The 60,948-nt window shown below is 48.7% G+C and overlaps 2 protein-coding genes and 1 long non-coding RNA gene across 6 annotated transcripts; 1 reads left to right on the forward strand and 2 right to left on the reverse strand.

Annotated features, from left to right (window-relative positions):
* Positions 1 to 18,540: 18,540 nt before the first annotated feature.
* Positions 18,541 to 26,062, reverse strand: LOC114105268 (uncharacterized). 2 transcript variants are annotated; one of them, XR_003584982.3, is made up of 4 exons: positions 25,659 to 26,062; positions 24,233 to 24,360; positions 23,878 to 23,979; positions 18,541 to 21,196 (listed from the first exon to the last, which is right to left on the reverse strand). It is a non-coding gene; the product is annotated as an uncharacterized lncRNA (long non-coding RNA). The 2 variants fall into 2 exon arrangements; XR_003584983.3 differs by having other exon boundaries at positions 24,229 to 24,360.
* A 101-nt stretch (positions 26,063 to 26,163) lies between these two features.
* Positions 26,164 to 51,198, forward strand: Ilkap (ILK associated serine/threonine phosphatase). Of its 3 annotated transcripts, XM_027951663.2 has the most exons (12): positions 26,164 to 26,298; positions 32,465 to 32,530; positions 32,996 to 33,052; positions 34,585 to 34,701; positions 35,787 to 35,913; positions 38,700 to 38,806; positions 39,577 to 39,670; positions 40,314 to 40,401; positions 42,349 to 42,470; positions 48,829 to 48,948; positions 50,618 to 50,699; positions 50,944 to 51,198. In XM_027951663.2, exons 1-12 carry the CDS (start codon positions 26,244 to 26,246, stop codon positions 51,082 to 51,084), a joined length of 1,176 nt encoding a protein of 391 aa, XP_027807464.1. In that variant the 5' UTR covers positions 26,164 to 26,243; the 3' UTR covers positions 51,085 to 51,198. The 3 variants fall into 3 exon arrangements, with proteins under 3 accessions (XP_027807464.1, XP_071475602.1, XP_071475601.1); XM_071619501.1 differs by lacking the exons at positions 26,164 to 26,298; positions 32,465 to 32,530 and adding an exon at positions 32,533 to 32,553; XM_071619500.1 differs by lacking the exons at positions 26,164 to 26,298; positions 32,465 to 32,530 and adding an exon at positions 32,655 to 32,679.
* A 1,026-nt stretch (positions 51,199 to 52,224) lies between these two features.
* Erfe (erythroferrone) lies at positions 52,225 to 60,208 on the reverse strand. The gene is made up of 8 exons (XM_027951704.3): positions 60,056 to 60,208; positions 57,717 to 57,839; positions 56,668 to 56,770; positions 55,590 to 55,840; positions 55,409 to 55,517; positions 55,238 to 55,328; positions 54,409 to 54,487; positions 52,225 to 53,793 (listed from the first exon to the last, which is right to left on the reverse strand). The coding sequence occupies exons 1-8, from the start codon at positions 60,206 to 60,208 to the stop codon at positions 53,695 to 53,697; spliced, it is 1,008 nt and encodes a 335-aa protein (XP_027807505.2). The 3' UTR covers positions 52,225 to 53,694.
* Positions 60,209 to 60,948: the final 740 nt, after the last annotated feature.

A 60,948-nucleotide genomic window follows, 5' to 3' on the forward strand; every position in this document is an offset into this window, starting at 1 on the left:
TGTGTTGCACCCTGTCTGACCCTCCATAGTCATGGGTCTTCTGATCCTCCTCTTCTGCCCCCTCTTTCCTTATACTTTTAAGGACTCCTGTGCCTTCCTTGGAGCCCATCTGGAGAGCCCAGGATAATCTCCCTAATATCGAGGACTTTTATCTTCAATCACATTTGCAGTTTCTTCTACCATATAAACTAACACATTCAAAAATTCTAGGGATTAGGATGTGGGCATGGCAGGGGCATTATTCTGTCCCCCATATCCACCTGTGCCTTGGAACAGGCACTCTGCTTTCCATCACTAGGCACAGGGGGCCAATTTCCCACATGGACACTGGGTCCCTCCCTTTTACCTGTTCAGTGCCTCTGCTCTCCACTGCATCATCCATTTTGTCTCCCTGCTGGATTGTTCTTTTCAACCTACAACAATTTGTAGTACTTACATCTGGAGGAAGGAGAAACAGGTTCTCCCATCTGATGTGCGCTATTGGCCTCTGCCTCCTTTCCCTGCTCAGGCATGGCCCACATTAATGACCCCCACTTCAGCACCTCATTCCTCACTCCTTTCCGATCAGGTACTGCCCACCCTCTTGCTGCAAGCCGGGTGGAGACCGCCCTGGTGTGCATGTTTCCCAGTCCAGCTTCTCCCCAGGTCCTTCCTCCCTCCATCGGCAAATTTCTTCCAACCTCCAGAACATCACACTTCCCACAATCTTCCACCTCACTGGCCATGATGGTCTCCTTGTGGACGCTCCTCTCTGCTGATCTCTGAATGTGGGCATGTCAGGCCCAGGGCTCTGATCTCCGTCCCACCTCGAGGTCATCCCCCATACCAGTCTACCTGGCCTGTGCCCTCTCCAGCTCGCTGGCTCCCGGATGCTCCTGTCCACTCAAAGTTTCTCCGCCCTGATGTCTGATAACATCACAAACTTGCCACCACCCCTCCGCAGGCATCCTAGGCACTTCTGGGCACCCCACTGAGGAGGCAAAAAATGCCGAGTTTCCCTCGATTTCTTTCCTATCGTCCCACTGCCAATCAACCCAGCCCGTGAGCATGACTTCTCAATCCTGTCTGCACCTGGCCTTCCTCGCCCCTCTCCAGCCGGCGCCACAGCAGGCCACTGACTACTCCGCCTAGTCCCCCAGGCTGCTCGCCGCGGCCTTCAAGGCTCCCCCTGCGCTCGACTCTGCACTCAGCCCTTCAGGGTCGCCTGGGCGCTGGGGGAACCCGGAGCTCACGAGCCCGGGGCCCGAGCTCCGCAGGTCACCGGGATCGCGGACCTGGCGGCAGCTAGGGCTCCGAGGGGTCCAGAAGGAGCCGCTCCGAGGCGACGAGGAGCCCAGGCCTGGACCCCCGCTCCCGCCGAGGCCAGCCGCCGAGGCTCCTGGGAGGTGCCATTCCCGGGCACTTGTGTGGCCCGCGCGCGCCCCGCGTGCCAACCCTGCGGGCGAAGCCAACGTCCCCAGCTCACCGGTAGCGCCAGGGTACGGCAGGCAGGCTGCTGCGGCCGCCGCCCTCCCTGGGATCCCGAGGGACGCGTGCGGCGACGCGAGCTCCCCCGACGGGACCGGCTGCCCCCGACCTCGGCCCAGGTGAGCGAGCCGCAGCGCCGGGCGGTGGGCCCTTCCAGCCCGCGGGGAGGCCTTGCCTTCACTGAAGACGCAGGCTCTGGCTGCCCCCGTCTGCCCGCTTCCGGTGCCACCCTCCTCCCCGGGGGCACCCTGCAGGCAGAGTCCATTGTGATTGTCCATTCTCCCTCCTTAGGCGAGCGAGTGACCCCATATCCCACACCTGTCCCTTCACACCTGCATCTTAGCTCAGGTTCTCCCCCTCACCTGGAGAAGGGTCCTCAAAACACTCCCTGCTTCAGACGTGAGCTCCTGGCTGGGTCCCTTCCAAAGGCCAACCCTGTGGGTCCACCAGGCACCCAAGGCCCGTTCTCCGCGGGTGGTCTCAGGACTTCTTCGCTTTGCTTCTGGGCCCCCTTCCCACCATCTACGCCCTCTGCTTCTGTGGATTTACCAACCGGCTGTTCTTTCTCCCTGTGGCCTTCAAGTCCGGCCAGAGAGCACCTTCTGTGGGAAGTCCTTTCTGGTCACCCTGTCGTTTCCAAGGTTTCTTTGGTTTCCCTGATGGCATGTTTCAAATGTTTATTCATTCCACAACTGTCTATCGGATGCCCACTGCACGTCAGGCAGTGTTCTAGTTGCTGGAGACAAAACAATGTTTCTTCTCAAGCTTATTCTGTAGTGAGAGGAGACGGGCAAGAAACACACAATACGGCAGGCTGTCTTTACCTGCCGGGAGGAATATCAGTACCGTCAAGGGCACAGGCAAGGTGGGGTGGAAACAGGGTGCGTTTCCCATGAGATTGATGGGAGATGACTTTGCTGCCAGATTTTACTTGAGCAGAGTGTAATTATATGAGGGAATGAGCCCAGCAGCTGTCCTGGGAAAGAAAGCTCTAGATAAAATAAACAGGTTCAGAGGATGAGACTGGAGCTGGATCCCCATAGTCTTTAAAAAATTCTCTCTCTCTCTCTCTCTCTCTCTCTCTCTCTATATATATATATATATATATATATATATATATGTGTGTGTGTGTGTGTGTTTTATATACACATATACATATATATGGAATATATATATATATATATATATATATATATATATTATACACACACACACATATATATGCAATAACATGTTTACTATGTACATAGTGTGTGCCAGGGAACTGTGCATGAAGTGCCTATCTGCAGGATTTTATCTGTTTTCTAAATGCTATAATAACCCTCAATTATTACTATTCTTCATATCACTGATAGGGAAACTGAGGCTCTAGTGGATTAAGTAGCCTTAAACTAGGTTTTATTAGAAAAGCAATACACAATCCCAGAAGCTGTCAGGCCTCCCAGAAGGGTATCCCTCCTCCTCCTGCACCAGGCCTCCTCCCTCTTGGTACGCTCCACCATTAACAATTTCTTCAGTGTCTTTTTGGTGTTTGCATTTGCAAGGATATTTATATAGGATCAAGGTCTTTTACCTTTTTATATAAATGAGACCATTCTTCAACATATTTCATTGATTTAACAACATAGACCAAGCTCCTTTGTACCACGCATGTCTTGGGGGATGGGACACAGTCATGAGGAGACAAAGCCCCTTGATTGAGGGACTTACCTGACATTGCCTCTACCAGACACAGATCCTTCTCACTCACTTTAACCCTAGGGAGTGTCCCACTGTATGAGCATCCCCCTGGATGATACAGAAAGGGATTTTCAAATTCTGCTGAGATCAGTACTCAGTGAACATCCTGTACTTTGCAACCAAGAGGCACTTTATATATGCCACCAGAATGCGAGGCAGCTTCAACATCCTCATGAGCAGCCTGCATTCTTGCTTTGCTGATTACCATTATTAAATGTTTTTTAAAACATAGGGAAGGATTCTGAGTTTGGGGGTACCTCCCAACATATTTTGAGATAATTACATATTTTCATATGTTTGTCCTTCAACCTATCAATATGGGGTGTTTTGTGACTAGATTCACAATGTTGAGCCTTGCTTGTATTTTTGTTATGAACCCCTGTGCAGATGGTGGGATCAAGGTCCTACTGAATCTGTGTCTGATTTTCTGTAGGATTTTTAAAAAGCAGACTTCTTTGCAACAGTCTCAGGTTCACAGGGAAATTGAGCAGAAGGTGCAGAGACTTCCATTTGTCCTGGCCCACCCCTGACCTCCTGCAAGGACACACCCTTATCTTACCGCCCATAGTTACCTTAAGGTGCACTCTTAGTGCTGGGTCCGTGGGTCCTCCAGTACAGTATCAAAAGAAGCTGTTTCACCGCCCTATCACTCTTTGTGCTTTGCCTGTCTCCCCAGCTGCTAGCAAACTCTGAACTTGTTGCCATCTCCATAGTCCTGCCTTTTCCAGAATATTCTGTGGGATCTTCACATCAGTGTTTCTAAGGGATGTTATTCCACAGTTTTATTTGTGCTGTCTTTGTCTGGCTTGATGCCAGTGTCTTGCTGCCTTTCTGAACAGCCTGGGAGCCTGGCGGTTCCTCTGTGCTGAGTTCTGTAAGTTCTGGACAAGTCCACCTAGAAGTCGTCTGGCCAGTGCTGGTGCTGGCTCCACATCCTCTCTCCTTCTTCACTATTGGTGTCAGTCTTTCCCTTTCCTTATTTCTCCATCTCTGTCCCCCTCCCTTTCCCCTTCCTCTGCCTCCTTCCTTCTCTTACCCCTTTCTGTCTCTCCATCCATCCCCACCTTTGCGTTTCCCAGCCTGTCCTTCACCTCTGGACTTTCTTATTTGTTGCAGCCTCCCTCCCAGGGAGAGCAGGCCTGCTCCCTTGGCTACCTCCTGCCCCTCTGGCAGTGGTGTGGAGGGGGTGTTAGGCTAGCACCCACAGAACCAGTGACTTCCTACCCTGTTACCCCAGTGCAGGGTTTCAGCTCTTGCTTATCAGGGCAGTACCTTGGCCACCATATTTACCACACTGAAAGAGGCCTGCGGACTGGGTCCCAGGAATGTGTCTGCTCACCAAGTGAGTGCTTTGGGGCAGCATGCTGCAGCTGGGGAAGAACCTGGTAATGGGAGTCCAGAGCTGACCTTCCTGTTCTCCTTCCCCCTCCCCCCAGTGCTTGCAGACAGCCCCTCCTGATCCTACCTCTGGTAGTTGAAAAGGGACCACTCAGTTCACATAACTGAGAGCCAGTGGTGGAAGGGCTCTTGAATCAGCCTGGAGACTTCCTTAAAGGACCATGGGTATGTTTGGGGATGCCAGGACAGAGCCAGGAGGGAGCAGTACCTTGCCCAGTTGAAGTGACTCGTGGGATGGAATGGAATAGCTCTGGGGCTGGCCTTCTTCTATCTAAGGATCTGGTGAGGACACCCAAACCTGGAGAATTCCACAGGAGCCAGCTGCTCTCTCCTCATCCAGAGTCCCCACAGGTCCTGAGGGCACCAGGCTCTTGCTTTTTTTCCTTTGGCTGTACCTTGGCCTCAGACACTACCACACGGATGCCCTGAGACCTGGGACTTTTAGGGCTCAGCTGTCAGTGTACTCTGTAAGAACAGAATAGGTGGGGCCTTATTAGACCCTGCACAGCCTCTGCAGCCTTGGGAGGGGGAAGGCCAGGAAAGGAGGCACACCCTACTTAGGGACACTGAGAACAGATCCCTGCATCTCCTGTAACCAGGATGAGTTTCAATAGGAAACACTTGGTGGAACAGAGCCTCTTTCTTTTTTTTTCTTTGGTACTGTGGATTGAACTTAGGGACATTTGACCACTGAGCCACATCCCCAGCCCTATTTTGTATTTTCTTTAGAGAGAAGATCTCACTGAGTTGTTTAGAGCATCACTGTTGCTCACGATCCTCCTGCCTCAGCCTCCCAAGCCACTGGGAGGTGCACACATTTGTATGCACCACTGCACCCAGCAGGGCCTCTCCTTTGAAAATTTAATTCCAGTTCACTCCCCAGTGCTTCAAAAACAAAATAATAGAAAATGTAAATTTAGAGAGTCCAACAGTTGCCAATCATTAGTGTATAGGGCATAAGGCTAATTCAGAAGAATGGTCAAAAGGTCAGGGAGGCTGGAAAAACAGATGAGACTGAGACCCACAGGCCCTGAGGAAGGCTTCCTGGGGAAGGTGGCATGTGAGTTCTGTAGGACAGATGGAGCTTAGAAGGCAGGAGGGGACGTGCCTTTCAAACTCCAGAGGTTACCATGCTCCCAACTTTGACTTGCGAAATTCCTGTAGGAATCTCTGATTAAGTAAAGTACCTCAATACATCAGAACTGGCAGAGCAACCAGGAGGGTACAGAGGGTATGAGTGAAGCTCAGGGTTCTCTTCCTTAGAGGGACTGGACTGTGTTTAGGAGTGGCCCTGGAGGGGAGGGGTGCTGCCCTGTGGCTCCACCTCTTTCCCTTCTCCCTCTTTCTTCCTATTGGGGGCAGAGCCTGCTCACTCTGGGTCTAGTTCCCCACCAGATTCCTGGGCAGCAGCTTCCTAGCAATTGGAACTAGAAGGCTAATCAGACTCCATCACCCCATCCAGACTCTGGCCTCCCTGAGCTGGGGCAGGGGGACAGTGAGAGGGGGCAAAAGGAATGGTGCCCGCATACCCTATAAAGGTGTGGCAGACCTGGCCAGCAGGGGTTAACCAGGCCAGGCTCCTAAAATAGAAGAGTTAATATAGAAAATAGAGAGTTAGCTCTTGCTGACAAATAACCCCACAACCTAGCAGCTTAACACAAATGTCACTCACAGGTTCTGTGGGTCAAGAATTGAGGCTAGAAGGCCCTCTGCCTCTAGGCATGGCACAGGTTCCTGAGAAGCAGAGAAGCTGTCGTGGTCTTCTCACCACAAGCTACAAGGTGGTGGGCAGGATTCAGATCCTCACAGGCAGATGGGCAGAATGCCTCCTGTCCCTCATTCTCTCTGCTTTATGGTTGTGATACCGCCAGTTACCAGTGACGAGTTCTGCTGCTCCCTCACATGTTGAAGTCTGAACATTAGAGAAGCATGCTGAGGCAAGCATATAAAGCAGGGTTTATTCAAAAAAGGGGGCAACGAAGACTTCTCCTGGGAGAGAGAAGGGGGCCATAGCTGGTATCCTGGTATTCCAAGAAGTGAGGTGTTCTGCCCTTTTTATATGTCCTAGGCTTTCTTGGTTCTTCTGCCCTCTTCCCCTTATCTTTCTCCTTCCTGAATACTTGACTAGCCATTTGACTAGGCCTAGGAAACTGGTGGGATGCCAAGAGGTGGGAAACAGGTGGGCTGAAGGGGCAAGGGCAGGATGGAGCAGCCCAGGACACATGAATGAACAACCTTATAGCTCCCTGTAGGGTGGGGCAATTCCTGGGACAGGTTACCTTGGCAACAGATTGGAGCAGGGGCAGGTTCTTGATAAGGGTGGAGGAAGGGCTCTCAAGGAACTAACATTTCAATCCCCCAGGGGACAGTCTCCAACTTCCCTGATTCACTAAAAATTGGCCTCCTTATCCAACCTGACTCGATTTACCTATCTATACTGATGGCCTAATTTTGGCTTCATTTTCCCCAATTTTAGGAACTCCTTATTGCTATAAGGAAAAGGGGCAATGACCTCTCTGGCTGCTTCAGAGCTGAGAGGGGGCAGTGTGAGGTGGGGCAAGCAGCTTTGGAGTCCCCTTTTTATTAGTCAGGTCGGAAGTATGGTTTGGGGAAAACAGGTTGTAAAGTCATGGGAGGATGGATGGCTCTAAGACAGAGAAACAAAAACATGAGTACTGAATAAATACTGGAGCATCTGGGTCATGTCAATGTATACCATGAAGATGAGAGCAGTCAATAATCTCTCACCAGGAGGTGTGAGGGCTGAGAAGTTGTCCCCATAATAAGGCCAGAGTGAACAAGGCCTTTATTTGGGAATGTAAATCTTTAACATCCCCAGAGTTATCAGGAATGTAAACACAACATTTAACATGTTATAGATGTCCATAAGATGTAGTTAAGCTACTTAATGTCATCTAATCTTGTAAAACCTTTCTATTGGTATGAACTCTGTGTCTAGTAGAGAACCCTTTATTTCTGTTACTAGGGGCTAGATAATCATGTTAGCAAATATCAATTCTACCTGTATAGGAGGTTAGAAAGATCTGTAGGCCTTCACTGACTAAAAACTTCTGATTCCGCAGTTTCACTTGAAGTTATTAGGCATTCCTTCCTAAGAGTCTCTTTTGTAGCCTCCTGTCTCACTTATTTTGGGGGGCTAACACAAATGTATCCTAAGTTACATCAACTATTATTATTATTTCTAAATGCTCATGAATGGCTATGTTTTGTTTTAACTATTTTTACTAGGTGTTTAAGATGAAGCAGGTCAAACTGACTTTGTTTCTATCTATTGTTAGGAGTAAGTGGAGTTTCCATGGGAGTCACTCTTGGGGTAACTTGAGAGCAGCTTCCTAGTTCTGTTACTGCCACTTGTGCTACAATGGGTCCAGGTCTTGCTTGACCATGTGGTGTCCCTTGAAACCATCAGGGATATCTCCCTTCTCCAGTGACCCTCTTCTTCATAGCAAGTGCAGTGATTGGATTTCTGTTCTCCAGGGGTCTCATTAATCTCCCTGATTGGGAAGTTATGTGGCTCAGAGTTGCAAAGCTCTTTAGAGAAGTTTTCTGTTCCCTAGATTCAGACTAATTCAGAGGGCAAGAGCCAAATATTGGTTTTCTTGGCCCTTTTAATAAAACTTTAATTTTTAAGTCTTGATCTAAACATCTACAAATCAGTCTCACCAGTCTTGAATTAAGGAATATTGGGCTTTGACTTTTTTTTTAATATTTATTTTTTAGTTGTAGTTGGACACAACATTTTTATTTTATTTATCTATTTTATGTGGTGCTGAGGATTGAACCCAGGGCCTTCCATGTGCTAGGCGAGCGCTCTACTGTTGAGCCACAATCCCAGCCCCATGGGCTTTAACTTTAATGTCTATAACCTTATAATCATTTACCCGTTTATTAATTGGGGTTTGTATTATCCTATCTGTCCTGTAGGTGATGGCTTATTATTTTAAATTAACCAGGTTGTGTGTTCTTGAAGCAATATCTCTGCAAAACATTAACAGGCAACATTTAGACAGTTTATAAGGAAAATACAAAATAAAATTCACAAGAGTAAAAACATATTTAGTTTATATAATAACTAGCTTGAATTTTTACTCAGTTATATATTATATCCCCTGTTTGAGATCCTAGTAATCTTAACAACAAAAATCAATCTTTTGAACATAACATTTAATGAACTGCAGTCTGGCCTACTTTGGAGTCATTCTGACTTGTAGAAAGGTGGCAGATAGAGCCTTATCTCAGGTAAGGTGGGGCTCTTTATAAATCTTAGGTAAACTATTCTAGATCTGAAGCTGATCTTTGTTCTTAAATATCATTTTACAAAATTTACATGTATTGTTGCTTGAGGTCATATGAATATTAGCTAACACAATATGATATTACATTTAAAACATGAATTAAAGAAAGGTTGAGAGCTTTCAACCTCAAGTAGCAAAATGCTTTTGTGTTTTACAATATTTAAAAAATCTTTTTGTTGTAAATGGATCTTTTATTGTATTTATGTATTTATATGTGGTGCTGAGGATTGAACCCAGGGCCTCACACATACCAGGCAAGTGCTCTGCCACTGAGCCACAACCCCAGGCCCTGTGTTTTACAATATAAATCTTTACATAGATTAAGCTCTCTTTAACTTAAAAAATGCATTTAAATTGTATCCCAGTTTAAGAAGTGACATAAAACTTTATGTATCTTATTGATAACAGGTCCAATTATAAAACATTAAATGATATAAATAAATCTCCGATATGTTGTTCTTATAAGCCTAAAATTACCATACAACTTTAGTTTGGAGAACATCAGCTTAATATAATGCTCATTTAAAGCTTCTACCTTATGTATACCTGGAAGATATGAATACATTTAATATACAGAGAAGAGTAATAGCACCACAACTACATGGATGTTTTTATATTAACCAAGTTTAGCTTTTAAAGAAATAATAGTACAATGCTCTAAAATAACAGTTGCTGTTTAACCAGTTGTTGTTTAATTTTAAGATTACTTGCTCTAAAAAAAACCCACAAAACTTAATAAACACAATGTTATGGGTAAATTAATGTTTTAAGAAATCTTTGTCCTTTTTACACATAGATTAAACTTTGGTTTATATCAGTACATTAACATTTGACCTTAGGGATGAAACCTTAAATAGCTTTGATTGTTTCACCTACATATATAATCAACTTACAGAGGCTTTCTTTATTACTTACCAAATCCTCTTATTTACTTCATCACATAAAGACTTGCTTATCCAGAAACACTTTCTTTTCCTCCTATTAAATATGGTTTCCATAACTAGAGCCTTCTAATTCCTCCTTCCCATCTCTTAACCCCCTTTTCTGTTCATAGTCTGAAACAATCCTTGTAAATTTCTGAATACAGGCAAATTATCTTATTTTAATAAAAAGAAATACTTTATGTTATTTACTCTTAATTAGAACAGTTGAGACTTTTGGGCCTTTGTGTATAGAAATCTTCTATAAACCTTTGAATATAGAACCACATCTGTTTACCATTTCATGAAAACACAATATTTAAGTATATAGAATTATACCTGTTGGGACTTTAAATTCTTAGTAAACTTTTTCAGTGAAGACAAAGGAACTTTAGGGGCTGGGGATATGGCTCAAGCGGTAGCGCGCTCGCCTGGCATGCGTGCGGCCCGGATTCGATCCTCAGCACCACATACCAACAAAGATGTTGTGTCCGCCAAAAACTAAAAAATAAATATTAAAAAAAAAAAAAAAGACAAAGGAACTTTAAACCCTTTTTTTCTTCACTTACCAATTTATGAAAACAACAATAATGTTACCCAATGTAATTCAAGGAGTGAAGAGTACTTGATGGTTAGCATTTTAACCTTGTAAATTAACCAGATGTCTAACGAACAAAATTACTCATAAATAATGAGTAATCCTATGTCAAATCTACTTATTTTACCGGAAAGTGTATTGAATAGTATTAGCCATTTCTTCCTTGTTGAAGAAAAGTCCTAAAACCAAGGGATCTTAGACAGTTTATAGACATCAACATTTTATTAGTTCTTTGACCACCTAGAGACTTAAGTTTAATTTTAAAGACATCTTTATTTCCATGTGTTTACCCAATTTAAATTGAACCATTTTAAATCACATGAAAGGTATTTGATCTTTTTTTAATTTATGAGCACTCCCTATATATCTGCCAATTTTTATATCATGTATATGACATATGGACATATGCACATATAGACATACAACACATAACACAAGTGTGCACACATAACACAATAGCAAAGGCCTTGTAGCTTTTCGCATGTGAATCTCCATCGCAATGTTACACATGTTTAAAACCTCCACAGTTGAATAAAAAATAGGACTGATCAGAAAAACATTAACCTAGATGCATAGGACCAAAATCATGAGCTAAATACAGAATCTAAGAAAAAGCAAGAGTTCTAGAAAAAATGACTGGCCAGTAATTAGTAAAGTACCATACAATTTACTTTTTGGTTTAGTCTCCTTTGAGTTCCTGTAAAAGAAACTTTTACTTTTTTTTCTTGGGCCTGAGATCAGTCTCTGGAGCTTGCAGGATTTTTCCACTGGCATTTCCATGTAAGTCCTGGCTGAGGTCTGGAAGGAGCTGGGAAAACTGCTATTCTGAGCAGAAACTTCATGTCTAAGGTGCCTTAACCACTTTTTTTTTTTTTCTAGTTGGTAATTGGACAGATTTGGATGTTGAAAATCTTGATGTTGAGAACAAAGCTACGATGTTAAGCTCCTTACTGAGATAAGCTACTGGCTGTTGAACAGGTCCATTATTATGTATGGCCATTTCTAGGGGTATTCTTCCTCTCTCAGTGACAAACAGGTTAAATCAAGAGGACAAGGGCTCAAAATAAGGCCCTGTTTTAATGTCTTGAAGACTTCCAAAACCTGTTCATAACTCAGAGGGGGAGTAAACTTTTTTGGTAAATTTATCCTGTAAAAGTAGGTGGCCCTTTATGGAGTCAGGATTTAGGGTTGTGTTTGTATTGTCTTCCTGAATTTCTCCATGAAAATAGCAGGGCTTTCCTGGGGGCCCTGAGTAATTTCAGAGACCTTGGAATAGTTAATGGGGTTTTGCCTGATCTTCCTAAGGGCTTCAAGGACCAACATTTGGAAATGTGTGATCTTCTAAGCATCCTATCCGTCATTGTGTCCCGGTCAGGGTCGTTTCTGGGAATTGCCTGTGTTCTAGATGAATAATTAGGTTTGTTTCAGGTTTGTGATGCTGGGCATGGGCAAGATGTAGGTCCATCCCCAAATTCTGTAGCTGCTTGCTTTAGGGTGGCCTCCTTCTTATTGGGGGCCAAAATCTGGCTAAGTAATAACATAATATCTTTCCAGGTGAGGTCAAACACCTGGCATAAGTTCTGAAACATCCCAATGTATTTATTTAGGTCCCCCGAAAATCTTAAAACAAATAAGAACAAATCAAATAAGAATTTGTGTTATTTGTTTTAAGTTGGGGAGAGTCCCCTTGATTTCCCTTCCTCAGTAGGTGATCCCTTAAGGCCTTCTCTCCTGGTAGACATTGAGGTTAGGCTGACAACACATGAAAACGAGGCACTTTCCTGATCATCTGTAATTTCCCAGTGGGTAGACTAGTGGTCAATCTACACACTGACTTGAGAGAGAAGTTCCCACCTGAGTGATGGAAAAATTCAAGTTTTCTCCCTTATCAGAGAAAACTGTTTATCTGAAGTATCAGGAACGGCTCCCTAAACCTGATCTTCATTACAGTCCAGAAAACCCGTCTCTCATCACCTGGCTTTGCCAAAGTTATTTCTGGCCTCCTTTGGCAAAGTGCTAGCTAGGTCCCAGTTTGCCCTGTGCTAGAGACCCTGGAAGGATTCAGACTTAAGAGCATTACTGCTTTCCTCCCTGCCACTATAACTCCTGATTACAAAAAACCCATGAAAAAGAGGATACTTGTGTATGTCTTAACCTTTTGTGCCTAACTGTTGTCCTGTAGACCAAAGGAATCTCCTGAGGGTAGGGGGAACATGTACTGGCTGTTAGGCACATAACAAACACCCTTTTCTGGAGGAGTTTAATGGAGGGGTTAGTTAAAATAGAATGCCTCCCTCTTGCAGCATTAAAAAAATATATTGAGTACATTTGAGCACAGGAACAGTAATGGGAGATTTTAAAGTGGCTTGTGGAGGCTAACTATGCGAACAACAGGAACCTGAATATTTTCTTATTAATCATCCCATGTCTTTCTCAGTCCTACAATCTGAATTGCTAGTGTTTCTGATGAGTGAAGGAAGGGGAGTATCCAGGAGGGAATGGATGCTGGGATGGGGAGTGTTGCGTAGCCCGCATGGAGGCAAATGTAACTGGGGCTTTCCCTCAATGCCATTCATCTACCGATCACCTAGATACCCCTTAGGGTGGTCGGGAGGGGGTTCAAGAGAAGGAACTTAGGATTTTCACCTGCATGTTGCCCAGGCGAGAAATTCCAAAGTTGTTCCAAACTCCTTCTTCCATGTAAGGTCAGGCACCGGTGATCAAAAGGAGGCAGATTAAAAGCAGCTGAACAAGGCTTTATTGAAATTTGCTCCTGGGTGAGACCCTCCAGTCCAAAAGAGGGAGTCTGGGGATTCGCACCCAGGCTCAGCCGGATTGGAATTTTATTGGGCTTAGGGCGGAAAGGGAGGGCTTGGGACAGGAAAGGAGTTGAGAGGGTGATCTTGCTGAGATCAGTGTCCTTCCAGGATTGGTCAGGAGACCCTGCTGATTGACAGGTGGTTATGAGGTGCCTGATTGGTTGTTCTTTCACATGTGCACGAGTTGCCTGGTGCTTTGTTCCCTAAGCCACCTCAAACCTATCTAACACTCCAGCTCCTCACATCCAAGGCAGATCAGGACTAGGGACACTGTACTCACACCAATTGCTCTCTAGGCCTAGACAGAAAAGCAGGAAGCGGCTTCGGCAGAACCCAACATGCCAGCTCTGTATTGAACAGGTGATTGAGAGTTCCTAGGCCGGGAAACCTCTCACCCAAGTCTTCAGGAGTGGCAGCTGCACTAACTGCATTTAAGTAGCCGACAGGTGCCCATCATCCTCCAAAATGAAAGAGACAGAAAGATGCACTTCAAACAGATGTAGGGTGCATGGAGAGGAACTTACCTCTGTGTAGATTTTGGTGGGACCTCCAAATATGATACCTCCGGTTACCAGTGACAAGTTCTGCTCCTTCACATGTTGAAGTTGGAACATTAAAGAAGCATGCACATAAAGCAGGGTTTATTTTAAAGGGTGTGAGGATGGCCTGAGTCCTGAGCCTAAGCAACTCCAGTTTGAAACCTGCAGTCCCACCAGGCACACCTACGGGAGACCTCCAGTGTGGCCCTCAGGCACAAGCAAGTCACTTCCCCCCACCCTAACAAGCTCAGAGTGAAGTCTCTGTCATGTTGTCCTCACCCGATAAGGGGGGAGGCAAGAAAATCAGGGTGGAGACCACCAGACCAGATGCTTTAACCCAGGGCAAATGACGTCACTGAGAAACCCCGTGGCAGCTGATAGGGATTGAAAGCGGGGTCAGCAGACCCCAAAATTTAGTATAAGTGATGGAGCAAATGGACAGACATTCAGCCAGCCGACACTGATGCCCTCACACTGAGAGCCTGATGGGGACCCGGACTGACCTCTCAGCTCCTCTCATCGTTTGCCTGACCCTCTGTGTCTTCCTCACCTCTCTCAAACTCTACAGCCACACCCTGACCCTGGTGAGAGCCATGACTTCTCCCTACCACCCTCTCCTCGGCTGGCCATCGGCTCCACCCCAGGAGAAGCCTGCCTTGGTCCCTGATCTGATCACCGAGGTCTGAGTGAGTGGGCATCTGCTGGACTCAGAGCCTAAGGCTGAGACTTCTGACACTTGAGCTGAGCCTGCAGAGGGAATGTCTGTCTTGAGCCTGTCATGAGTCAGGTGTTTGCAGTGCTTAGAATTAATCTAGAATTGTTTGCTGTGGATTGATTATGTCTATTGCAGTGCCCAGCATTAAGGATTGTCATTTTCTTCATAAGAGCCTATAGAGTGAAATTGTACTGAGTGATTTAAGTGAATAAAGCATTGAAAAGGGCAGAAGCTGTGGGCATTCTTTATTTCTCCCCCTCGACTGCGTAAGTTGCACCTTTTGCCATCGTGACAAAGGGTAACAGACTTCTCCCGGGAGGGAGAAGGAGGCCATAGCTGGTGTCCTGGTATCCCGAGAAGCAAGGCGTTCAGCCCTTTTTATGTGTCCTGGCTTCCTTTGTTCTCCTCCTCTTCCCCTTACCTTTCTCCTTCCTGCGCACGTGACTAGGCCCAGGAACTGCTGGTGGGATGCCCAAAGGTGGGACACAGGTGGGCTGAAGGGGGAAGATGGGGCAGCCCAGGACACATTAGCCACTTTAAAGCTCCCTGTAGGGAGGGGCAGTTCCTGGGACAGGTCACCTTGGCAACAGGCTGGAGCAGGGCAGGTTCTTGATCAGGGAGGAGGAAGGGCTCTGAAGGAACTCACATTTCAGTCCCTCAGGGGACAGTCCCCAACATCCCAGACTCAAAATTGGCCTCCTTGATCCACCTGACTGGATCTACCTGTCTACACTGACTGCCTGTCTCATTCTGGCTTCAGCTGGGGCCTCACTCATGGCCTGCCATGTGGGTCTTCCATAGTGCAGTTCCCAGGATGGCAGGTGGCCTCCATTTCAACGTGCAGCAAGAGAGGACAACAGTCTTTTAACCTGGTTTCAAAAATGATATCCTGTTACTTTTTGCTAACTCTGCTTGTACAAGTTAGGGTATGCACACCAGGAAGGGGGGACATGGAGGTCACCTCAGGCCACCTGCACCTCTGCTCTTCCTCCTGTAGTCACCAGCCTCGCAGACCAGGCCTGCAGGGCTGCGTTCAGCATGTTGTCACTCTGGGGTTCCCTGTGTAATTGTTGGACCCCAAGTTGCCTCTTTCTGAGATAGACTTACCCAGAGAGCCCCACGCTCAGTGCAGACCATGTAGAGCACTGGCCACCTTTTCCTGTTGACACCTTCCAGGGGCCTCTAATTATCCTGTCCCCCTACCCGAGTAACGTGAGCCTCTTTTCTTAAGCTCCTGAGTTATCTTTCTTTCCCTCGGGGCTGGATTGGGCCCCAGTGTGTATTTCCAAAATGCCTGGTGGTGTAGTCTTGGGAGTGGAGGGACACTGGGGAGAATGACACAGGAGTGGGGGAGAGCTTGCCCCTGGCACCCTCGCCTGTGTCCATATAGGCCGCACAGCCCCGGCGCAAGCACCCATAGGTCCTCCCAGACAAGGCCAGCTCCACTTGCCCCCTTGTGTCCCCTCATGGCCTCCAGTCTCTGACCAGGTCCCTGGCTTCCTGCTCACCCCCTCCAGTGGCATTACTCCACTGCAGCAGGGTGCCCTGTCATGCACATGGCATAGTCTCTGGTCACTTTTTCAATGTCTCCCTGCTCAAGGTCCATGGGGAATGTAAGGTCAGGCAGTGGCGGCAACTAAAGGAGGCAGAGTTAAAAGTCCGCTGAACGAGGCTTTATTGAGACTCAGTTCCTGGGGGAACTTGATCAGACCCACAGAGTGGACAGAGAGGGGCTGAGGAGAAACCGTGTGGGAGCTTGACCAGACTGGGATTTTACGGGGCTCACAGCAGGAAGGGAAGGGCTTGGGACAGGAAAAGGTGTTTTTAGAGTCTCTGGTCCAGCTGGAGTTGAAATCCAGGATTTGTCGGGAGACCTTGCTGATTGGCAGGCGTTTCCAATGGCTCCTGATTGATGTTTCTTTCATGCACGCTTGGTGCTTTGTTCCTAAGTCACCGCCAGCGATCTGACAGGGAGCTGGCCCTTTGACTACTCTTCCTGTTTGTGCAAGTAATAAACTGAATCTAAGAAGCACTTGCCTGTCTTCAGTGTGTGTGCATGCAAGAGCACTCTCTACCACTGAGCTGTGCCCAGCCCTGGACTCCTGTTTCTTTTCTGGTGAATCTGTCAGCCTCGGCCTTACCTTGCACTTGGCAGAGTGAAAGGAAAATGAGGTGAGAGGAAGAAGCCTAGGCCTCACCTGCTCTTGGTGTGTATTCTATACTCCCCTCTCCCAGTGCCAGGTCTGCCCTGATGTCCCACCTGGAGAGACTCAGCAGGCTAGTGGGAGCTGGTCCTGGACCTCACCAACTCTCAGATGGACCAGCAATTAAGGCAGCCTGTGGAGGACCAGCACCACCACCACCCTCCGCCCCGCCCCACTCCACCACGAGGGTGTTGATGAGGAGCCCAGCCTAATTCTCTCTTAAGATTGGGAGCCATCTTGTCACAAAGTCATGAAAAGTTAATTTCTGCTTCACTATAAATTATTGCGATTTCTAAACTTGCTTGGAATGCCTGCCCGTGCCTTGAACTCCCCCATGCCTGACCAGATAACAGCCCTCTCTGAAACCTTAGCGGTGCCTCATAAATTCTGGTGTTGGGATCTAAATTAACTCCCTAACTTGAAATGTTGAACCATTTACATCATTAACATACTCTTTGCCTTTGTATTATGGTTGTCAAAATCCTGTTATCTGTAAGTTCTCAAAACACCCCCCTTTTTGCGCTACAAAGCCATGCTCCTAGAGAGCCGGGGTCCTGTCCTCTAACCCACGGATTTCAGGAGAGAGAATCCCAGCTGGTCAGAATTACAGTCTTGCTATAATTTGATTTATAATTGGAGTGGGTGGTCTTCTCCTGCGTTGTGGTGTAATAGGTGTGTATACAGCAGGGTCCCCTGCCTCGCCCTTCTGTGGCTCACTTTTGGTGAGGCAGCACGTCATCACGTCATGAATCCATGTTGTTCTAAAAGCTTCCGAATATCTGTCCTTAACTGGAGGTCATTACTCCCAGTTTTTTTCTCATGTAAAATTTAACAATGAAATGCCTGGCTGGTAGGTGCACGTTGGCTGAGTTTTGACAAATGCAGACACCTTTGTGACTCAGACCTTTCTCAGGACACTGGACAGTACTGTCACCCCAAAGGTTCCCTCACTCTGCTTCCCAGTTATCTCAGTCTCACTACCCTGCTGAGCATCGCTGCGGCTTAAGCAAAGGAAAAATGTGTTTGGGTTTTTTGTTTTTGTTTTTTTTTTAGCAGTACAGGGGACTGAACCCTGGGTTCTCTACCACTGAGCTACATCTCCAGCTCTTCTTATTTTTCTGAAACCTCAATACCTAGGCTGGCCTAGGATGTAATCCTTCTGCCTCAGCCTCCTGATTCCCTACCTGGGATTACAGGTGTGTGCCACTGCACCTCGTAGAAATTTTTATTTTTTAATTTTTTTTTCTCTCTGAAGAAAAGTGGGCAAAAAAAACATTGGGGGAAAAGCGGAAAATTTGTGTAGGTTGGGCATGATAGCACACACCTACAACTCCAGTTTCCTGGGAGGCTGAGGCAGGAGGATCCAAAGTTCAAGGCAGTCCGGGAGAGCCTGTCTCTAAAAATAAAAAGAACTGGGGATGTAACTCAGTGAGCTCAGTCCCCAGTACCACCAATTTATGTTTGTTTTTAAAAATTGGAATTTTATTTTCCTCACTTTAATGGAAACAAACTCATCAATTTTGGTAAAATTATTTTTGTGTGTGTGTGGATACATTTATTTTTATTTTCATGTGGTGCTGACGATTCGACCCAGTGCCTCACACATGCTAGGCAAGCACTCTTGTCTTCTTTCCAGGGCTGGGGATTGAAACCAAGGCCTGTGCATATTCGGCAAGTGCTCTGTCATTGAGCCATAGCCCCAGTCCTCATTTTCAACTGAGACAAATGTCATGTGAGTTTCTTTTGATCAAGGGATGATCTTGTTATGCTCGAATTCGAGACCCCCAAAAGATCACCAGAGACCAAGATTGATGTAAGCAGCAAAGAGGTGTTTATTGCGAGCTAGCTCGGTCCTCCGCGCACATAGCAACTGGTGACGCTGAGGCCCCGAGCCCAGGGTTTGCAGCAGTTTTATACACTCTTTGGGGAAGGCAGGGACCCCACATATATCCTAGCATCTCTTAGCAAATCATCACACACTGCGGGAAAATCATAACACAACTCTAAAACATGATTAGCACATTCACTGGCGGGAACAAGTTGGGTTGGGGTGATGGGTTAGTACAAGAGGGGGATTCGTTTGAACTGATTGGTTTAAGCCACGAGGGGAGTAATGCTGAACTACGTGGTTTCACAACACCATAAACTACTGGGGGGTCATCTGGCACCCCAGGTATTTTCTCTGTCTCATGCTGATTGGTGGCTGCTAGGGGGTTGCTATGGGTCCTCACCTAGCCTGACTGAGTCAGGGACACCAGGTGCAGCAGATCTCTCCTATTATTTGTAGATAAACAACTCAGCAGGGTGGGTATGTGCCTAGGAGTGCTCTGTGGGTCTTTCCAAGGACAAGGTCACGCCCCCTTCCTTGAACAGGCTTTGCTCTGAGGTAGAGGCTGGTTTCTCAATCTTAAATAATTTTCTATTAACTTCAGCTTGCTGAAATTTATTGTAAAGATGACGCTGTGACTGATAGAAGGCCATTTCTGAAGTTCAATAAGATTGCACTAAGCAAAATTTGTGAATTGGTACAAGATCCAAATAAGACATCCATTTTTTATTACAAATTACTGATTAAAACTATTTTGGATAAAATTGCTGCAGGACTTAAATCATCAGAACACATGTCAAATAAGTGGTTGCCTTGTGGGAATCAGATATATTAAAAGGATATAAATTTTCCAATGAAAAATTCAAAATCTAAAGATATTTTAATTTTTTTATACCTCCATTTTAAATGTAAAATTAGGGAATCTACTTTTTAAAAAATATTTATTTTTAAGTTTTGGTTAGACATAATATCTTTATTTTACATTTATGTGGTGCTGAGGATTGAACCCAGTGCCTCATACTTCCTAGGCAAGCACTCTACCACTGAGCCACAACCCCATCCCAGGGCATCTACTTAATTGCTATTTGATAAGCACTTTTCCCATGATAATTAACATTATCATCCAATGATGGTTCACTTCCAATTTCTATGCTTTTTAAATTTTAAAATTTAGGCAGTATATTAATATCTTTTGCTAAAATTTAACTGATAAACATACTTCCAAGTTTACTTTTTATTTTTTTTAGTTGTAGATGGACACAATACTTTTTATATTTTTTATGTGGTGCTGAGGGTCAAACCCAGTGCCTCACACATGCTAGACAAGTGCTCCACCACTGAGCTACAGCCCCAGCCCTCAAGTTTACTTTTATTTGTTGTAAGCAAGGGGATGGGCCTACTAAGCATGCAGCTTTATAATTTTTTGCAGTATAGCTTTATTAACTTTTCTACTTTGCTCAAATCATCCTACACAGGTAGATTACATAATAATTTATTATCTGGTCACAACAAAATGCTTTCGCTATTCATGCATATTTATCCATTCTTTGTAAAGTACCTTGATTGTATTTGGCCTTGATTCCCATGGGGTCCATACGTATTTTTTGTTTTTAAAACAGAGAATAGTCTATCTGCTTACTGAATTCATATACACACAAACAAATATGTAATGCTAAGAAAGATTATTCAATTTCATTTCGCAAAAGTACCATTTGTATATATTGAGATAGTGAGCTGAGGAAGGCACAAAGCTATTTCAGGGGGAAATAGCTTTCACTGGCTCAGTCATTTCAATAGCTTGAACACAGTTTTTCTAGCCAAACTGTTGTACAGCCTGTCCTGTTTGCTCCACCATCCTATACCTGGCCACAAGAAGTTTTCATGTCAGTATCTTCTCTAGCCCCTAACTTCATGTGCTAGACCTGCCTGTCTTTTCTGACATTTCGATCTAATCCATGTACCTTTTATCATTATGACACCGTTCTCAGTATGAGTGTATCTTGTGCTCACATGGTCTGTACCTGGGGCACCATCAAAAAGTAATCAGGGTGGGGTTCCATGGTGCATGCCTGTAAGCCCAGCGGCTCAGGAGGCAGGAGAATCACGAGTTCAGAGCCAGCCTCAGCAACAGGGAGGTGCTAAGCAACTCAGTGAGACCCTGTCTCTAAATAAAATACAAAATAGGGCTGGGGATGTGGCTCAGTGGTCGAGTGCCCCGGAGTTCAATCCCTGGTACAAAAAAAAAAAAAAAGTAATCAGAAGCATTTGTTTCTTTTTTTCTTGATAGTATTTCAGCTCTAAGGCAATTAAGTCATTTTACATTTGTTGTGAATTTTACTATACAAATAAGACATCCTCTTTTACGAATAGCTATAAAATCAGCTAAGGCTGGAAACATTGCACCACTTGGATTTCTAATGATTTCTTATTTGTAACATTTAAACTACCCTCAATGGTGAACTTTTGCTTATCTAACTTTTTCATAATGCAAAGCATCATTTTTTAAATTATCAGTTGAATATTTTTAGAAAGATACTTTAATTTTAGAAAAGCATCACACTGAAACAAAGCGTTCATGGTCACAAATTCTGCTTAATTTTTCCAATCTTCGACACCTTTTTCAAATTGCAAGTAATTGATTCTGTTGTATTCCTGCAGAAAGGTATGCATGAAAAGGAAAAAAAATTACATGGAATTAATGAGTCAGTCACAATTAATTCACTCTGTCTTAAAACATTTAAAATAAATGTTGAGAAAATCTTTGCCCACTGTGGGACAGATATTCCAGAACCTGCTTCTTGCATTCACCAAGTTGCTGTTCTATCAAAGTCATTTTTACATTATCACAAAGTAGCCACAATGAAGACTCAAAAAATTAATTTCAAAGGCATTTCCTTAGGGGGCTGGGGTTGTGGCTAGTGGTGGAGTACTTGCCTAGCATGTGTGAGGCACTGGGCTTAATCCTCAGCACCATATAAAAATAAATAATAAAGGTATTGTACCCATCTACAACTAAAAAAATATTTAAAAGAAAAATTCATTTCCTTAGTTTTTTTGCTCATATTAATAATAACTTGTTTCTAAATTTTCTATTTATTTCTTTTCATTTTTTTGAAGAGGAGACTTCTTTAGCTCTGAATTGATGGCAAATTTTGCTCTAATGATTTCAGTATCAAGAGGCTCAGTCATTTCAATAGCTAGAATACATTTTTTTCTAGCCAAACATAATTGTCTCCCACAATGGCAATTCAAGTCTGCATTGACTTTTCTTCTTTCCCTGAACATTGTACCACTTGGCTTTTTAGATACCATATTAATAACTTTTAATGAATTTAACTATTTTTTAATTATAGAAATTATAAAAATTGATTTACATGAATATGAATATAATCTTTAAAGATCATATATATATATATATATATATATATATATATATATATATATATACATACACACATATTTGTTACCGGGGATTAAGCCCAGCGGCATTTAACAACTAAGCCACATCACCAGCCCTTTTATTTTTTATATGTTGAGACAGGGTCTCGCTAATTTGCTTAGAGGCCTTTAAGTTGCTAAGGCTGGCTTTGAACTCATGATCCTACTGCCTCAGCCTTCCAAGTAGCTGGGATAACAGGTGGGTCCCACTGTGCCCAGCAGTCATCAAAAATAAAACAATCAGTTGTTGGTGGGAACATAAAATGGTATAGTCATTGTAGAAAACAGGACAGTGGTTCTTACAAAAAACTACACGTGGAATCCTCATGTGACCCAGCAATTCCACTTGTGGTTATATACCCCAAAGACTTGAAAGCAGGGATTCAAACAGATACTTGTACACCAAAATTCATAGCAACAGCCAAAAGGTGGAAACAAGTCAAGTGTTCATCAACAAATGAATGTTTAAACAAATATGGTCTATCCATTCAATGGAATATCGTTCAGCCATTAAAAAGTAATTAAGTCCTGATACATGTGACAACATGGATGAATCTTGAAAACATTATGCTAGGAGAAAAGAACAAGTAGTGTAGGAATCCACGTTTGTGAGGTGCCTAAGACAGCAGAGGAAACAATGAAAGTTATAGGGCTGCAGGGAGGGAGAGTGAGCTTTTAATGAGGATGAAGTTTCATTAAAATCTGAGATGACAGGGCTGTGTATAGCTCAGTTGGTAGGGTGCTTGCCTCACATACACAAGGAACAACAACAACAAAAAAGACCTGATGAAAGGTTTTGGAGACAGATAGTGAAAGAAGAACTGATGAAAGGTTTTGGAGACTGGTAAAGCTTCTATTATGCATATTTTACCACAATAAAACACATACTATAGAGAGCATTAAGCTGAACATAAACATACCTTATGATCACCCCACCCCTGGGCATATCCTAGCAGAAATAAGGATCTGTGCCAACCAAATGAGATAAATGTTCTTAGTAGCAGTACTTGTAACTGCCTGACTGGCCACAACTCAGATAAATGAGAATGGATAAATAAGTAGTGGTACATGCAAATAAAAATGCTTATGTCATAGCAATAAGAGGGAGTGCACTATGACTCTTAACAATGAAGATCAATTTCATAAATGCAAAGTTGAGTGAAAAGATTTGAAAACACACACTGTATGGTCTCACTTCCATAAAGATCACACCCCAACAAAACTCTTCTATGGCAGAGTGCTGATCTTGGGAGGTCACAACCAGAAGTGGCTTCTGGGGTGCATGTTGTTTTTTAATCTAGGTCCTTGTTATACCGGTGTGCTTACTTTGTGAAAATTCACCCAGGCCCAGCACAGTGGCACATACCCCTAATCCCAAATTGAGGCAGGAGGATCTCAAGTTCAAGACCAAGTTCAGCAACCTTAGCAACTTAGCCAGACTGTCTCAAAATAAAATATAAAAGGGGCTGGGGATGTAGTTCAGTGGTAAAGCGCCCTAGGTTCAATCCCTGGTACAAAAAGAAAAAAGAGAAAGAGAAGAGGGAGGGAGGGAATGAGGAAAGAAGGAAGGAAGGAAGAAAATCCATCCTTTTAGGGATTCATCTCTTTTCAATAAAAAGCTAGTTAATTATACACCTATTAGAATGGCCAAAATCCAGAACACTGACAACACCAAATGCTCATGAGAATATGAAACAAGAACTCTTATCCATTGCTGGTGGGAATGCAAGATGGGACAGCCACTTTGGAATGCCATCTGGTGATTCCTTGTGGCTTGGAGTGTCCTCCCTTTCCCAGGGTAAGTTCCCTTTGTCCCTCAGATTTCAGCTGGGTCATCAGTTCCTCTGGACTCCTGTCCCATTGCCACTTTGTCATGGTTGCCATTTTACACTTACATGCAGTTAGTTCTGTAATGACAGTCTTCGGTCAGAATGGAAGTTGCTGGAGGTCAGGAATCGTGCCTGGCTTTGCTCTGCTCGTTCTTGTACTCTCAGCACCTGACACCAAAAATTGGATGAATGAACAAACAAACAAATGTTTGTTTTTGATGCTGTTATACAAGCCAAGGACCCCACAGGAGAAAACGTCCTGGGACAAGGGAAAGAAAGTGAAGCAGAAGGGATTGAGGGCGAGGGAGAAGGCTGAAAGGAGGCTGTTCTGGTACACAGACTTGGCGGGGGTGGGCTGCAAGGCAAGGCGTTTGGGAGGTAAGCAGACAGAACCTGTGATGGAGAGTGTATTCATACCCACCGCTGCAGGGCACAGCACCACATCCCTCTGCCTGGAGTCCATGCACCAACTCCCCAGTTTTCAGTCCCAGCTGAGCCCTTGCAAGGCTGCAACCAGGTAGGCTGGGACAGAAGCTTCCTCTGAGCCTCCTAGCAGGGTGGGTGTTACCAACATGTGTAAAGGAATCACACATTACCACAAACAAAGCAAGGGGTCTGCACTAAATCTGAGTATTAGGAGATGGGGGCATTGGGGGTACCTTTTAATCTGTCTTCTATGGAAGTGTCTGTAGTGGGAATTGAGGGTGGTGTCAACTCTGGAAGGGGAATAGGTTGAAGGAAAGAGGGGGGGGCAGAGAAAGTGAATTCAGCTGGGGACAGGTTGAGGTACTTTTGAGTCATCCAGGAGATATCACATGGATACTTACATGAACACAGATCTGGTATAGCAGTAAATGTAAATTAGCAAACTATGTTCATTTGGGTGGTAATTCAACCAGACGAGCATGAGATTACCAAGGGACAGAGTATGGAATGAGGACTCAGATCAAGACTTAAAGAATTTCATCTAATAGCAAGACAGAAGAGCCTGTAAAGGAGACAGAGATGGAGAAGCCAGAGAACAGAAATAAAAATAGAAGAGTGATGAATTCTACAAACCAAAGGGAAAGAGAGGCCAAGAGACAGACATTGCTGAGATGGCAGTAAGATGATGACCAAAAAGGTTGGTTCCACTTAGCTCAAGTGGAAAGTCCTGGTGAGTTTAGCAAGAGCCTCTTTTGGATAAGTGATGGGGAGAAACTAGATTGGGGTGGACTGAGGAGTGGGTAGGAGGCAAGGAAATGGAGACTGATTGTTGTTACTTCCAAGTATTTCTGCTGTAAGCGAGGAGGCATTTCATCTGCTGCAGCTAGATGAGCAGCATGGAGGCTTGGGGGACCCAGTCAATGTCCTACAGGCGGAGAGCAGCTGGGTCACATCTGGTCTTCTCACTCATTGCATGGAGGGAGAATACCTAACTGGGAAACTCAGATAAGAGGTTGTTGGGGGGCTTCGGTTGTGGCTCAGCGGTTGAGTGCTCACCTAGCACATGCAAGGCCCTGGGTTCGATCCTCAGTACTACATAAAAAATAAAGGATGTGTCTATCTACAACTAAAATAAATAAATAAATGTTAAAAAAAAAAAAAAAAAAGAGGTGTTGGAAAGGACTTGTCAGGTTTGGGTCTGTGTCGGTTTCTTTTGGGTGGCCTTTAAGGACGTGGAGCTTTGCTCTGGACGGTGTCAGGAAGAAGAGGTTACTTCCATGACTGGGTATGGTAGTCTAATAGGAAGACTAGACAGAAGAAGAACTGCCTCTCATCCGCCCAGGAGGGGGACACTGGGTCATTTTTGCGGCCTGGACTAAGTTCACATTTTCTGTTCGGACTTAGAGAGAGGTCTGGTTTACCCTATCACAGTCTGAAGACGACGTCGCACCAAGTGGCTTGGCTTCAACAGGACACGAAGGCCAGCACGTGCCAGGCCGTAGGGTGCAGGCGCTGCGGGGACGCACCGGGCCGCTCCGGCCAAGCCTAGGCCTCCGGTCTCGAAAATCGGCCTGGAGCCCAGGCGGGCCGTGGCGGTGCCATCGAGGCAGCGCTGCGGTGACGCCGAAGATCCGGAAAGCCCTCCGGACACCGGGGGTCACGCACTCCACGCTGGACTGGCGTTCCCGGCCGGGAGCTCAACACAAGCCGAAGGAACGCCAGCGGGACGCAGCAGGGCTCGCGCTCACGACAGGCACAGGGGTACCGCGGCAGGCGGGGACAAGCTCGGCGGGACCCTGTGAGCGTGCGCCTGCGCGGGGGACGCCCCGCCTCCTCGCTGCGGTGCCCCGCCCCACTCGCGCGCGGCACTCTGGGACGGCCGGCCGCGCCGCGCGCCGATTGGTGGCGCCCCGCGCCGCCGCCGGGTGACAGACGGCGCCGCCGCCGCCGGGGTGTGGAGCGCGGCCGCTGCTCGGGCTGCGCGTCCGCCGCTGCCAGCCTCCGCCATGGACCTCTTCGGGGACCTACCCGAGCCCGAGCGCTCGCCGCGCCCGGCTGCGGGTAAGCGGCGCGGCGCGGGAGGGCGGCGGCGGCCGAGGCGGGCTGCACGGCCTGCCCTGACTGTCGACCCCGCGGAGCGGCCGGCGCGCCTGCGCCATCTTCGCTGCGCAGAAGGGACGGCGCCGCTGGTCCTGGCAGCGGAGGCCGCGCCTGGCCACCCGGCCTGCTGCCCCGGCGCGACGGCCGCAGCTGCCCGGGCCGGTGTGGCGCGGCGGACGCGCCGGCCCGAGTCGCAGCACCCGCGCCCACGCGCCGGGGCTGAGGGTGCGGAGGTTCGCGCCTTTGTTACCTGAGCCCGGCTCGAGCTCCTCTCCGGAGCCTGTGGGCGTGCGGGCCTGGCCTCCTGCGCCCTGGCCTCCTGCGCCAGGTGCTCCGGAGCTGCGTCCCTCGCGCAGGTGGCTGTCGTTGAACGCGAGTGGCTGCGGGGGCGAGCGAGGGGGCGGGGGCGGACCGGCGGCCTGCGGGGCGGAGCGTGCCCGGGGCGGCCGGCGGGCTTGGGTCCGTCTCCTCGCCGCGGCGCGAGAAGTTGTCTGCTGTCGCACCTGGTAATGGCACCGTCCTTCCGGCCGGCCGTTCCGGAGATGCAGTGGAGTCTGAATGACTGTTCCCTGCGGCTGCGAACCGGGCTCCGCGTCTGTTCTTGGGACAGCTGCAGTTACAGAGGAGGGCAAACCGGCTTCTGGCAGGCAGGCCCTTGCCGTCGGTGGAGCGTGATTTGTATCCGAATGTGTTTGGGGCAGTTAGATGCCTAGGTGTGGCTGTCAAGCTGGGACCTTTTTTAGTCTCTACTACTTTTTACCCGAAATTAGTTTGGGTCTGTTCTCAGAGGAAGGCCCCATGATGTGACAAAACCTGACCACTCGAAGTCTTACAAGTTGTCACTTAGCAGCCTGTTAGATATAGTGAGGAGGGCGCAACCTGCCACTGATTTTTTTCCCCCAAAATTCTGCTTCCAGACCTTGCTGACAAGGTGGCAGAGGGGCTGCAGGTGTTTCAGCCTCCTCCCCTGGGTGTGCATTAGTGAAGTAGTCCCTTCTGCCAGGACACTGTCGCCATCACAGACTCTGTGACTGTTTTTACAAATAGCTTTAAAACCAAGAAGTCATACTTTCAGAATTCCTAGGTTGTAGGAAGCTAGGGGATAAGTTTTAAAGTGAGTGACAGAATTGGAACCCAGTAATCTTGATGGTTAAAAACCAAAAGATAAGATTTGACTTTAAAAAAAATCATTTGAGAACAGAATCAGATTTCACATTCTTGGAAAAATACTTGTTTTTTAAAATAAATTAATTACAAATCACACTTTGTTTCAGTAAATCATATTGACTGCTAATGTGGGTGAAGGATGAGGCTGTACTGTTTCATGACCTCACACCTGATATGTGGATGATGCAGGCAGTGTGAAAAACCTGGTTATTCTCACAGTCCCCAGAAGTAATGTTTGGGAGGTGTAACCAGACTGGTTTCAAATCCCACTTTTCACTTACTAACCCTATGCTTTCTATGGCTGTTCCTGCATCTATAAAAGGGGGTGACACCTTCACTATTTTTTTAATGTTAGTTGTTGATGGACCTTTATTTTATTTATTTATATGTGGTGCTGAGAATCAAATCTAATGCTTCATGCATGCTAGGCAAGCGCTGTACCACTGAGCTACAGCCCTAGCTCAGGAATGACAACTTCTGTCATCGTGTAGGTAAAAGTGTGTGGCACTCATGGTGCAGGATGGAGCGGAAAGTGCTTTGCAGATGTTAGCCATTGTCACATGAGCTATTAACCTCAGCTGCTTAAAGCTGGGGGAGCAATCTTAAATGGCTTTTGTAAAAGCACTAAGTGTCCAAAGGTAGAATGTTATACACTGCTCAGCTCACACCAAGTGTGTTGTGTTCTTTTGATTTTGGTTTTGTTTTCAGCATCGCTTCTAATGTTTCTACTACAAAATTTAAGTTTTAATGATCTTGAGAAAGAATGTAGAAAGAGTGCACTAAATGTTTTCAGATAATGTGCTAAATTAATAGTTTTCATCCCTGTCCTTAAAAGGTTTTGATTGCTCATTAAATTGAGTTTTTTAAAACTTGATCTGTTACCTAACAGAAAGATATTTATGTGAGACAGAAATGGAATTTTTCTGTGCCATACTCATAAAAATGTTGACTTAAAATTGTTTTGGTAATAACTCAGTTTCAGTTTTATAGGAATGGAGGTTGACTTTGTTGTTACACCAGCAAGTTTGAAACTGATGGTCAGGCTAGGTGTAGCTCAGTGGTAGAGTACATGTTTAGCATGCTGAGGCCCTGGGTTCCATCCCTAGCACCCAAAACAAAACTGAGGGTCATCTGTGGAGGACAAAGTATTTGCTTGGCAGACCATCTTAAAAATACTTCTTTAAAACAATTGGATATATCAATATAAAGGTGAAAATATTAGGGCTGGGGTTGTGGCTTAGAGGTAGAGTGCTCGCCTAGCATGCATGAGGCACTGGGTTCGATTCTCAGCACCATATAAAAATAGAATAAAGATATTGTCTCCATATAACTAAAAACTAATTTTTTTTAAAAAAGTGAAGATATTAGAATAAAACAGATGAATTGTAAAACTGCAGGGAAAAAATTCAAGTTATAAAAAAATAAAATGACAGTGTGAAGTTAAAATTTTTGCAGGACAGAATATACCACAAAGGCAAAAGGCAAACTCAAGGAAATAACTATAGTGTACATTATAAAATCAATATACTCAATAAGTGAAAGGATTAAGAAGAAAAGGAGTTAAAGAAGACAAAGATATCCCATTACGAAAATAGTCAGAGGACATGTCCTGTTCCTATAAGAGTGCTGTTTCTCTGGGCACTGAGGAAGGAGAGGTCACATCACTGATATGGTATATTTCTCCACCTACAGCTTAGCAAAAATTGGTAGCACTCATGGAGGTGTTAGTAAATGGCCTTTCTCATAAAATGTATTCTGGGAGTGGAAGTTACTGCAACTTTTTTGGGGACACACTTTGGTGGCTGTCAAATTTAAACTACTCAGCCAGGCATGGTGGCACATGCCTATAATTTCAGTGACTTGGGAGGCTGGGGCAAAAGGATCACAGGTTCGAGGCTAGGTTCAGTAACTTAATGAGACCCTGTCTCAAAAATAAAAAGGGTTTGGGAATATAGCTCAATGATAGAGCACCCCTTGGTTCAATTCCCTCATACCCTTTGACCAGATTAAGTAAGTTTATATGTGTAAGATTGTGTGGCTTCCCCCCCTCCCCCCGTACTGGGAATTGAACCCAGTGCCTATCACATGCTGTGCAAGAGCCCTACCACTGAGTTCATCCTCACCCCTATTTTGAAATTTTTGAGGCATGGTCTCACTACATTATTCAGACTGGCCTAAAACTTGTGGTCCTCTTGCCTCAGCCTCCCAAGTAGTTGGGACAGCAGGCATGTATCATGTTATTGGCACTGTCATGGCATCATTTGTCATGTGAAGAACTAGAAAATGGCCTGAATGCCCATCAGTAAGGGAACTTGACAAATGAATACAGCTACTTCCCATGTGGAATAGCATGCAGCTGTCAGAGTGAGTTAGACACAGGTGTGCTGGCTTCTGGGCATTCCCTAATGGGTACCTGAGTGATCGATGTGGGATGGAGCACAGGGGAGTGGGAGTGAGCTCTGAGGTGTTGCTGTGGCTGGGATTGTGGTGGAGCCAGACCCTTACTCCCCACCTTTCCCTCCCCCTTTGGTAGTGCCTCTGTGGTATTTAGGAAACACACCTATGTTGCTTTTTGTAGTTGGAAAGAAAATTCTGATATATAAAGAAAAGAAAAACACAATTTAGGCAAATTTTAAAATATCTTTTTGTATATAGCAACCTTTAACTAACTGAATATGACCAACCCTAGAGTAGCTTTGCACAGCAGTCTCATATAACTTCCAGTAGACTTAGCATCAGATTGTCAGTAACAAAAAATTAGGTGAGATTAATTGTAATGAAAAACATTTTCAGTTTTGTTTCATTCTTTATTAGGGTTGTTATATTCAGATCTGGGGGTGCTCTTTCAAAGTTTTGGGACAAGGTCACATTTTGTCCAATGATAGCATTCCCCAATTCCGTGTATCCAAAATAGAATGTAAGATTTTGACTAATCAGAAGTTCCCTTTATGTATCTGTAACAGATCTTCTTTCTTTTAAATAGTCCAGATACTAACTTCTGGTTTGATCATTTTTATTTTATTTGTTTGTTTATTTTTGGTACTTGGAATTGAACCCAGGGGTGCTTAACATCCCCAGCCCTTTTTTATATTTTATTCAGAGACAGGGTCTCACTGAGTTGCTTATAGCCTCCCTGAGTTGCTGAGGCTGGCTTTGAACTCAAAATTCACCTGCCTCAGCCTCCTGAGCTTCTGGGATTACAGGCATGTACCACCTGCCTAGCTGGTTTGACTATCTTGATGATACAAAAGATTTTGTAGAGCCTCCAGGTTATCATTTTGGATCGATGCAGGGGTAAGATGAGAGGATCTTTGTACAATCCCTACAAAGGTCCTGGCGCGTAGTACACCTCATGAAGAGCATGGGTTTGAATCCATGCGTTTGATACTTATAACCTAAAGACCCCTTGAGAATTTTCTTTCCTTGGAGTTTAGAGAATTTTACTTGAAATTTTTGTTTTTAAAAGAGAATTAACACTCAGTTGATTTCTATTTGGAGGCAAAAAGATAATATGATGAAAATCTTGAATACAAACTTAGAGTGAATCAGTTTTAAATGAGTGTGTTTTTATAATTCATCTCTGAAGATTAAGAAGCAAGACAAACACTGTGTGTTTGGTGTGCATCTCAAACTTCATAGGAGGTCAGTGTGCTGTACTGAAGACCCCTCTTATCTAGGGAGTGTGTTCCAAGAGCCCCTGTTGATGCTTAAAACCTCAGGTGGTCCTGAACTGTGTACGTTGTTTTTCCCTATAATATGTGTCTATAATACAGTTGAATTTATAAATTGGGCACAGTAAGAGATTAACAACAACTTAAAATAAAATAGAACAATTATAACAATATATTATAATAAAACTTTGTGCTTTGGAGACATTATTAAGTAAAATAAGGGTTACTCGAACCCAAGCAGTGTGATACTGCAGCAGTCATTTATTTGATAACCAGGATGGCTACTATGTGACAATCATGACTAAGTAACTCATAGGTAGGTAGCATATAGATCATGGAGACACTGGATAAAGGGATGAGTCATAACTCTGGTAGGAAAGAGCAGGGTGGCGTAAGATTCCATTCTTCTACTCAGAATGGTACACAATTAAAAACAGAAATTGTTTACTTCTGTAATTTCTCATTTAATCCTTATGGACTGTGTTTGACCTCAGTTAATTGAAACTAGAAGGTGAGGCTGAGGGTAGGGGGACTGCTCTTCTTCCATCTTATGTTTCCCCCATGTTTTCATGTGCTAGTTCATATATGTGATAGCTTAAATAGAATTTTGGAGAAAAGCTGGAGAGAAAGCAGTGGCAGTTGACTTTTATGAAGACAGGGATAGTGGGACATGAAAATTTAGGACATACTTTTGGAGTGTAAATTTTCAGAGTTCAGATAAAACATTTTGCTGGCTTTCTCCTGAGGCCAGTTGTCTTCCACTGTCTAAAATGTCTAGGCTTCTCTGTAAATGTTTATTGACTCGGGGACTGTGTTGGGGCTGGTGGCCCCAAGTTGCAGGGATTTTCTTCTGTTGCAGTCTTGTTGTGATAGGTTATTAACACATGGAGCCTTTGAAAGCTTACTATTTCTGAAGTTCGTTCTTCTTGTTTTGGTCTAAAATCAGTTTTTTTTTTCTTCCCAAGATTCTTCTTTAGAGAAGGTGTCTTAAGTACTTGATGCTTTTAGTAATGAAATTATCAGGGGAAAAAACCTTGTTTTCCTCAAATACCTAGTGGCCTTAAAGTGCCCTCTGGGGCATCATTCATTGCTTTTATGTTGACTGTAACTGCTGGAAACAAAGCTCTATGTTAAACAACTGTCCAGGAAGTATTTTTAAAAATAAGTTTGTCAAACAGAAAGGAGGAATTTGAACTTGTCTCAAAGTGGGGGAGAGCACACTGCTGTCCCCTTTGAAAGTCCGTCCTGGATGACCGTCCTCTGCTCTAAACAGGTGTTCTGTGTTTCAGGGAAGGAAGCTCAGAAAGGATCCCTTCTTTTTGAGGACCTCCCTCCGGCCAGCAGTACTGACTCAGGTACAGTCTTCAGGCTCTCCCAGGTGTGTGTCAACGTCTCTACTCATCCTGGGATTGTAGTTGTCTCAATCTTTCTCCCTTTCCCCCATTTTCAACACACAGATGTTTTAGGTGTTGGACTGTCTTAAGTTTTGAATCCATGGCATCAGGTAAGGCAGAAAAATCTGCTAGTCGCTAGCCCTGAGAAGTACTGCGTAAAAATGTCGCAGTTTCCTCTGGGTCATTTGAGTGCTTATTCTATTAGTTGAAAAAAGTTCAACTTTTTAAGGCAGAATTTTTATTTCCTTTGCAATGATAGGACTTTAAAATAGGTTCAAGATGTTGTTTGTTGCAGTGAGTTGCCACTGGATTGACACGAGAGCTTTGAGTTTATTCCAGTACCTACATAGTGTCCTGGTGGGATGGATTCTGAAATTCAAGCCTGTCCTCCTTTGTGAGCTCACTGGGTGTTTTGCTGTGTTTCAGGACCAGGGGGACCTTTGCTCTTTGATGATCTCCCACCTGCCGGCAGTGGCGAGTCAGGTAAGGGTGGATGTCCTGTGTAGGCGTGACTGGGGTTTGGGATGGTGTGGCGTCGCAGTGCAGCCCAGGTGTGGTAGAGTGCACAGCACCCTCACGTGGAGCAGAAACTAGGTGCTTCTGTGCTGTGTCACTGTGGGGACTAACTTATTGGGGCTCGGCCTGTTGGAGCTAACAGTTTACTCTTAACTTAGTTGTTAACCATTTACACATTCTTTGTAGTCTGTTACTTTGGTTTGCCTATGTTCTTGCCAGACCCACGTGTGTCGGGCCTGTTGGTACTATTGTGCGGTCCCCCTCTCAGCAATGTTTCTTTTTTGTCCCTGTTACGTAGAAGGGAAGAGTAAACTCAGCTGTCTCTTAGTTGTTCATAGTGCAGAAGACCACGAACTAGTAAATTAATAAAAGACAACAAATTAGTAGGTAAATAAACTATTACTAGATTTAACCACCACCATTAACAAGCCTGATTTTTTGGAGAGAGAATCTTGCATCAAATATTTTGGATTTCTTGAGAAGACCACACATTCTTCTGAAGCAGCAAAGAACCATTTATGAAAATTGACCAAGTGCTAGGCCATGAAATACACCCCATAAAGGATCTGTTTCTTTTTTGTGGTGCTGGGGGTGGGACCTGGGGCCTCACGCCTGCTAGGCAAGCACTCTGCCACTGAGCTACATCCCCAGTCCTTTTTAATTTTTATTTTGACACACAGAGTCTCACCAGGTTACTAAAGCTGGCTTCAAAGTTGTGATCCTTTTGCCTCAGCCTCCTAAGTAGCTGGGATTATAGGTGTGCACCACCGCACCCAGCTAAGGATCTTTTTATTTTTCCTCAGGATTCAGTTATCTGGTAAAGCATATGCTGAATGAATGGCTGCATACTTCAGACCTAAAGGCAGACCATTTATTTGGACAGCACTTTCATGTGTTGGACATTTGGTATAGCAGGCTCATGTACCTTGTCCTCATTGACTTTCAGACAGCCCTCTGAGGGGACAGAGTTCTCAGCTATGTAGCAGATGAGGAAACCTAGGTGTCCCTCATTCCCAGCACACAAGCACTGCAGGGGCCATTAGGTGTGTCTTGAAGCTCACGTCCGTCCCCCTCAAGTGGGAAAAGCAGACTTTTATAGCGAGGGTCTGGGGCATGTTACTCTGTGAGCTGATTCTGGATGTGGCAGTGTGCTTGCAGGTTTTGCAGAGTCCCTATTTATCAGTGTGGATCTGTGGATATAAAACACGTGTATGCTGTAGGCCAAGAACATGTGCATTTTTGCTACCAAGAAGCCTCTTATACAACCTCTTTCAGGGCCAGGATGATTCGGGGCCTGGATATCGCTTGGTGTTCTCCATTGTAGGTCCACAGCACCGCCTGTGCACCCCAGCTCCTCGAGGTCCTGGGCCTAACTACTTCTGACTGTCCTTGCTGGAGAGATCATTCTGTCTCTAGGGTGGGGTGGAGCCTCGTCCGCAGGTAACTCTTTCTGATGGTCTACAGCTGTGTTTCTGTCTTGACTTTTGCTTTATTTCCAGGTTCTCTTGCTGTGTCAATCTCCCAGACCATAAAGAATGAAGGAAAAGGAGCAAAAAGGAAAACTTCTGAGGAGGAGAATGGCAATGAAGAGCTTGTGGAAAAGAAAGTTTGTAAAGGTTTTCAGACAGTTTGAAAACAAATGTATTAGACTTCATCTTTTAAACTAGCCCAGAGCAAAACCCATCTCGGCTTTCTAGTTAGAATGCTTCCTTCTGCCTGTGCACTTGAGGAGTGGGTGGGGCTCCCTCTGTGGACAGCTCCCAGGAGGACCTTGCTTTCTCCTGGGACCCTGCCTTAGGTCCCAGGGGAACATCTCCTCAGGAGTAAGGAGCACTGGTGCCCTGCTTTCCTCTTCTGCTGGGATGGTTAGTGTGTTGGCCACTCCGGCTACTGCTGACGCCCCAGTCTTTGTTTACAGCTGTTACTTAGCATAGAGTAATGGGAAGTAGCTGTGGGCTTTCATTTCCTGTCCTGCTCTGTCCTTGGCACAAAAGTCCTCAGTCAGAGTTGTGGGAGAGGCCGTTGTGAGCCCACGGCCTCAACTCAGCCTGTAGCTTTCCAGAGGACAGCTTTTCTCAGTGCCAGTTTATTAGTTACCTGGCGCCAGGTGGCACATGTGAGCTTAAACCAGCCTAGCCTTTAAGGTAACCAGATTCTGTGCCTCTGAAAGCCTTGTTTCTCCTTGTGTCCTTGTTGAAGCAAAAGCAGCAATCTTATCACTCATTGACATTCTTTACCAGCCTCACTTGGATACATATTTTCAAGGTATTTGGGGTGTACGCTACAGTTTTCCCAAACTGGGAGTTTTTATGTCCTCATTAAATTATCACAAGACTGGATTTGCGTAGGATCCCTTTCCCTGGTGCAGTTCCATCTCTGCAGTATAACAGTACTTCCCTTGACCTCCTGCTGCTCTCTCTCTGACCTCCTTAGGCAGAGTATGTCTGTGCTTACTGACCATCTTCCCACCCCCCGTCCCTGCTCCTGCCCCACGTGCAGCCTCTCAGCCCAGCCTAGCCAACAGTGCTCTGGTTGTGGTTAAGACTTGCAGCTGGGAGCAGTCTTGAGGACTGTCATTGGCTTGTTTGTGTCTTTAGGGCACTACTGAGTAAAGCTGCTGAGCCTTCTCTCATTGCTCTGGGATGGGGGCTTCCAGAGGGCAGGGCACAGTTTTGTATTGGCTTTTTGTTCTCTTCCCCAGCCTCTTCGGTGATCTTTGGTCTCAAAGGCTATGTGGCTGAGCGGAAGGGTGAGAGGGAGGAGATGCAGGACGCGCACGTCATCCTGAATGACATCACTGACGAGTGTAGGCCCCCATCCTCCCTCATGTGAGTGCTGTGTTCCAGCAAGCCTGCTCATGTGAAGCTCTCCTCTGTTCTGCCTGGCATTTTGGACTGAATCCAGTTTCTGACGTGCGGTTTGGATTGCTTGCTTCTGTATCAGTGCTTCTTAGCTGGGGTTATTTTTTGTCCCCCAGGGGCATTTCTCAGTGTCTGGGGACATTTTTGTTGTCAGGGTTGGGGGAGGGGGTGCTACTGGCCTCATAGAGGCCAGGATGCTGATGAACATCTTATAGGCACAGGCCAGCCCTCAGCTGCCCAGGCTGCAACATCACAGGGCTACAGCCAGGTGCCGCTGAGTGGGAAGTGACTCCCATGTTATGGACTTCAGGGTATGTTACTCTTACCAGAAGCTGAGCAGCTTTGGCAGAATATTTTTTTTTAACCGCAAATAAAAAGTTTAATTTCAGAAACTGAATTCATCATTTATAAATACACTAAAGCATAGTCCACTCGAATTGAGAGAGAGCGAAGGTACAGTATTCAACAGAAAGACAGCTTCCTAGGGGGCCATGGCAGAGGAGCGTGTCGCCTCACCCACAGTACCTAATGGTCTGAAGTGATGTAGAACAGGAACCTTTTTCAGATGTTAAAGCAAACACTGACAACTGATAATTTCACTCTGATGTCCTGGGATTCTAAAATACCCCAGTGATGGCTGAACCTTCCCTACTATAAAAAAAGAAAAATCTAAACGCCTAAGGCTAGCCTCACTGCTGTAGCCTGCCAGACACCCCGTTGGTCACCACTGCCTCCAGGGCCCGGCCGTGGTCCCAGCACACAGAGCTCCACTGCTCAGGGATGCTCGGTCAGAGGCCTGGCAGAATATTTTTATTCTGCATCCTGGAGGACAGAGTTGGGAGCCACTAATTTCTGATTGAATAGGATCAGGGAGAGGCAGTACAGATAACCAGGACCCAGAAAGACCATGACCTTGAGGAGAAGAAAGACAATGAGACTTTTCCTGCAGCTGTGAAAACTGAAGGGAAGCCTTCTGATAAGCACTCAGCAACCACAAGTTTGGAGATAAGGGGCATTAACAACATTTCACTACACATATAATGGTGTATTGAATAATCACAGCTATGTATATTACATGTGCAATTTCCATAATCCAGAATTACATGATGTGTGCACTTCATACTTTGACTAACACCAGATGGCCATCAACACACACTGTGCTTGGTGGTGAAGATGGGGGGACGTTTGCTGCAGGCGGCTGTCACGGGGGCAGGCCAGGTGTATGCTCACTACCGCTGCTCGCCTAGGTCATGGTGTGCCTGGGAGCATGCCAGGATTGCACCAGTGGGGCCTGTGGGATCCCACTCCCTTCCCCAGGAGGGAAGACCTGGGGGCAGCAGGCAGATCTTGTAGCCCTGCCGCCCAGAGATGCCAGCTGCATGGCAGCAGCCCCTAGCTCTGAGCTAGACAGGCTAGTCTCTCATGGCTCATGTCCCTGAGCAGAAATGGAACCCCAGACCTGGAGAGAAGAGTGGCTGCACAGGCAGGCGGCTTTCTCACGGCATCTTTGATCTCTCCCTGACGGTTTTCTTGATTTCTTGTGTTCCACATGTGTGGGGTTTTGGTAAGACTTGAAAGGGAAGAAGGAATAATACTAGTATTATGCTTTTAAAGTTAGATATTAATTTTTTTCTATAATAGTTCTGGAATTTCCCTCAGTTCTCCCCAGACCCTCACTGGGATTGAAACCAGGGATGCACTATCACTGAGCTGCATCCCCAGCAATTTTTTTGTTTGTTTGTTTTTGTGGTGCTGGGATTGAACCCAGGGCTTTGTACATGCGAGACAAGCACTCTATAAACTGAGCTATATCCCCAGTCCCTAGCCCTTTTTTTCCTTAGTTTTTTATTTATATATGACAGGGGAATGCATTACAGTTCTTAATTACACATATAGAGCACAATTTTTCATATCACTGGTTGTATACAGTATATTCACACCAATTCGTGCTTCATACCTGTACTTTGGATAATAATGATTCTCACATTCCACCATCATTAATAACCCCATGCCCCCATTCTTCCCCTCCTACCCCTCTGCCCTATCTAGAGTTCGTCTATTCCTCCCATGCTCGCGCTCCCTATCCCAATATGAATCAGCCTCCTTATATCAGAGAAAACATTCAGCATTTATTTTTTGGGGATTGGCTAACTTCACTCAGCATTACTCCGTCCATTTACCTGCAATGCCATGTTTTTATTCTCTTTTATTGCTGAGTAATATTCCATTGTGCTTTTTATTTTTATTTGGAGATAGTCTTGCTCAGCTGCCCAGGCTGGCCTCACACCTGACTCTTCCCAGCTCTCATAGACATGTTTGACTATTGGATCAGTGGATCAGTATGCGTTAATGTTTAAAACCAAACCTGAGGTTGGGGTGTGGCTCAGTGATGGAGTGGGTGCCTAGCATGTGTGTGGCCCTGGGTTTGATGCCTAGCACCAAAGAAAAAGAAAAGAGAAAAACAAGTTCAAGTTAAATAGGAAAGGAGCTGTGAGTTTTAATTTCATTGTCAATTTAATTTCATCAGTTAACAGATTTTGATTTTTTTTTAAGCAAGTGTGGGTTTTTAACATTTAACTAAAATGCCGAGAGTTACTTAAATGCCTGTCTTGGGTACTGTTTTCGCCTCATTCCTCTGGGTTGCCCAGCTTCCTTGTCTCTGTGCTCACTGTTGGAGACCAGATGTGGAGTTTCACTGAGGAGGTGCCATCTCTGCAGTGAGAACCCCACTGATACTTGGTTTGTTCTTCCAGCACTCGGGTTTCGTATTTTGCTGTTTTTGATGGACATGGAGGAATTCGAGCCTCAAAATTTGCTGCACAGAATTTGCATCAGAACTTAATCAGGAAATTTCCTAAAGGTGAGATGAAAAAATAAATCAGTGTTTATTTTGGTTTTGCTGTCTGTTGGGTAGTTGGTGTGCTGGTTTGTTTTGGCAGAAAGTGATTAATGGCTCTTAAAATTAAGAGTGTGGGGGCTGGAGTTGTGGTTCAGTGGTAGAGCGCTTGCCTAGCATGTGTGAGGCACTGGGTTTGATTCTCAGTACAACATTTAAATAAAAAAGTAAAAGTCCATTGACAACTAAAAAATATTTAAAAAAGGGCTGGGGTTGTGGCTCAGTGGTAGAGCTCTTGCCTACCACTCATGAGGCACTGGGTTTGATCCCCAGCACCACATTAAAAAACTCAAAACAAAATGAAGGTGTTGTGTCTTATCTACAACTAAAATTTTTTTTAATTATTTAATTGATTTTATTTTTTTTAAATACACGTCACTGCAATTCTTATTACACATATAGAGCACAGTTTTTCATATCTTTGTACAATTAAAAATTTTTAAATTTTTTAAAAAGTGGGTTGAAGGCAAGCGGGGGCGCTGAGGCCACCCCCGGGGGCGGTTGTGCTCCTTGTGTCTTGAACTTCGAGGGTGTCGAGTGTCTCACCTGCCTTCACCTGGGGAAATGGCGAGCGCACATATGGCGGGCACTGTTCCGTAGGTGAGGAAGTGGAGGTGGCTCTTTGTCATGGGAGGACGTCAGTCGATGTATGCAAAGTACAAAGCCAGTATGAGCAGGGGGAGGCAGGCTTCATGCCTTGAGAGGTTGTTGCTTTCTTGGACCATCTGTAATAGGAGATGTGATCAGTGTGGAGAAGACCGTGAAGAGATGCCTTTTGGACACTTTCAAGCATACTGACGAGGAGTTCCTTAAACAGGCTTCGAGCCAGTAAGTATAACTCTGTGCAGAAGAATGGGGCACTGTTTTCCTGAACGTGCGTCAGGCCTTCCGATACAGATTAATACTAGTGCTCATGTCCGAAAAGTGCCCAGCACCAAGTAAACCCTTACAACCACTAGATAAACTTGAAACAATAAAAAAGCAATGGGTTAGTCAGCTTTGCATCCCATAATGAAATGCCTGACCCAGGCTTCTTATGAAGTAAAGAGTTTTATTTTAGCTCACAGTCTGGACTTCAAATCCAAGATAGAGTGGCCCATTGGATTGGTCCTCTGGCCAGAGTAGCACATCAGGGTAGGAACATGTCAGAATCAGTGCTGACATCTTGGACCAGGAAGCAAAGAGGAGGAGCAACAGCCGGGTCCCACAGCCTCTTCAAGGGCATGCTTTGACAGTACCCTCAAGTGAATGCTTGCAGCAACATACTGGCCCACCTTGCAAAGATCACTGTACCCCCAGTGGTGTCATCCTGGCTCAAGCCTTTGATGTGGGCATTCGGGAGCCACTAACCCTGTTCAAACCGTGCAGCATCATGAAAATGGTCGCTTTAGAGTCTGAGCAACTTCTTCTCTGGAACTTGACCTCTGGGTGTTTGCCTGTGGTGGTGACGGCATATCTGATGTTTCTCCAGGAAGCCTGCCTGGAAGGACGGGTCCACTGCCACGTGTGTCCTGGCCGTAGACAACATCCTGTACATTGCCAACCTCGGAGATAGTCGGGTATGTGGCTCTGAGCCACCCACATCTTATGGGGGCCCTTAGCGAGCACTGGCTAAGTGAGGTCAAAGTGGCAGTGGCAGGCTGGGATTGTGGCTCAGGGGTAGAGCGCTCACCTAGCACATGTGAGGCCCTGGGTTTGATCCTCAGCACCACATGAAAATAAATAAAGGTATCCAACTATAACTACAAAATAATTTTTTTTTTTTAAGTGGCAGTGGCTGGGTCAGACCTTCTGGTGGGGTTGCTGCAGCAGGCTCTGCCACAGTGTGACTCCTGGGAGGGGACCAGCAGCTAAAGTCAAGGCAGTCTGTTCCTTGGGGAGACTTGTGCCTCACAGCAGTTTTGCCTTTACACCGTCCTTCCTCCCCTCCCTCCCACCTACCTCCTGTGGGTGTGCATGCAGACAGCGCACTCTGATACCGTGGTTCAGAATTTCATCTGTTCGCAAATCCTTAAACATTTTTCTGACCTCAGATGGTAATGAACGAAAGCATTAACCCCTGCATCTCTAAAGTCCTTGTGATTTTGGAATAACTTGAAGTTGTAGCTAAAGAAGTACCAGGTGAGGCTCCGCTCAGCCACAGTCCCAGTCTGCCTGGTGAGGGAGAGAAGCCAGTGAGGTGAAGTTGTGGGATGGATGCAAGGCTCTGAGGGCTGGCTGCGGACGGTCCCTCCCTGCTCCATCAGGATCTGGTGTTTAGTTTCTGTTTTACAATACTGGGGATTGAAGCCAGGGCTTCGCTTGTGATAGGCAAGCCATCTACCAATGAGCTACGAACCTCTACGAGGTTCTCCCGAAGTTGCCTGGGCTGGCCTTGAACTTGGGATTCGCTGCCTCAGCCTCCCAAGTCACTGGGATTACAGCAGCTGCCATGCCCAGCCTGTGTGCAAGTTCATTGCCCCTTTGCCAGCCAGCCCCTGCACTTCTTCAGTTGTCACAGACTGACACGCAGGCACCCGCTTCATATCCATGTCCTGGTACTTCTGAGCTGGTGCCACAGGGAACATGGAAGTCCCTGCCTGGTGGGAATGTTCTGTGCCCCTTTGCTAGACTGGCTCTCTAGCATGCTCATATTTGTATCAGTTGACTCCAAATAACAGAAGGAAAAGCAGCCCCCAATTTTTTTTTGAGCTGGGCATGGTGGTGCATACCTATAATCCCAGCAGCTCAGGAGGCTGATGAGGCAGGAGGATCGCAAGTTCAAAGCCAGGCTCAGTAACTTAGCAAGACCCTGTCCCAAAAAATAAAATAAAAAGGGCTGGGGGTGTGGCTCAGTTGTTAAGCATCCTTGGATTCAATGGTACAAAAAAACCCAGTTCAAATCCTAGCTCTGTTACCTCTGCTCCAAGCCTTAGCAGCACCCTCTGTAATGAAGCAAGAGAAGAGAACATGGACTTTGATTGTGGCCTTAATACTGTTGACAGCCTACCTTTGGTAACAGTGCTTCTCTTCTGTGTTGGTGACAGTGTCCACAGTGAGCATTCAGCTGTGGTCATCCAGCAAAGTTTGCACCAGAGCTGAAACCAAAGCTGGAGGCTGCTCACCCTGACTGCTTTGCTTCCCCCATGAAGAGGCTGCTTGAGTGTGGCAGGGCTACTCTGTGACAACTGAAGGAGTACAGGGGCTGGCTGGGAAAGGGCCAGGCGTTGTGGCACCCCCCAGGAATCCCAGATACTCAGGAGGTTAAAGCAGCAGAGTCAGCATGGGCAACTTGGTGAAACCCAATCTCAGAATTTAAAAATAAAGAAAAGGCCTGGGGATGTGGCTCAGTGGTGCAGTGCCCCTAAGTTCAGCCTGCAGTTCTGTGACTTTTCTATTTGACAATTTGTGGATGCTTGATTCTCTGAACTTCTGTTTGGCAGCTGGTAGATGAAAGTGAAATGCGATTGTTGACCTTCCTCTTCCACTGGTAACTCTAGATTCTCTCATAATCTCCATCTTCGCAGGCAATCCTGTGTCGTTATAACGAGGAAAGTCAAAGACATGCAGCCTTAAGCCTCAGCAAAGAGCATAACCCAACCCAGTATGAAGAGCGGATGAGAATACAGAAGGCTGGAGGCAACGTCAGGTAAGCAGGGACCTGAGTGCTAGCGAGAGCAGGCCACTGGTTGCACAAGAGCCACCAGACCTTGGCGGGGGCCTTTCCACATCATGGTCCTCCACCATGACGAGACCTTCTCTTGGCTGCCACTGGGGAGCACGTGGATGACTGCTGTAGGATTTCACGTGTCCAGGGGAAGCAGAGTGCATAGAAAACATGTCTCCCTACACTTGCAAAGGGACAGAGTGATGGTCATTATCTGCAGCATTCTCTCTCTGCCTGGGAAATATGTTTTAAATACTTAAAAAATATTTGTTGTATTGAGTAAATTAACAGTTTTAGGTGAGTTCTCCAGAAAGAACATCTTAAGTGGTTAAGATAGGAGAATTCCAAGGCAGGGCCAGTGTGGAACCAGCACATGTAGTGCTGGCTACCTGGGAAGCTAAAGGCAGGAGGATTGTTTTAAGTTCAGGAGGTTGAGACCACCCTGGGTGACATAGTGTGACCCATCTCAAAAACAAAAACCCACCCATTGCTGTCTTCAGACAGCTGGCATCATCACAGAGCTGCTGTCTCTGGGTTGCTGGGAACAACTTCTCAGGCACAGAGTACTACATGTTATCTGGCTCTGTCTTAAGCAATTCTTTTCAACCCTAAATCACTGAAGACCATGTATCTGATGGTTTCTCATCTGCCATCCCTTCCAGGAGGCCAGAAGAGGGCTTTATAGTCTGCACTGTGTGCTAAGAGAACGCCACTTAAAGGACCCTGCGTTTTGCATTGACATCACATTTGTTTTCTGTTGTAGGCAAGAAAGAAGTAATCCTGTCAGTGTAGCCGGGAGCAGTTTGTCTCTGAATGCAGTTTTCTCTCTGTTGGCTCAGGAAGCCTGCGCTGCTCCGGCTGAGTGTGGCCAGTGCTGAGGGCCCTTGGAGGGGGTGGGAGCTCCTGCGGCGTGTTCAGCCTGCTGGGCTGCGAGGGGGAATTGTGGCCACCGTCTCTGCAATTTTCAGGAGCCATGATGGGGTCACAGTCCTGGTTTTAGGCTTCAACATTGCTGTTTGCTTGATGTTTGCCACCACCACTGCTATCCTGGTGCCTGCTGTGGAAGTTAACGCCTGAGGCTGTGACCCTAACGTTGGTGTCCTCACCTCCTCCTCTGCACTTTCGTATGACTTCTATTCTTTTGGCTAGCTTCTTAGAAAGATTTTGATATTAACAGTCCTGGGGCAGAATGTAAAGCCAGTTGTGAGGAGGAGCTTCCTGTTTTCCATCCCATTTAATTCAGCACAGATGTTCAGACACCTTAGCAGTACATTGATAGCACGGGCTTGAGTGAGCCCCTCATTTTAGAGAAGTGGGGTGAGAGGCCAGAGCCAGGCGGTAGCTCTGTCTCCAAGCAGTGGAGCTCTATGACCTGCTCGCCTGCCACCCACCTGGCATTTCCATGCTGAACAAGACTTTAGCACTTGGATTCAGCAGTTAGCATTTGGTTTTGGTTGTGTTTGTCTGTGTGCCAGGCTGAACTGTTGGAAAGATAGTTGTAGATGTGATGATTTAACACCCTGAAACCCTCAGTGTACGGATATTCTGGACATAATCACTGACCGGGTCACACCTAAGACAGTAGAGCACTCCCTTTGGTCATCTTGGTTGTCTGAATCCTCTCTGTATGCAGAACTCTCTAGATGTCCTAAGTGCCTTGGCTTCCTGCTAGGACTTGGACCATGCTGGTCCAGGACAGCAGCTATGTGGGGGGAGTCACCTGTGTTCTGAACCTGCTTGTTTCATTTTTGTGTCATTTCTGGATTTTTTCTGGAAGTTAGATATAAAGCCTTTAGGTTCAAATTGAGTGTTTTTAACAAAGGCATCTTATGGGGGTGCTCTGTACACAACAGCCCCTTCCTTCGCTGGGCATATTGCTGTTCTCCAGTGAGGCCATGTCCCACACCTGGCTACGTGCTGATAGCCAGTTCTAAGGCTCCAGGTTCCCATGCGTGAGCAGCAGGAGGTCTGGGGGTACTGTTCTCTTTCCTGTGGGCCTTTCAGTTTTAGCTGTCCTTGGGGACCCCTGTGTGGGCCTGTGTTTCATTAGATGGCAGAGGTGACCCTGTCCTGTGACTCTTCCACTTTGTCGGCACACATCTTATAAGGAAAGGCGCTCTCCCTCATCAGTAGGAGGTCATACAGTGTCTTCTAAAGGGTGGGGTACAAGAAAGAAAGAAATTATAGTACATGGGGGGGAAAAAGAGTGGGGTGAGTGTTTAATTCTGTCCTTGTTAACAGTTTTCAGAGTGAGACAGTGACTGCAGTCAGGGTGAGTGTCTTGCCTGTCCCTCTGCATCTCACATCTCCCTCACCTTGTGGATCACTGTGTGCTGATGCACATGCCTAGTTCTGTGTGTTGAGTGGTGCTTTCTCCTGCTTTACCCGAGCACCACAGTGGAAGCTCCTTCAGGGGCTCTGAGTCCTCTTCACACATTGACTTTAGTCTTTTAAGAACCAAGGTCCACATTTCTGGGTAGTGTCACTTAAGTCTTGAGTCTGTTTAAGGACTGGCAGAGCTAGGAAGCAACACGTTTAAAATGAGGAGTTTAAGAGGCTGGGGACGTAGCTTAGTTGGTAGAGTGCTTGCCTTGCATGCACAAGGCCCTGGGTTCAATCCCAGCATTAAAACCAAAAAAACAGAATAAATAAGATTAGGAACTTACATTGCTGTTTCTTACTCAAATGTAACAAGGTAGGCTTTTCTCTTAACTTCTTTAATATTTACAGCTTGCTCTTTTATGCTGAAAATCTTGGTTTCTAATACTAGTATATTTATTTGTCAAAACAACTTCAGAATCATAGTATGGAAGTTACCACTGTTATGAGGTTTCAGCGTCCCTGCTGTTCTCTTGTCCTGGGAATGACTTTGACTGCAGAGGAGCTGTCAGAACTCTGCCTATAAAGTGAAGTCATCATTCACTGTGGTTTTGTTATTTGGTTATTATGATCATTAGTTTCAGTTTCTTTTTATTTTGGGGGCCTTTTCCCCCTTGTTAATGGAAAATTGGAACCTCTGTGCACTGCGGGTGGGAAGGTATGTGTGGTGCTGAGGATGGAACCCAGGATCTTGTGCATGCAGGTGAGCAACTCCACCCAGGGGTGAAAGGTGGTGCAGCCACTATGGAAAAGAGTGTGCACTTCTTAGCAACTAAGGAGAGTCACCACAGGATCTAGCAACTTCACATCTAGGCATGTACCCCAAGGAAATTACAAGCAGAGACTCAATCAGGTATTTGTACACTGTGTTCACAGCATCGTTCACAGTAGAAACGGGAAGCAGTCCATGTGTCTGGGGACAAGTGAACAGATAAGCAAAACACAGTGTACAGGAAGGAATGGTGTGCCGGCCACGCGGCAGCATGGACGAGCTTGAAGACACTGCACTGAGTGAAGCAAACCAGTCATAGGGACAAGCACTGTGATTCCATCAGGGTGCTTGGGGTCCACTCCAGAGATAGCAGAATGGGAGTATTGGGCTGGAGAGGTGCAGAAGCTAGTGCTTAATGGAGATGGAGGTTCAGTTTAGGAAGACTGAGGAAGTTCTAGAGGTGGGTGGTGGTGATGTTGAGGACAGTGTGAGTGTACTTCTATCAGACTGCACTTGAAAGTGGTTACTATGATCAACTTCATATGATATGTATTTTACCACAGTAATAAAAGAGTGGGGCACGGTGGCACGCGCCTGTATTCCCAGCAGCTTGGGCAGCTCAGACAGGAAGATCATGAGTTCAAGGCCAAGCTCAGCAAGGACGAGGCAATAAGCAACTCAGTGAGACCCAGTCTCTAAATAAAATATAAAAATAGGGTAGGGGATGTGGCTCAGTGGCTGAGTTCCCCTGAGTTCAATCCCCAGTACCAAAAAAAAAAAAAAGAAGGAAAAGATTTCCTTTTTTTCCTCACCTGCATGCACAAGATCCTGGGTTCCATCCTCAACACCACACACACCTTCCCACCCGCAGTGCACAGAGGTTTCAATTTTCCATTAACAAGGGGGAAAAGGCCCCCAAAATAAAAAGTTTTCGTTTCCTGGTTCACAATCTACACTGAGTGAAAAGACATGTTCAAGAATGTCATGCTTTGTTCTCTGTTCCCTTCACTCTATTTCCCGTTTTTTCCTGGTATTTACTACAAAAGTAAGCAAAACCTGTGCCTGTGTTCTTAGTTCTCCTACTTCCTCACACTGAAGGTAGTTATGCAGCAGGGAGTTTCTCTGAGACAGTGGTTTTCATCTCACAAGGAAGGCATCAGGACAGGTTATTGTCAGTACCATGTGCCCAGAATCCAGGCAAGTTCTGATCTTTCCTGATTGAAGAGACGGTGCTGGAGCCAGGTTTGGTGGCACACTACTTGATCCCAGCTCAGGAGGCTGAGGCAGGAGGTCCCCAGGTTCAAGTCCTGTGTGGGCAACTTAGTGAGACCTGTCTTGGGAAAGATGAGAGAAATAGGCCTGAAGTGGAGACCTCATGGTCTCTGTGGCACTGGTCGTGTTAACCCTGGTTTTGGGCGTCTGCCATTCCTTGGATGGTGAGGAAGTGCAGCTGTCACCTCCTAGTGCTTTGCACTCGTCAGTCACAGATAGGCTGCATTGAGACTGCTTGTGTCCCTACGTTTGTACACACGTAGAGGACCTGAGGTCAGAGCTGTCTCCACTTTCCTTAGCCTAGTTAGTCTGAAGCCCACAAGGAGTAGAAGTCTCCTCTTTGGTTATGAAGGAAGAACTGGAACCGAGTCCAGCAGGCTCAGCTAAGATCCAAGAGCTGTTGAGCAGCCCCTCGCCTAATAGGAAGAGGCTTCTCTGGCTGGTTGGCAGGTGGGAAACAGAAAGGAAGCCACTTGAAGCAAAAGTTAGAAGTGTGTAAGGGCAGGAGACATGTCTCAGAACAGGTCTCCTAAGGAGGGCCGGCACCAACGGACAGGCATGACGTGGTAGGTGAGACCTGGAAGCCACTCCCCTAAGCCTTGCAGACCTGGAGGAAGAATGAATTTTCAGCAGCTCCTGGGGGAGGACCTGCTATGAAATTTAACCGCCCTGAGCGGCACAGGCATCCTGGGAACCGTCACATGTGGTTTGTGTCATGGTCTCAGTGAGAAGGAAGAAGCTGCTGGGGACTAGGACGCCTGTGGCCTGTTTGGCTGGATCTTGACAAAGCTGGTCAGCAGTGGTCTTGAGCTTGACCACAAGTTCCTAAAGCATAAAGGGTGGGGCTTCCCCAGGCACAGTGCAGTCTCCGCCTGGGGAAGTACTGACCTGTCTCTGTGGGGTGGCCTGGCATTTGCATATCGCATCCCACGCAAGGGATTACAGTGGGTGCTGGTTGCGGGTCCCTCCTAGTGTTTCCTGGGATGCACAGGCTTCTCTGGAGCCAAAGCTCATCTGTCGTTGCTCTCTGCCGTGGCAGCAGCACTTCAGGAGTGTACCACTGCAGCAGGCGGGCAGGAGAGGCAGCAGCCGCCGCAGGCTCAGCTTCCTTAGATGGGCCTTGGTGCTGTGCACTGAGCTGTGCTGCACAGAAGCTGGCAGAGGTTGGGTCCTCCAGGAGCATGTATTGCAGAGGTCATTGCACAGGATGGGTTTGTGATGGGGGGGCCACACCAGGCACCTTGTCACTCAGTTGCAGAAGCACTTTGTTGGCCTCTCACAGTTCTTGAACCTCTGAAGCACCTCTTCAGCTGGGGCTCTTAAGACTGCGGGTCCCCGCTGCACCTGCACTCTCAGCTGTGGGTCCTGCTCACTCGAGTTCCTCTGGCTCTGTAATTTTTTTTTTTTTTTTTTTTTGTATCCCAGGAGATGGCCAGCAGAAGTCTTGGCTTTTGTATGGATGACCGGGCTGTGAGCCACCAGGCAGGGGTGACGGATACAGAGAGGGCCAGGCTGAGTTCTGCCTCCAAGAGACAGTGGCTGAGCCCAGGAAGAGTTTGCTGCATGTTCACACACACAGTTCTTCAGAGCTTGTTGGTGACTTGGGAAGCCTGGCACTGTGGTATTAACCACTGTCAAGCTCCTAGGAGGTCAGGCGCAGCACCATGAGCTGCGACAGGGGTCTGATCTGGGCTCAGCTTAGGGCCCCGGATGTTAATGACCCACAGAACTGCATGTTAGTTGAGATCAAGAAGTGTCAGTACTTGGGCTGGGATTGTGACTCAGTGGTAGAGTGCTCGCCTAGCACATGTGAGGCACTGGGTTTGATCCTCAGCACCACATAAAAATAAATAAAGTTAGTTAAAAAAAAGTGTCAGTACTATAATGTGGATTCCATAGTCCGTAGCTTTCTCTTCTGTATTCTGCTTTTAGGATCAGATTCTCGGATGGAGTCTGAAAATGTCTCTCTTGTCTTAGGGATGGACGTGTCTTGGGTGTGCTGGAGGTGTCCCGCTCCATTGGGGACGGGCAGTACAAGCGCTGCGGGGTCACCTCCGTGCCTGACATCAGACGCTGCCAGTTGACCCCCAACGACAGGTAAACTGCCCTGCAGGCACAGGTGTGCATGTGGGGCTGAGCCTCCCGGATTCCTTCCAGTTTGTATCCAGCCTTTGCTGGGGGAAGGGTGTGAGTGACTGGCAAGGTCTCAGACACTGTGCTAGGCCTAAAGAAAGAGATGGGTCCACAGCGGGCAGTTGCGCACAGTGTGTCATGGGCCTGTGGGGTGCTCTGGGAGGCTTTGGCAGTGGAGGACAGCAGCACACACAGGGCATTCAAGTGGCAGTGTGGAAGCCTAGCCAGGCAGGTGCCGGCCATGACAGTAGGGATTTGGAGGACGGGAGGGCTGGGAAGGTAAAGCAGTGCTGAGGATTCAGAGTAGACTGCCTAGGGCCCTCAGTTCCACTGAGGTATTTGAATTTTGGTTCATAGTTGGTGGAGAATCAGGGACGTTTTTAAGCAGAACCAGGATCGATTGAGAAACACTACCAAATTGGGCACCTCCCATTGGAGGGCCTGCAGACAAGGCAGGTGCCCCTGAGGAAACCTCTCAAGTAGTTGTCAAGGGGGTAGGAAAGAGGGTGGAATGAGATGGTCATCATTACCTAAGTGCATGTATGAAGACACGAATGGTATGACTCTACTTTGTGTACAACCAGAGAAGTGAAAATTGTGCTCTGTATGTGTAATAAGAATTGTAATGCATTCTGCGGTCATGTATAACAAATTACAATAAATAAATTTTAAGTAAAAAAAAAAAAAAGGTTCGGGGGGGGGAATGGATTCCAGAGCCAAGGAGCCTGGCATGATGGAGAGGCTGCAGTATGTCCGCAGGAAGGAATGGAGAGGAGCACAGGAAAATGGGACCCCCAGACTGAGCCCACAAGCGTGACCCTAGGGAGGGGGGCCACTGCAACCCAACAGTCTTCGTAGGCACAGCCTGGGTCCCACCTCAGGGCTGCAGAGGAAGAGCACACGCTGCCTCACTCTCCTCACAGCCTCTCCCGTTGCCCACGCCTGCCTTTGTGTGCCATGCTGTGACCACCCTAGGCCTTGGGGTGTGTTTCCAGCAGCCCCCTCTCTGCCTCAGACTAGGCCAGGCCCGTCTGCCTCCCCAGCCCTGCGTTGCTGTCGCAGCTTCCCTTTATCATGGGTGTGCATGGGTGATGGTTCCAGGTCTGACTCTCAGGACACTGGAAGGTGTCCCTAGCACAGACCAGGAGCTCAGAAAATACTGGATATGTGAATGTCCAGTCAGAAGAGGAAAACAGACTGGACAGTGCAGCAGCAGAGCAAGGTGGCGACCCAAGCAGTGCCAGGAGAGTGAGCGCTGCCTTGCTGAGCCCAGGGGAGCTCAGAGACTGCTCTTGAGGAAGGGGTCCTGAAAGGGAGAGTGTGCTGCTTTCAAACCAAAACAGTGGGGTGGCCCTCTTTGAGATCTTGGGCCTTCTAGTGTGAAGGTTACACCCAGGATATCCCTCAGGTCTGAGCTCACGCTTGGCTTCACATACTTGGTTAATCCCAGTGTGTACACCTCGTACCTGGTGCTGCAGGTGACAGTGCTTCTACAGAAGAGCGGCACCTAGCATCAGGGTGTCGGTCATGGACAGAGAACGGCAGCTCCACTCTTGATGTACCAAGTCCACCTCCAATTGTTTGTAAGTAGTTGGCTGCTAAAACCCATTTATGTTTCTTCCTGGTGTTGTAGGTTCATTTTACTGGCCTGTGATGGGCTCTTCAAGGTCTTTACCCCAGAAGAAGCCGTGAACTTCATCTTGTCCTGCCTGGAGGTGAGCAATTTCACAAGGGTGTGCCAGTTGTCCCAGCTGCACCTCCATTTCTAGAGAAGTGGAAGTCCCAAGGCCCTACGTCAGTGTCAGGGGCAGCCCTTGTATTCCTTATTCAACATGAGCTCTGCCTGGGGGACTCACTGGTCACTTTGCCCTGCACCCTGATAGGCACAGAGCAGTCTCAGGAGGATGACAGGGAGCAGACAGAGCCCCTGCTCACTCAGGCCCCTTTCTCATCTGGTAGGATGAGAAGATCCAGACCCGGGAAGGGAAGCCCGCTATAGATGCCCGCTACGAAGCTGCCTGTAACAGGCTAGCCAACAAGGCGGTGCAGCGGGGCTCGGCGGACAACGTCACAGTGATGGTGGTGCGGATAGGTCAATGAGGCGCTACCCGCAGGTGTTGGCTTGCAGGTTCATTCACGTGTGCACACTCTGTGTTTTGTGTACTCCTGTGGGGCTCCATGGTTGTAAATAAAGGTTTCTTTTTTTTTTTCCTAGTCTTTTGAGTCCTCATATTACCCATCAGGCTGCGTGTGCTTGCCCCGGTGTGCACTCTGCATCTTTTCCTGGTAGGACCACTGTGGGCATCGTAGGCTAGCTCTCCAAGACCACATGCTCTTTCAGCCTCGTGATGACCTCCACAGGGCCAGTTGTACTGGTTAGGGATGAGGCTAGGTCAGAACCAGGCTTTTGGAATCCTGTGGCTCCATTCAATTTTCTGTACAGAAATAGCGTTAAAAATTGTTACAGGAGCCCAGGGCTTGGCCAGAGCTAGGCCCATATACCAGGCTCTCCCTCAGGGGCCTGCCCTGCCAGGCCCCGGCAACAGTTTGGCCCATTCCATCTCCTGTGCACTGCAATCTGGCTGAAGGGTTCTGGAATGCTGGCTTAGCAGGTCTTAGTCTGGCTCCCCTGGGTCTTCAAAGGGCATGGCTCATCATGTGCCATCCAATACGACTTTGGCAGGCCCCTGGCAGGTCTGTTTGTAGCCAAGGTGGACCCTCAAAATATCAGCCCAGAGGGCCCTGCTGTGTAAGGTGAGGGATGGGTCAAATGTCAGCCTGTGCTCACACAGAACTGTCATTTTTTATTTTTTTAATATGTATTTTTTGGTGTAGATGGACACAACACAATGCATTTTATTTTTATGTGGTGCTGAGGATTGAACCCGGGTCCCGCCCATGCTAGGCAAGGGCTCTACCGCTGAGCCACAACCCCAGTCCCCAGAACTGTCATTTTTTAAAAGCAGCTCTTGGCTCCTCTGTGTGTTGGGCCTAGGATGGTTTGCATGGTCTGTGGTACTCGCTGGCCCCACCCACTGCACACGGCTTATCAGCCATCAGTCCTGGTGGTGAGCTGGCTCTTCAGTGTGAACCTTTCATGTAAACCTGGGGTCTGCCGTGGGAAGACCATAAATAGAACAAAGAGCTGACGGAGCCACCCCTCCCCACAGTGTCAAAAGGTAGGTATCCATTTCTGCTTGGGGACTGGGACACTGGATTGTGGCATCCAGGAAGAACAGAACTCCAGAACAGAACAGACTCCTTCGAGTCTGTCAGTTTATTTGGTAGATGTCTTCCTACAGCGAACCAGGTGTCATTCTGTGTCTTGAAGGCTGTGGTTTGTGTCTCTCTTAAGTGCCCATTCCCTTCTGGGTGAGGCTTGGCCCTGGCATCCTTGGCAAGGTCCCCCCTGCCCATGCAGGGGGAGTCCCCTCCCACCCTGCAGCTGGGGACTACCTGCATCTCCTTGGTGTTCAGCGCTCCTGGTGGTTAGGGCTAAAGGGTCAAGATTCTGACTCTCAGATCCACCCCCTTTTTTTAAAATAGCTTTGTGTGGTCACATCACACAGTAACACATGTCAGTTATATAAATATCTCCTTCCTGGCAACATTATACTATGTAACATGCTTACATTGGGCAAATATGTGCGTGTGCAGCTCTTTCAAGGGAAAAGATAACTGTGTTAACAAACTGAAATCCAGGATGGGTGTGGCCACATCACCCCCTTATCAAAGTACACGGGAGTTGGGACCCAGGCCAGCCTGGTGCTTCTTGGTAGGGTGGATACAAGTCCTACCGAGAATCAGACCAGGCCTGCCCATGGGGCCCATAGTGGTCAGTTCACCTGTACCATTGCTTTGGCTGCCTGGGCTGGCAGGCTGTCTCCCATCTGTCAACTGGTAGGGGATGGGAAAGGGTCTTATTGACCAGCTGGCCTCTGGAGTGGGCCCAGGAGGCCTTGTCTGAAGGGTCACTGGGGGGAGTGTGGTTTCATTTGCCGAGGCACCTGCGAGGAGGACTTGGGAGTTGAGCTTGGCACACATGGCAGGGAAACAGCTGCTGGGAGCCAGGCCTCTGGGAGCTGCTGTCCTCCAGAAGGAATTCCCTGTCCAGCCGTCCTCTGGTTCCTGAAGCAGTTGTGCCAAGAGTCCACATCAGGTCTTGAGTTCAGTGGTCACTGGGGGCCAAGCAGGTCCCTGAAGCTCACGGCAGGTAGAAGCAAGGCTGGGGAGAGGCACAGAGGCTTGGAAGCCCAAGTCAGCAGGTGAGTGGTGGGCAAGGCCGCTGCCCCAGACAGCCTGGCTCCCCAGTATGCAGTGAGGACGTGTGGTTGACTTCTCGGTGGTGCCCATCAGCCCTGTGCAGAGGGCTCTCTGTAGCCCATGAGAAGGCCAAAAAAGATGGGCCCCAGGAAAGCTGAGCTGTGTGGGGCCATGTGGGAGCTAGCTCGCAGCCGAGGACACAGTGCCACTGGCCATGCTGGACGGTTCCAAGGTGAAGCCCAGAGGGATCTTCCACTTTCAAAACATCACTGCTGGTCCTGGAACCACTGGTGTGTGTCACCTCTGTAGGGCCACCTGTAGTGGCCAGCTCTGGGCCCAACTGCAGTGACCAGTGTGGGCAGAGTTCCAGGTGGGCTTCCTTTTACCTGGGTGGCTGTCCTTCCAATTGTCTAGATGTTGCCTGGTGAGAGCAGGGCCTGTGGCCATTCACACACCCAGGAGGACAGCACTGAAGTGGGAGCCACCCCGCACCGTGAGGGAGGAGCCGCTGGCGTTGTCCAGGAAGACAGAAGCATACTGCCCCATCTGCAGGAAGGGTGCCGGTCAGGTTGAGGCCAGGACAGCCTGCAGGATGTCTGGGGCCAATGCCCTTGCCCCTGCCCACTCTGCCTGGGCAGCAAGAGGGCCCAGGCACAGAGCAAGCATTTGTAGGCCTTGGACTTGAACCCAGCACCTCTGGCACCTAGTCTAGAGCTCTCCCCAGTGTCCTACAGTTCAGGAATATGGGAGCCAGCCCCCGCCCAGGCCAGAGTGGGATCAAGAGTCTGACAGGCTTGTGTGATGCAGGGCTGGTCTCAGGCCTGGCCTGGCGCTGTCGGCAGCACCGTGGCACTCAGAGCGCTGAGGACCACCAGCGCTGTCACTCCACACACCACCTCCTTTTGAATGAATCCACCTTCACCATAGATCCCTACCACTTGGCAGATCCCCTCAGGACTCGGGGTTTTCTGGAGAAAACGGCCACATCACAGGCTTCCGCTGTGGCAGTGGGCCAGGTGTCATGAAGCGCCAGGCTCACGCTTCACCAGGCCCCACAGAGGGCCTAGGTGGCTGGGAGTACCTACCCACCACAGTACGGGACCCCTCACCTATGGCTCCAGCCCAGGCAGCGCTCCCCACAGACCAGCTGGCCCCACGCACCTGCAGATACAGGACCCCGTTCACTGAGATGGTGAGAAGCTCACTGCTGCTCTCCAGGCCCACGACAGCCTCCAGGGAGCTGTGGCCAAGACAGACAGACAGCCTGCTCCAGGCCCCAGTGTCCCCACAGGACACAGTCACCCAGCAACTGTCACCATTCCCAGCAAAGTGCTTGGTCCTGGCCTGTTCACGGTGGGCAGGTTCTGAAGGGGTCTCGGGGCGGGGGGAAAGCCAGCGCCACATGCACACCCACCAAGGGCATGGCTGGGCTGGGCTGAGCAAGGGCAGCAGAGGCCTGGCTCTGAGGACAGACAGGACACTGCTGGTGCAGATGGAGGTGGGAGTGTGGCAGAGGTGATACACAGCCAGGTCAGGCCAGTCACTCCAGGGTTCCCAGAGCCATTCCTTCTCAGTGTCACCTGTTCATCTGCACCTTCTCCTCCCCACATGCAGAGCACCTGTGGTGTGCCTGGGCTTAGTCCGGGTGCCAGGGAGACAGGGAGCTGGTAGAGGCTGCCCTCATGGTCCAGATGCAGTACAGATGGGGACACTAGCCATAAGGAATGGATGTCATCATGGGAAAGAAAGTTCACAGGGTAGGGGTGGCCAGGAAATGCCACTCAGGAGGTGGCGCTATTGCCTCCCTCTGGCCCCTGGATGAGAGTTCCCTGTTAGGGGGCTCAAGGAGGCAGAGGCTGGGAAGGACCAGGTCTCCCGGGTGTACCCTGAAGTGGGCAGGATAGAGTGGCAGTGGGCACGGAGGTAGGGGGCCGCCAGGTGGGCTGGGGAGGCCAAGTGTGCGCCCAGAGCTTGGGCAGGGCCCACTCACACGTTGTGCTGGCAGCGAGACTGGATGCAGATGAGCAGGCGCAAGCGGTCCCCGGGGCGCAGAGGCCCGTGCCTTGGCTGCTCGGCGAGTGCTGCGGGGAGGACAGGTGGTGGTCACGTGACAGCGGCAGGAGCCAGGGCGGTGGGCGGCCCCCCACGCCCCGGGCCTCACCCACGTGCAGCGTGGCAGCCAGAAGGTAGAAGCCAGCCACAGGCGCTGTGTATTGGCCGCTGGTCAGGTTCAGGCCCAGGCCGCGGCGGAAGGCACCCTCGGAGTCAGGCTGTGGGGTGCAAGGCCGGTCATCCCAGGTGCTTGGTCCTGTGTACCCACTGGGCCCACGCACCTGACTCACCACGTAGTAGATGCCGAGCTCGTGCAGTGTGCGGCGCTCCACAGGTGCGTCCCTGCGCAGGCGACAGAGGAAGGCCGCCTCCACACGCCTAGCCAGTGGGCCTGGAACCAGGGGCGCAGCCAGCAGCGCCAGCATGTCCCCGGCCGCTGCCTCATCCTCAATGGAGCCCGGGGCGGGGCTTGAGCCCGTGGTTTCAGCCGAACACCGAATGCAGGGCTCAGGCTTCGTGCACTCACGCTGCTGCACTGCGCCTGGCACAGAGTGAGGTGGGCTCATGGGGGGCTGCCTCACCTGCCCACCCCAAAGGTTGGAGTTCCCTACTCGACTGCAAGGCCTGGGGAGTCTTGGCTTCCCATTCTGCAGCTGCAGTTTCCCTCCAGCTCCTGGTCACAGGGGATACAGCCCCCTCTCTGGGGCAGGTGTGTCCTACACCAGCACCCTTTCCCCCAGCCAGGCCTCTTTTGGAAAGCAGATGCGTGTAAGTTACTACTGCAGCTATATTGGCAATCACGCAGAGTTCTCTAGGCACCGAGGTGGTATTAAAAACAAACAGCACAGCCAGGTGCAGTGGCTCACGCCTGATATCCCAGCGTCTCCAGAGGCTGAGACAGGAGAATGGCAAGTTCAAAGCCAGCCTCAGCAACGGCAAGATACTTAGCAACTCAGTGAGACCCTGTCTCTAAGTAAAATACAAAATAGGGCTGGGATGTGGCTCAGTGGTCCAGCGGTCCTGAGTACAATCCCTGGTACAAAAACATAAAACCAGCACTCTGAACAGGAGGGGTCTGAAATGGCCCAGTTCATCATAACACATCCAGAGCCGGTAAGTGATATGGCCAGGCTGGCTGCAGCCCACAACCCCGGGGCAGGACTCTGGACTCCCAGCTAGAGCACTTGGTGGTATGCCTCTCTTCCTCTGTGAAGCCTTTTCCTCACCATGCCCCCACCCCCAGACCCTACCTTTGGCATACCTAGGCTGGGCCAGTCAGGTGCCACCTCAGGAACTGAGTTGCTAAGTTCTGCCCAAACATGGATGCCCAAACCCTGGTGCACAAGATAGCCAGGGTGGTAACCCTACCTTTCAGCAGCAGCTGGAACTCCTTCAGCAGTGTCTCGGGTAGGATGAGGGGCCCTGGGGGGCCCTGGGGGCCAGGTGGTCCCGGGGGCCCTGGCAGGCCAAGCTGGAAGGGAACCTTGGCTGTGAGGACATATGAAGAGGCAGCTGGGTGCCAGGGGCATTCCCTCTGCCAGCTCCTGCCACACACAGGCAGGAGAGCACCCAGTAGCTATGGGCTCTGACCTCCCAGGTGAGCCGTGGGATCTCAACCCCTTGCAGTCAGTGAAAGCTATTGGCCCTGGGCAACTTCAAGGCTGGGTTTGGACAGGAATGTGGGACTGGCTGTGGGTAGGCCTGTGGCCGGCTGTGGCCTACCCCTCCCTGGTGTTCCTGGAGGGAGGGGGACTACAGGCAGCTTCTAGGGACTTGCACCTCAAGTCAGTCAAGACATTAGTATGCATCTGGCTAGTACTAGTGTCCAGGGCCTTCCAGGAGCCCACACTGGCCTGGGTCAGGACCCAACACAGAAGGGAGGAAGTTTGCTGCATGGAGCAGCTTGGGGCAGGGTCAGGTGGTTCAGAAGGAGAGCGGGTGGGCGAGCCACAGTAACAGCGCAGCACCTCTCTGCACACCAGGCTCAGAGCTGGCATTCCACACTTGGAACAGTGAGACTGGCTCTCCATGGATAGAGAAGCCCAACGCTCAGTATGGGCAGCACAGCCCTGTCCCGAAGCTCCTGTCTCAGAGGACACAGCCCTCACTGGGGCTCAAAGCAGGAGTTAGCCACTAAGCCAAGCACCGAGTCCCAGCCTAGGCCAGGCCCAGGGCTGAGTGAGAGCAGGGCCCAGCAGAGGCCTCTCCAGCACGCTCCACACAGTTGGGCAAGGCCCCTCTCCAGGACACAGAGGGGAGAGAAGAGGGCCTGGCACACCAAGGGTGTGGGTGAGTGGTGAGGACCAGGCCCTAACTCAGGGCTCCCGGGCCTGGCCAGTTCCTCTGCATCCCTGCCCCAGGTGTGAGGTCTCAGAGCTGAGTGCGTACACCAGAGGCAAGGGGTCCAGGCTACTCACCTTTGGCCTCCTGGCCTTGCCCTTGCTCCTCCTCTTACCATTGATACCCTTGTCACTCTGCCTGACAAAGAGCATCCAGGCATCCCTGGGGTCGACACTGTGCGCTGGCTCCGTGGTGGGCTCCTGGAACACAGCCAGCCCGGCAGGTTGGTCCCCCTCACCTGGTGCCTGCTCGGGCGTGCCTTACAGGTGTGACCATGTGCAGCACTTCCTTTAGCACCCTGGCCCTGTACATGTGCTCTCAAATGCAGCACAGCCCCTGCCCCTCTCCTTCTGGCCCATGGAGGACAACTCCTGGGGAACATGTCACACCACAGCCCAGACTGCACCGGTGCGAGAAGCAGGCCCTGCTGCGGATAGAGGAAGGTGGGGCACAGGGTCTGCTGCACATGTGCATCAGCACTGCAGGCTGCCCAGCCTGTCCAGGGCTTCCTCAGGATGCACTGGGACAGTCATACTGTCCTCTTGACAGTCACCAGGAGGATCACAGCACCAGCACCCACTGGTGCTCAGGAAGAGGCAGCTGATCATGAGACCTCGACTGCCACAGACCCTGCTATCTCTCCTCCACTGGCACAAGTTCCAGCAAAGCAATGCCACCAGGGCTGCTGCCGGGCATGAGGCACAGGGGCAGGGGCTATCCTATCTGCCTCTGACCCAAGCAAGGACATGGCACTTCCAGAAATGTCCATTCCTGCAAGTGCAGCATCTGACAAGTCTCAATGTGGAGCAAAGCTCTGGTAGAACCTGCTTCCTGGGAAAGGCCTCTGGCCTGCTGGGTTCCAGGCAGGGATGCCAGCTGGGAAGGAAATGGCCTAAGAAGGCTCAGATGAGGTCATGGGGCTCCAGTGGTTGGTGACAAGACCCCAGGTGTCGGAGTTGGCCAGGCCCTTTTGTCAAGGACAGACCCAGCCACCAAGTCCTGGCCTTATGGGTTCCCAATGCTCTGCAGGGACTCAGGGCCTTCCTCTGGGAGCTTGCCAACCACCCACAGGCCAGGCTGCTGTGCTGAGAAGATAGAGGCTCGGTGTTGGAAGAAAGTCAGGTGGACAGACAGTCCTCAGAGGGCCTCCCTCTGCACCCCCACCTTACAGGGCTTACAGAGGACACCCACATCTTACAGGGCTGATGGTTGCTGGTGATTCTTCTGCATAGCCTCATGGTATCCTGAGTGGCACAAGGATTTCCCACACAGGCCAGGGGGGATGTTGGGCTTACCCTCCCTGCTGGGCCAGTGGCCTGTGGATAGACTAGACTTGTGCTGGTTTGGAGGAAGGGCTGCAGTGTATAGTCTGGGGCCCAAGGATTTGGGTCTGCAGCAGTGTTGGTGTGGGCTGGGCAGCTGCCCCGACCGGCCAAGGTCTCCAGCCGTAAGGACTTGCTCAGAAAGAAGCCTTGGAACCTCAGCAGGGCAAGAGAGGAGGGTGGTCTGCTGACACCTAGACCCTCCAGAGATCCAAGGTCAAAATCCCACTTAGAAGCCCTGAGCCTCTCTCTGCCTCCCAGTGACCCTGAATCTGTCTGCCTGGCCCTTTGAGTTCTTGGCCCATGCCTAAGCATATGTGGCTTTATTCCGGGATGAAGGGCTCCGCAGAGGTACCTGCAGAGGGACCCCCCAGAGCTGGCTGCAGTCTCCAACCTTCCTTAGTTGACCCCTTCTTGGCTAAGCATAGTCCTAAGTGGATACTTAGGACAGAGGATCTGGCCTGAGGCTTCCCTGTGTGAGGCCCACAGCACCTTCAGTCCAGAGACCCTGGGTGCCCTCACTGCCCTGAATGGAAGGCCCCATCCACCCAGAGGACACCAGTGAAGGGCCATCAACCCTCCCTTCCAGGCCTATGGCCACGCCCTCCCCCATCGGCTCACCACCCCAGCATTTCAAGCCCTAAAGCCGGGAGAAAGGAGCAGGGCAGGGCTTCCAATCGCCCCTAACGGGCCAGAAGTCATGGACAAAAGGCAACATAGGCACGAAGGAGATCATTCTGGGCCCCCAACCCTGCTGTCCCTTCCTCAGAGCGGCGGGGAAGCACTCCTGTCATTGCTCACCCCTTTTCAAAATGATTTTCTTCCCACTTTCACCAGAAGCTAGTCACTGGCCCGCAGCGCTGGGCACGGTCTCTCCCACTTCCCTCCCCGCCTGGTGGCTGGTGGGTCGTTTCTTTGGGGTGGTGGTGGCGGTGGTGCAGGTGGAACCCCGGGCCAGAGCTCTGCCACCGAGCCACACCCCAGCCCTAACTAGGAGAACCCCCGACACCGAGGTCGGGGCTGCGGGCGGCAGCGGCTGTGCGGAGCGCGCCTGCCCGACGTGCCCCGTCCCCGCCCGGGCTGGCGCGTCTTACCGGGCGGGCGGACGGCGCGGCCCCGGGCGGCGGGCGCGCGGGGCTCCCTGCGGGCGCGCCGGGCTCCGGGTTGCCGAGGCCGGCGGCGGTGGTCAGCAGGCCAGCGCACACGAGCAGCAGGCGCGCTCCGGCGGGGCGGCCGGACGGGGCCATGCGCGCGGCGAGCGGAGGGCGGCTCCGGAGCGGCGTCGCGGGGCCGGGCCTGGGCCGCGCCTTATAACGCGCGAGCCCCGCCGCTGCCCGCCCCGCCCCGCCCCTGCTCCCGCCCCGGTCCGGTCCCTCTGCTCGCCCCCACCCTTAGGCCTCGGAGACCCCAGCTGAGCACGTCGAAGTGGACTCTTGGGCCCCTTTTCCCAGTCGGGAGCCCCTCCCTCCAGGACGCCTCCCAGATCCGGGGCGCCCTGAATTCCGGTGGTGCCCACGTCGGATGCACCCGGAGGCCCAGGGTCATGGGGCCAGTCTGCCAAGCGGGCAGCTGCCCAGAACTAGTGGGGACCCAGGCTGGGAGGAATGACCCCATATTATGCTGCTATGGACAGTGTTGGGGGCGGACCGGACCAAGCTGCCCTCTGTCCATCAGCCCCCAGGGTCAGCGCAGGGCACCGCACCCCGACAGGTGGAGCAGCCCTGCGGGCCTCGGGATGGTTACCTTCAGACCTATTTGGCTGGCGTAAAGGAGGGGAGAGCGCACACCTGGATCTCTGTGCGCCTGGCGGGCACACGGCGCTTTTCGATATCGTCGGGGCGGCACAGCTGGCATGCTCCCTCCGCCATCCACCCCAGGGATGGCGGGAGCGTGGACCAGGGACCGCGGGACCGCGGGATGCGGAGAACCAGGAAGGGGAAGGGCCCCTCCCGCCACATTCCACCTGGCTGGCTTAGTGCCAGGAGAT

The sequence above is a fragment of the Marmota flaviventris genome, chromosome 11, assembly GCF_047511675.1.
Source record: "Marmota flaviventris isolate mMarFla1 chromosome 11, mMarFla1.hap1, whole genome shotgun sequence".
Taxonomy (NCBI): Eukaryota; Metazoa; Chordata; class Mammalia; order Rodentia; family Sciuridae; genus Marmota; species Marmota flaviventris.

What these genes read in the sequence shown, in the direction of transcription:
- Ilkap (XM_027951663.2), top strand. Translation starts at nt 26,244, where the DNA reads ATGGACCTCTTCGGGGACCTACCCGAGCCCGAGCGCTCGCCGCGCCCG. An exon ending in CTCGCCGCGCCCGGCTGCGG is followed by an intron (nt 26,299 to 32,464) that starts GTAAGCGGCGCG and finishes TCTGTGTTTCAG; the next exon opens with GGAAGGAAGCTCAGAAAGGA. An exon ending in CAGTTGACCCCCAACGACAG is followed by an intron (nt 48,949 to 50,617) that starts GTAAACTGCCCT and finishes CTGGTGTTGTAG; the next exon opens with GTTCATTTTACTGGCCTGTG.
- Erfe (XM_027951704.3), bottom strand. Translation starts at nt 60,208, where the DNA reads ATGGCCCCGTCCGGCCGCCCCGCCGGAGCGCGCCTGCTGCTCGTGTGC. An exon ending in GGCTGCCACGCTGCACGTGG is followed by an intron (nt 55,329 to 55,408) that starts GTGAGGCCCGGG and finishes TCCTCCCCGCAG; the next exon opens with CACTCGCCGAGCAGCCAAGG. An exon ending in TCTCGCTGCCAGCACAACGT is followed by an intron (nt 54,488 to 55,237) that starts GTGAGTGGGCCC and finishes TCTTGGCCACAG; the next exon opens with CTCCCTGGAGGCTGTCGTGG.